Below are 72,089 nucleotides of genomic sequence, written 5' to 3' on the forward strand. Positions count from 1 at the left end.
CATTACATGTTGAAAAACTACCCTCTGTAATTAAGTTGCAATATTATACATAGAGCGCAAGTAACAGTGAAATCCAATTTTCCATAGTATACACACTAGGCAGCTTTGCTGAATATTAGATTTTAATGAGATTTATGACCTTATTCATAATTTATTCTTTAAGTTTGAAAAGTTTTGGTTAAAGTTCAAAAATGTACTTCTAGGCAGGGAAGAAAAATCTATATAAAGCACATGTAAACCCTATGAAAAATCAGCATTAGAGAAGATCAGAGCTAAAGAACCCTTAGAACATAGGTTGCTAAATTGGAGGGAGCCTCTGAATGTAGAATGTCAGAGCTTGTAGGGATCTTAGAACACAGAATGTCAGAGCTCAAAGAAACCATACATTGTACAATGTTAGCAGCTGAACGGACCTTTGGATTTGAGAGCTGCCTGGAAATGGTGGTACATGCCTGTAATTACTGCTATTGGAAAGGTGGATCTCTTGAGCTTGGGAGTTCTGAGTTACAGTAACCTGAGCCACTTGGGTGTCTGCGCTAAGTTTTGCACCAATGTGGTAAACCTCTGGGGAGTGAAATTTGAGGAGGTGGTACCTCCCTGCCTAAGGAGAAGAAAATCAGCCCAGGGTGGAAACAGAGTAGGTCAAAGTTCCTGTGCTGATTCTAATTTGGAGGAGATAAGGAGACCCAATCTCAACAAGAAGATCATCATCAACAGCAACAACAATAGTAACAATCTGAAATAAAAATAAAAGTTAGAGGTGACAGGAATTTTACAGATCAGCTACTTAGATCTCCTTACTTTATGGATGGGGACACTGAAATTCCTCAGACAATTATACAAATTGTTAAGGGTAGACTCCAGAACATGAACCCAGAAGTTTTGTGTGTGTATGTTTCCTTCTATGCCATCTACAAAGTAGTCATGGAGTTATGTGCACTGGTTTTTGAGGACTTCCCTCATTAAAATGTAAGCTCCTCGAGTGCTTTGCTTATTATATTTTTATCTCCAGCTCTTAGCTTTCTGGCAAATAGTAAGTACTTAATATATCCCCTCCTCTCCTGTCTCTCATTCCTCTTTCCCCCTTTTTCTTTTCTCTACTTTCCACTTTGCCTCCTAAGTTCTAGGTATACCAGAACTTAAGAGTTCTGTGTGCACACAGTGACTTGGGAAAGTCACTTAATCTATGCTCTTATCTGAAGTAGTCAAAGGAGAAGAGAATACACACGTGAGTGCACACACACACATACATACACACCCACACACACGGATACAAAAATACATTTCATTAAATAGGGACAGAGGAGAGAAAGGGCAGAAAAAATAAGAGGAAGAGTAGATTAAGGGAGGTATTAGTCCTAAGCAAAATGGACTCTAAGAATGTACAAAAATATTTAAGGCAGCTCTTTTTTCTTCAGTGGCAAAGAAGTGGAATTTGAGGGGGTACACATCAATTAGGGGAATGACTGAACAAATTATGGTATGTAAATATGATGGAATGCTGTTGTGCTCTAAAGAATGATGAAAGAGATGGTTTTAGAAAAACCTGAACTGATTCAGAGTAAAGTTAGTAGAACCAGGAGAACAATTTATATAATGAAAACAATATTGTAAAGACAGTTTTGAAATAATTTAGGAACCCTGATCAGCGTAATGACCAATAATGATTCTAGAGGACTCATAATGAAACATGGTACCTACTTCCTGATAGAAAAGTGATAGATTCAGATTGAAGGAGATTTGGAATTTCCACACAATTTTACTTTACTTGATCACACATTTGTAATAGGGACTTTTTTTCTTTCTTTGACAATAGAAGGGGGACAGGAGATGGATAAAGAGAAGGCAGATTTTTGTTGATTGAAAAAAGTAATTTAAAAAAATCTGTTTTAGATAAATTTAAACGTGCTCGAAGCATATGTAGATATAGCTTACATGGAGTATTTGTATTAGATGGACAGAATTATTTTAAAGGAAGGCACTGTAAGTAATTATAATCATTTTCATTTTGTCCAGAAAAATACATTGTACAGACATTCTTGCCTTCTCACATTAGTCAAGTATTTGTTCTTTTGTACATTCATTCATCATGCCTTTATAAAACCTTTGCTCTGAAATGTACTGTGCTAGGTATTGGGAGTGAAGGGGGGGAGAAAAATGCAGCGTGGTTTCTGCCTTCATTGTACTTACAGTTTAATAGATTGATCTGACTTGTACATTTCTACGTACAAGTTAGAGTGTGAAGAGTACAAGAGACAAATTTAAAGTACTGAGAACGGAGAAAGTTGAGATTGCTTTGCTTTATGATATTTGAGTAGAGTATTGAAGGATGAGTAGGATGTTAGAAGGGGGAAATAAAGGATAGAGTGAGGAAATTCCTGGAATGGAAATTTACAGAATAAGCAAAGGTATAGAAATTTAAAAAAAAAATGAACATAGAGTATGAGAGGAGGAGCAGGGAATCCATTTAAGCTGGAATGTAAAGTACATGAGAGGGATTAGTTTGAGATTAAGATGGTAAGATGCCAGAACCTTGAATGCTAGGCTAAGGATTTTGTATAGTACGTGATGAGAAGCTTTGGAACAGTGAAGTGATATGATTAGAAGTGTGCACCATGTAGACCAACCTGGTAGGGTACATTTAGATCAATCAGAAGGGAAAGAGCCTGGAAGTGAATAAGCTTTTTAGGAGACTTTTGCTAGTGGCAACACTCAGGAAGAGGCAGATTTGAGGGATGGTGAGGAGGTAAAATCAGTTATACTTGCTGGCTAATTTTGATATTCTATCTGGAATCACTGTGTCCCCTCAGCTTGCAGGGTCTCAGTCTACACCATACTCATAGATCTCTTTCTGTATTTACTTGGATGTGAGTCTTCCCTTTCCAATGTGTCTTCTTCCTGCCTTTCACTGACAGCACAGAAGCTAAATGATGCAGGCACACTGAAGCTTGCAGCCCAGCTGTCTCACCCTGATCCCCAAAGCTGCCACTTCAGTTTGCTGACTTCTGCTAGAAGCAGCAGGGTGTCTAGGTGTGAGCCTGAGTCTTGGATGTTACTGCCTGGAATCTCTCTCTTGCTGGTAATTAAGGCCTATTTCTCTAATTAACGGCTGTTCTCCCCGTCAGTGCTAAGTTTATCCACAGCCAGAAGCAAGGCCTTATTGGAAGCTATACTTTGCCTCATCTCCCACTGGATTGGGGGTGGCTGTCCAGCCACTTTATTCCCTGACTATCTCTTACTCCCATTCAGGAAAAACAGGATGGAAGTAGAAGCTACTGGAGAGGCTGAATGGCCACTGTTTGGACAAATGTACAGGAGAAGCCCGTTCGTTTATGAATGGTACAAGTTTACTGCTGTCATCTTTGTAAGACCTGTGTTCTACGAAAATATGAGCTTCCGTTCGTAGTTCTAGAGTGACAGTTAATGTCCCAGTCTCCAATTAACTGTAAGCTCTATACATAAGTGTTTTGTCTGGTCTCTAACTTTACTTAATGTAACATCTAGCCAAGAATTTGTCTGGGTTTGCACATACCTAATTTAAATTTTTTTCTCCCTGACTGCCTCCCCCCAATACACATATGCACACACACACACACACACACACACACACACACACACACACACACACACACACAGACATAAACAAGTTCCCTTCCCCCCTGCCCTTTTTTTTTTTTTTTTTTTTAGGATTTTCCTAGGGATCATTAAAGCTTGTCTCTTGGCTCATTTCTAAGCCTCTATAGACAAAATAAAGGGACCCGTGGCTCTCATGCAAATACTAAGGATAACAAAATGTAGAATATAGGACCTATTTTATTTAATCTTATCCTCCCCTCCTCATCAAAAAATGTTTGCAATCCATAAACATTGTCTCTATCCAAGGTAACCCACTTCTCTCAGGGCACTTAAGTCTTTTCACTGCACAGTACTACCCTAGAAAATCTTTCTTTCTTGCCCACCAAGGAAAATTATTTAGTGTTGCTAAAGAGTCAACCAACGCACCCCTCCAGTGAGCCCTACCTACTCCATGGATATATATGGTCCCCTAAAAATATAATCTCTTTTGCAACAGGGCAAATCACTCAGGGTCACTAGACAGTCAACATAAAACAGTCCATATTACTAGCAGTACTAATGAAGGACAAGGGCAAGATATGACTCTCCAAATAATTCCTATGTCCCCTGATATTTTATGGTTTCAGTTCATACTTGGTCGAGGGACTTTTATGCCGAACCTAGGAGGCTTGTGCTCAAAACACCCTGGCTTCGCCCAGGAATTCCTTATTATTGTTGCTCTCTGTGTCTCTTGTCATGATGCCTGGAAACATGTGGTTTTTCAGGTCAAATCAACAAGCATTTATTAACTGTTCAGTGTGTACTAGTTAGTGTGGAAGAAGAAGGGGAAGAAGGGGAAGGGGAAGAAACAGTCGTTGCTGTCAAGAACTTTTAAGTCTAATGTGAAACTTTGAAAGACTTTAGAATCAATGCAATAAATCCAGAAGAGTTAAGAGGAAACTCATCACTTGTCACATGTCAGAGAGGTGATGGACATAAATGCAGAATGAGACTTTTTTTTTTTTGGATGTGGTAAATGTGGGAATTTGTTTTTTCTAGGCTATTTTCATGAAAGTATTATCTTCAGTTGAGACAGGGACAGTGAGAGAGATAATAAATGCTAGCAAAATAAGTAAAGAGATAAATTTTAAAAAAGAAAAGGAGTACATTTGATTAATAAAATCCTTGATTTTAAAAAATCCTTCATATGTAAACTCATTCTTCCATTCTTCTTCTCTCTTTACCCTGTTCTTCCTTCTTTCCTCCTTTTCTTCCTTCCTTATTTCTCCCTCTCTCTTCTTCCCTCCCTTCCTTCTTTCCATCCTACCTTTCATTTTTCCTTCTTTCTCTCCTACTCCCTCATCCCCATGGTAAGAAACAAAAAACAACAACAACAGAAAAAAACTGTAATAAAATATAGGCCTAATGTGCACAGACTAATGTATCTCTGTGCTTCTGGAGTTTCTGATATGCCAACACTTTAACCCGTCTTAAAAGATTTTTTAAAAATTTATTTTTCATATGTTAGGGATTGACATTTTTCTTTATTTTGCTTTAGGATAAATACTCTTTCAGTATTTACCCAACACAGCCTACATATTTCAGGGATCAGTTTACTTATTCCCATGGGAAAATAAAGGAGTTTTTAATGAATTACTAGAAAAAAAAGTATGCATCTTTGGGAAACCCTTCAGCTCTCCCTCATCTAAATAATGTACAAAGAAGAAATTTCTATATAATGGAAAGAAAATTGGGTCTGGAATCAGTTAAACCTGGGTTTGAGTCTTGTCTGTGAATTTTTGCAGTCACCTTGGACAAGTATTTTTACCTCTCTGAACCTCAGTTTCCCCACCTGTAAAATACTTTCATTTCCTACCTCAGGAATTGTTGTGAGAATCAAATACTATCAGGGATATAAGATGCTTTATAAAATTTAAAGAGTTACCAAAGCACCAGCTATCATCATCGGATATAGATGCATAGTGTCGTAGGAACAGTCAGGCAGAAAACTACATTTTACCTTCTCTTTGGTTTCAAATGGCAGGGCTGTTGTGAAGATCCAATGAGATAATCTCTATAGAGCACTTTGCAAACCTTAAAACACTAAATAAATGCTTGCTGGTTTCAAATTGGCCCTTTTCTCCCTGTCAAGTTATACTTTCATTTTGTAACTCAATCAACACAACTGTGCTGGGGACTCAATTTCTTGCTCCTCAAATGTCTATTTCACCACTGAGCCTGAGACTCCTGGGCATACTTCATAGAAATTTAGAGTAGACAGAAATCTCTGATGTCATGTAGTTGAAGTCTCACTGCCTAGAATGGGGCAGTTGCTTGCCCAAGGTCAGTTACACTGCCTATAAGTGGAATATTGGATCTTGGAACCCAGGGCTATTGATTCCAGGGAGACTGTACTTCCCATTATACCACACTGCCTTTCATTGGAAAGTTCCCTTTAGATGTACTTTGCTCTTGTTTATTCTTAAATGCCTTCACTTGCACAGTATTTTAATCTGTAAATCGCCTCTAATCCTTTCACAGGTACGCAGGGTAGGCATCTCAAATAAATAAATAGCCATGAAGTACACACCCAGGGTCTATAACTGCCTTTCATTATGGCACCATTTGGGGTGATATTTAGGCAGATCTCACACAGCTCAGAAAGAGTCAAAATCCAGTAGAAGCAGTGGGTTTATTTTTCCCTCAGAATAGCTCTTATGGTTATGGTAATTCCTTTCCTTCTCCACTCTCCCCCAAATCAATTTCAGAATATTACACAATTGTCTGTCATCTGGGAGGAAGCAGCCTATCCCAGTGTCCCCAGCCCAGTGTTAGGCAGCGCTTGGAAGAGAAGGCTTCCTTGGGGAGACTGCATAATTCCTGAACATGCACAATGTGAATGAAGATAGTACCCCCTCCAGACTGAAACAGTATCTACAGCTGTGAGCCAAGGAGGCCCTTGGCAACACAGCCCGACCAGGGTCCAGCAGGGAGGGAAGTGACTTTCTGCTAAATGAGGCCTGTGGGAAATACACATTCAATAGCACAAGGAAAACAGAACCAATTTATTGAAGAAGAAAAGAGGAAAAAAAAGGTTAAAAAATAATCTTCACTGCATGTATGATATTGTTTCTTTTCAATTTGACAAGTAAGATAACTCAAAGGATGCTGAGGATGCAGTTTCCTTGTCTGTAAAATGGGATTGTTAATATTTCCCCCACCTACCTTGCACTGTTGCTAGGAGGAAAGTTCTTTAAAAACTGCAAAATGACTGTAGAAATGTGATTATAACTATTGTTATTGTGCTGATTGTAAGGGACCTGAGCATTTTGTAGCAAATAGCTACTGGGAATAGGAAATACAGAAATATCCCCTGGGAACAGGAAAGGCTCAGTCTTAGAAGGAAGAATAGTATGCATGAAATAATATTTTTCATTACAAAGAGTTATCTTTGAATCATCCAGGGTAGGTATTATTATTCATATGCTATCTGACAGATTTGAAGAAACCCAGGTTCAGAAAAAGGAAGTCACTTGTCCATGGTAAAAAGAAAGTAGCTTCATATAATGGAACAAATATAAGACTTGGAGTTGGAAGACTGATCTCCACTCTAACCATCACACCTCCTTGACCCCCCCCCCCCCCCTTGCCTTCTGCCCCTGGAATCACCCTGGGCTATTACAGGCCAACTTTGGCCCGATCTTGCTCAGTTTCAGCAGATTTTCTAGCCCCTCTCTATCCCATGAAGCCCTGTGAATACCTGTCCCTGTCTTTATGTGGTATCCCCCCACCCCCCATTATAATTTAAGCTCCTAGAGGGCAGGCACTATCTTCTTATTTTCGTCTTAATGCTTAGAACATAGTAGGTACTTGTTTTCTCTCTCTCTCTTTCACTCACACACACACACACGTACACACACAAGTCCAATGTAATCCTCAAATATTATTTTTTAAAAAATAGCTCTATATAGCTTCTAAGTGGACAATTGAGTAGAAGCCTCCATTTTCCCTAACTTTGATTTGTTCCTCTCACTTTTTTCTTTTTTCTCTATACAGTTGTGTATAGAGTGCTGGCCCTGGAATTGTCAGTTAGTCAAATCAAAATTTATTAAGTGCTTACTGTATTAAAAGGTACTGTGCTAAAGGTTACAAAAGAGTAAAAAAAGTTGCCAAAAACTAGGGTCCCTGCCCTCAAGGAGCTTATAGCCTAATGGAGGAGAAAACATACGAACAAATGTATACAAAATGAGCTATATACAGGGTAAATAGGAATTAATTAAAAGAGGGAAGACACTGGAATTAAAAGTTGGGGAAAGCTTCCTGTAGAAGGTGGGATTTTATTTGCAACTTAAAGGAAGCCCGATGGTTTTACTGGGGTGTAGCCTCTGCACATGCTATAGCTTCTTAGAGCCACAGCTGGGAGTTGGGGGACAGGTGGGCACCAAAGGTAGATGAGCAGCCTTCACACAAGAGGTTTTAGTTCTCCTTGACCACCCTATACAACCCAGGTTAAGGATAACCAAAAGGCCTCAAACTTGTTGGTGACTTACAAGATGTCACCCCAAGCATGTGAAGACTTCCGCTAGTGGAATGGACAGATGAGAATAATTTGTTCCAATGGCTACAAAGACACCTGAAGCAGACTCTGTGGAATGCTTAGAGCTTGGTCCGACATTGAAGAAATCAAAATCATTCACTGCATTCTGGGCCATCGCCAGTCATCCTAACTTTTGTCTTGCAACTGGATTTCAGTGACTCTGGAACAAAGAGTAGGGCTGATGACTTTGTGCAGCTCTGCCTTACTTGAATCCAATTCACACTCAAGTCAAGACATCATGCCATGATGTCACTGGTCCTCTCTGAAAACAAAGGAAGCCAGAGAAGCCAGTAAGTAGGCAGAGGTGAAGAGAGGGAGCATTGTGAGTATAGGGGAGAGTTAGAGAAAAAGCCCAGAGCCAAGGGATGAAGTGTCTTGTTTGAACATATTTATAGGAGGAGTCCTTCATACATGTAACATACTTACAGGTAGTAAAAACACCCACACATCCCAAGATACCATGACTACTTCCACATTTCATAGAGTATCATGGAATCCTAAGGCCATAGGGAACCTCAGAGGTCATTTGGTGGAACTGCCCAGAATCCCCTCTAAAATATTTCCCTACTCAAATGATTAACCACCATGAGTACCTCCCTTAATAGGAATCTCCTGCCTCCCTAGGCAGCCTAATTCACTTTTGTGTAGTGATAATTGTTTGGAAAATTGAATTATTTTAAGCTAAAATTTGCTTCTCCAAAATCTACATCTAAAAGTACATCTAGTTCTACCTTCTAAGAGCAAGTAGATCCAGTGTCATACCCATTCTTCATGGCATCCCTTCAAAAAAAATTAATGACATTACTTTCTCCAGCTCATTTTACAGATGAGGAAACTGAGACAAACATGGTTGAATGACTTTTTCAGGGTCACATATCTAGTAAGTGTCTGAGGTCAGATTTGAGCCCAGGAAGATCAGTCTTTCTGACTCCAGGCTCAGCACTCTATCCACTGTGACACTTAGCTGTCCATAAATATGGTAGTCAGAACTTAACACAGAGTTCCAGATTTAGTTATTAGGGAATCATTCCCTTGTCCCTCTATGTGGTGCTCAAAGCCACTGGAAAATATATAACATGGGCATCATGAAAGTGGCTTTTTAAATGTCCAGCAGCCTCCACGTGGCCAAATACCCTGTTGTATATATTGCATGAAACCTTCACTCCTAGAATTTCCCTTTCCTTATGATAGTACATTCAGTGGTCCTAGCTGTGATATAGGTCATATTGATTATTTACACATTAGTAAGACTAACAACCACAAGTCACTTTATGGATTTAATCCCTACATAAACAGAAATTTATTGACTCAAAATTTCTCCTGGACTATATTACATGTTTACTTTATATAAATCAATAAGTCCTTACGTTGACATTCAAGGCTGTCTACTATTTGACCTCTCTTTACCTTTTGAGTTTTATCTTCCTTTCTCTCCTTCACCTACAATTCATTCTAGTCGAAAAGGACCATTCAAAATCCCTGGAGTATATTCAGCAGTCTTGCTCTTTGTTCGTTCCATCCTCACTTCCTAAACTGACCTCTTTAAATCATGCTCGTACTTTAAAGACAATCTTAACTCGTGCCTTTTCCATGCATCACAGAATCACTGAAGCTCAGACTTCAGGGGCCTTATAGTCTAACTGGTATCTGAATGAGAATGTCTTCTATAGTATTCTGGATAAGTGGTTGTCCAGCCTTCCTTGAAGACCTAACGAGGGGATCCCTTCTACCTCCCTGATGGGATCTGGGGAAGAGATATAAAAGTTCTGCACTGTTAAAGGGTCAATTAAAAAAATGGGTAATTATTTTATAATATTGAAGATAAGAGCAACATATAATAAGTGTCCTGGTGCACACTGGGTAAATCTAGTCAGTCACAATGGAGGCATCATGACAAAGCTTAGGAGAGAGACAGACAGGGATAGAGAGGACATAGACAAAGAGAGACAGAGTTAGACAAAAGAGAAGAAAAGGAAGGAGAGAGAAAAAGACAGGAAGACAGTGGCAAGGAAATAGAGACAGAGACACAGAAAGAGAGAGAAGCTAACTTAAACTTTAGGGGTGATATCATAGTGATTACAGTCATTCACATTTATATAGTACTTTATAGGTTATAAAATACTCATTACAACTGTCCTGTGCAGTAGGTAGTACAAGTTTCATTCTGTTGCTCCAAATTTTAAACAAACAAATGAACAAGTAACCACCCCTAAATATTTATTAATCTGTGTTCAGAATTTTTCATTCAGTGATGGCAAAGATACAAAGTTTTTATAAAACATAGTTCTTGCTGTAATGGCCCTTCCTTATGTTGAATAATATGATGTAAAATGATGCTCATCTTAAAGATGAGGCTGTGTAATGGACTAGGCACTTGGAGTTGGAGATATGGACTCTCACAGCCTCCAAGGTGGAAAGGGCTGTCTCACAAAGACTATAATGTACCTGATTAAAGATCTCTGCCACAATTAGCTCAGTGAGTGGTAATTGAGTCCCTGTTTGAACACCTTTAATGAGAGGAAGAACCTGGGTTTGAACTTCAGCTGTACTTCTTACTGGGTAGCTTTGGGCAAATTCTTTGCCCTCTCGTCCTCAGCTTCCTCATCTGCAAAATGAGGTGTTTTGGACTAGATGATCACAATGTTCCTTAGAATGCTAAATCACAGAATAATATATTTTAATAGGAAGAGGGATTGGATGTTCAATTTGCACCAGAAAGCAGATTTAAGACTAGCAAGTGATGATTACAGAGGACCTTAGAATGACAAAGCTAGGACAAGATTCTAAGGCTTCTGACTTACAATCTAATATATCATAGTATTGATTAAATAGAAAGTCCTTTTGAAAGTTTTGTGTTATTGGATTTTTACCTAATTCATCCACTTTATAATATATATGTGCATGTATCAGGCGTAATCAACAAAGAGAAGGCACTAACATTAAGAAAATGCTCCCTACAGAAGGTGGGGTGTATGATTAATGTATACACATGTGCATGTGTGTATAAATTATTTCACATATATGCACACGCATATGTATGCATGATCATATATGCATATCCAAGCACATTTGAATATATACATCACATATCATAAATATATCAATAAACATTTATTAGGTGCCTACTAGGTGCCAGGCTTTGTGCTAAGTGTTGAGGGATAGACATACATATGTATATATTCACATATATGCTGTATGTATTCTCTAAGTCCATACAGTAGTAATCATATGGGCAAATGACTTATTAGTACAGTCAATTCTTCAAAAGTTACACGTATATCAATATATTCTATATTCTAATGCAGAAAGTAAGAGGGAAGTGAGGAGAAATAGAAAGAAAGAACAAGAGAAAGAAAGAAAAGAGAAAGAAAGGAAGGAAGAAAGGAAGGAAGAAAGAGAGAGAGAGAGAAAGAAAGAAAGAAAGAAAGAGAGAGAGAAAGAGAAAGAAAGGAAGAAAGAAAGAAAGAAAGAAAGAAAGAAAGAAAGAAAAAAAACGAAAGAACGAACGCTGGCAATAAAATCGAAAGCAAGCAAGACAGTCCCTGCCATCAAGGAAGTTACTTGGGAGAAGCAAACACATAAATGGGAGCTGGAAAGGGTAAAATATATGTAGGGCTTCATGGTATAGAGAAGGGATAGTAAGTGTTTTTGGAAGTGTGGGCCACACTAAGATGAGGCAGAAGCTGACCTATATGAGCAGAGTGCATAGGGATAAAGTTCAGGTTATAGATGATGAGAAGGTTGAGGTGATCATTGGAGTCAAAGAGAAAAGAGGTTTCAGTCTGAGTGGCCATGTTGTCCCCTTAACTTTGCTACAAACTGAATGATTTTTGTCATTAGTGTCCTTCTATCCCACATTTCTTTTCCTCAGTTGGAATTTTTATGATGAGATAATACATTTTGTATCATATTAAGCTTAATTTGGTTTTGCATTTCATTTAATAGCGTGTCCTCAGCCATTACTTGTATTTCAAGTAAATAGGCTGTTGCCTATTTACTTCAATGATCCATGATTTTTTCAGCATGGATACTTTCACCATTGAAGCAGATGGTTCCCTGTTATAGCTTAATGAACAGGTTCCATGAGTTCCTCTCTATTACAAAAAATACATCTGTCATTCTAATGGCCAACTCTAAACAGTAGGGATGAGCCTTTCCATTCTTGCTCACACTGGTCCTCAGACTACTGGCACACACTCAGTTTCTTGACTTGTATTTGAAATTCTTTGAAGTTAGCTTTTGCTTTTCTGGTATAAATTTCATAAACGTGGAGAATGTGCCATGAGGGTGAAAGCAGGGATTAATACATAGCTTAATAAGTGTAAACTCATATATTCCTTTCCTTGACCTTGTCAGAAAATTAATCTCCAGTGCTGTCAATGCCCCAAGCCCTTCACCATTTCTTCTCTTCAGTTATTGGCATACCTAGCCCATAGTCTATGTATGTCTTTGATGATGTTCGAGCATTCTGGACTACCCCTCTCCCCCAGCTTTATTGGAGGAGATGGAGATTACAGTCTGTAGGACCCATTTCCTCTTGTCTTCCTCAGCTTGTAATGTAATTTACAATTTGTTATATCAATTTTTTTTTCAAAATCATCTGAGTTTGTTTTGACCCTCTTTTTCCTTCTTTTCATTAGAGTACCAACAAGCACGTTGTTCAGAGGAAAATACTGATCTTAGATTTAAAAATACAGTCATTCTGGAGTTTGGTGATGACAGACATCCCTGCTTGCCATGAGGCTGTTGAAATCACATTAACGTGTGTCTGTAAGATAAGCAACAATTCAATAACAGCAGTTTAATGGAGACAGCGGTTTGGAGCTTCAAGCAGTATCGCCGTAATCTAGTGTGGCTTTCTTGTAGCCAGAATTTGTTGTCTGACTCAGGCAAAACTGACATGCACAGTGACAGCCTCCAATCAAGGAAAACATGTTCTTGTAGTTGCAACCTCAGCAAAACAAAGATAGAAATCCTAGGTTAGCATCTTTTCTAGTTTCATTGTTCAAGTTTGGTGTAATCACTTAAGGGATGTGAATATTCATATCCTATACACTAATCCCTGCATTCTCTCCTTCCTGAAACCACTGGCCAAGCTCTTCCAAATGGCTCCTAAGAATAGTAGGTTTCACCTTCAGGGGAAAAAAAAAAGAGAGATCAGGGGACCTGGGTTCAATTTTCCCTTTGACAAATTATATCCCTTTATAACTTTGAGTAAGTCATTGAATAATAACAATTGAAATAATAAGATTAAGTTATATAGAGCATTGATTCAACTGATCAAAAAAGTAATCATTAAGCATATCTATCAGCAAATCAGTCACAAAATATTTATCGATCACCTACTATGTACCAAGCACTTTGCCAAGCACTGGGGATGCAAAGAAAGGCAAAAGATTGTCTCTGCTCTCAAAGAACTTACAGTCTAATGAGGGAAATATCATGCAAATAACTATGGATAAACAAGGTATCTGCTGGATAAATTAAAATTAGAGATAATCAACACTAGTCATTAGCATTAAGGGGATGGTGGTCCAGATAGACTTCTTATAGAAGGTGGGATTTTATCTGGGATTTGAATGATGCCATGAAAGCCAGGAAGTGGTGATGAGAAGGGAGAGTATTTTAGGCATGGTGGATAGCCGAGGAAAATGCCCAGAGTCAAGAGATGGCATATTGAGGAATAGCAAAGAGTCTAGAATTAGATCACTGGATCACAGGGTTCATGGTAGGGGGAGGGGAGAAGAGGAGATGTAAGTTGCTGTGTGTCAGTCATTATACTAGAATTATGAAAACAAAAATCAAAACAGCTCCTGTTTTCAATCCAGGGGGACAACACACACACACACATAAGCTGTCAATTTTTATAAAAAAATGCTTTCTGCAAAAACAGTCATAAAAGAAGGGAGATAAGTCTTTAAAGAATCACAGATGAACTCAGGTTTTATTTATCTCCGCTTTCTCTGTATAACTGTGGCATGTACTGCCTCTGACCTGCAATTAGGATCAAAATACATTTTGTATTGTTTGATAATTAATCAATGTATTTGTTACTTATTTTTCAGAATACATCATAAGATCTTTGAGTTCATCTACTGATTTGAGTATTGGGCAAATATAGGTTGCATAGTATGTGTTCAGCTAGGATAGAGAGCTAGAGCTGGAGTCAGGAGAACCTAAGTTCAAATCCAGCTTCAAAGATTTTCTAGCTTTGTGACCCTATCTAAGTCATAGCTGCTGGCCTCACTTTTCCTATCTGTAAAATGGAGATAGTGATAGCACTCACTTCCCAGGATTGTTGTGAGTATAAAATGAGATAATATTTGTAAAGCACCTTAAACCAGTTATTGTTTGTCCTTCACAGGATGATGTCTTGACTTTCATGTTCGTTGGATTTAAGTGAGCCAGAGTTACACAAAGTCATCAGTCTCACTCTCTTTTCCAGAGTCATCAAAGTCTAGTGGCAATACAAAAGTCAGGACAACTGGTGATGGCCCAGGATGAGTGGATGACCTTGGCATCTTCACTGTCTAGACAAGCTCTAAGGCTCCACAGCACCTGTTTCAGCCACCTTCATGACCATTGGAATAAATTGTTGTCATCCACCCATTTCTCTGGGGGAAGTCTTCACATGTGTGGGGTAGACACCCCAAAACTCGTTGATGGTATGAGACCTATCAGTTACCCTGAATCTGAGTTAGTCCATCTGCTGAGATGGTTTTACCAGGGTGTGACTGCTGTGCATGCTATAGCTTCTTGAAGCCACAGGTGAGAGTTGGGTGACACCAAAAGGTGAATGAGCAGCCCTGAAAAGGGCTCAGCAAGCCCTCACACCAGAGGTGCTAGTCCTGCCTGAATACCCCATACACTCCATACATTTGCTGACAGCCTGGTTGTTTGGGCTTTGCACATATTTGCCTAATGTTTCAATTATTAAAAACCAAGTACTTAATCAATATTAGAATTTAAATAAAACTTATAATTTACTTGAAAAAGTCTTCACAATCTCAGGGTGAATAGGAACTTCAGAATCTGATATGTTCCTTTTATTGGTGGATGAAGTGGAAAGAATGCTGGCTTGAGAGTCAGGAGACCTGGATTCTAGTTTTGAGTCTTGTCACTAAGTAGCTATATAACTCTAGGCAAGTGCTTTCCCTTCTCTTAGCTTAATATTCCTGTGTCAAATAGTTTTAATTAGACTATGATCTCTAAGGTTCCAGCCAGCTCCAATCATCTATATTTTCCAAGATTCCAAAATGGAAAATGTACCTAGATATATACATATATATTTTTTCCCAAGGTGAAAACTAGTTGTTGACTACATAGTTGTTTCAGTCAAATTAAATTAGCCAAAGTTAGTTATTTACTTCATACGTCAAGGATCTATGATTTTATTGATGTGGGTACTCCCTCCAACAATAGCATTTGAAATCCTTCTATAAGTTAGTGTATGAGGGATTTGTATTTATATCAGGCATTCTTAACCTTTTCTTGTATTTTAGACCCCTCTGCAGACTACTGAAGCCTATGGATCTCTTTATAGAATAATGTTTTAAAATAAATAGCATAAAATCCAGCAGATATAAAAAATAAAGCAATTATATCAAAATGCAGTTATAAACAAAGTTCATAGACCTCAGGTTAAGAAGCCTTGAATAGAGATAGCCTCAGTAGTGGATAGCCTGCTGTGCCAGAAGTCAGCAATCCCTGGTTCCAACCCAAGCTTAGCCTCTGACATTTATTAGATGTTTAACTAGGGCAATTGACTTAACTTCTATGTGCTTCATGGATCTATGACTTCCATGGATTTGTCCAATAATAATATAATATCTAATAATAAGTCATTGATGAGTTCCAGCTGTGAGGACGAGTTCCTATACTTCACAAACCCAGAGCTCCCCATGCTGTGAAATTCATGATTAGAGATCCTTTCCTTATTTATTCTTGGTCTAAATGATAGACCTAAAATACAGAGACCGGGTCCACAAAGATTTCTGTGACTTAGAACAAGAGGCACAGTTCAACCAGGTGAAATTTAATGGGGGAATGCAAATTTGTACACTTGGGTTAAAAATGTAGCTGCAAACATACAGGATGGATGGATTAGGCAATAGCTAATAAGAAAAGATCTGAGAGTTTTAATTTTCTTCAAGTTCAATGTGAGTTAGTGTTGTGAAAGTATTCTTAAATGGTAATGCAAATTTAGGATGCATTAAGAGCAGCATCGTGTCTCAGTATAAGGAAGGCAGTCATTCTAGAATACTCTTCCCTGCACAAGATCACATCTGTAGTATTATGTTTCATTCCAGATATAACATTTTAGGAAGGACAGTGATAAATTGGAGCATGTCCAGAAGAATAATTTATGACATTAAGTGGACTATGGACCGTGGTCTACAAGGATCCATTAAAGACCTAGAGATATTTGGACTGGAGAATGTAAGATTTGTAGAACCTCCTGATCCCTGTCTTGAATATCTGAAGGACTAGCAACTGGAAGAAAGATTAGGCTTGCTCTGCTTAGCTTCAGAAGGTGAAACTAGGTCCAGTGAGTGGACACTACAGAGTCATATATAGACTAAATTTCAAGATGAATAGAACTTAATGGGCTACTTTGGAAGATTGTGAATTCTCTACCATTGTTTGTCTTTTAGCAGCAACTGGATGATCACTTATCAGAGATCAGATTAGATCAGTTGTGACAGTAGGAATGCTTCTTAAGGTATAGGTTGAATTAAGTGACCACTGAGGCACCTTACAAGTTTGAGGTGTATGTGTGTGTCCTTCAACTACATCCTTCAACTACAACCATCTTCATGAAAATTTCCCTCATTTTCCACCCCCTCCCTGGCATCCCCAGCTTTAAATGACATTAGGCATCTGATAGGGCATATTGATGCTGAATAAATATTTGACTATTGAAGGTTGCTAGAGAGCACAGGGCTTTTCTAGGGCAAAGAGACTAAATGGATAGCTCCTTGGTGCTGAAAATCTGAGCACATTTCCCACTCCACTTTTGGATAGATAGCACTGCAGATTATTTCCAGTGCTACAGGATGGAACTTCCTCTGGAAGGAAAAATGGGAAGTGATAACGTGTTCATCATTTTCTGCTGATAGTTTTTTCCTTCTTTCTTTTTTTCTTTTTTTTCCTCCCTTTTCATCATCAGCTATTGGAGTAAGCTTCATAGCATCAATCTAAGGTTACTGCTGAAGGAACAGATATTACAAATCACTCCTCTGTTTTAAAACAAATACAGTGGCGAAAGACTGTGCTGAAAAGAATCTTGCCCCAGGGGACTCCTTATTGTCAACTAGCTTCCTGAGAAGCAGAAATAACTTTGTTTTACCACAAATAATGGCACATTTAGCATCATGAATTTGAGGTTATATATGTAAAGAGAGGTGACTGAGAATGCACACACACATTTCTTTTCTCCCTCCTTTTTCCTTCTCTGCGTCTCCCCCTCCCTTAGTCTCTGCCTGCTTCCAATTCTCTCTCTCTCTCTTTCTCTATCATGCATACAACCCCCCCAAGAGCTGTTCCATTCACTTCCAGTACTGAAGACAGTCTGAAGTCTGTACATTTCTGTATTACTTTGAAGTTGCTTCTAATTAGAGTTAGGTAAACATATATTTTGGATAGAGCACTGGCTGTGGACTTGAAAGGTTTTTTTTTTTCAGTACTTGTGTACATGTGCAATCTGTGTTTGTACAGCTTTTATTCTCTCCTTGACTTCTCTTCCTTCCCAATCCCACTCAGAGTAAAATATAAGTTCTTTAAGAGCAGAGATCAAAGGCAGCTAGGTGGCACAGTGGATAGAGCACTGGCCCTGGATTCAGGAGGACTGGAGTTCAAATCTGGCCTCAGACACATAACACTTACTAGCTGTGTGACCCTGGGCAAGTCACTTAACCCCATTGCCTAGCCAAAAACAAAAACAAACAAACAAACAAAAAAGAGCAGAGATCACTCTATGTTTTGTCTTTGCATTCCCAGTGTCCACTTTGATGGATCTGGGATCTCACAAATGTGAGTTTTCTCTTCAACAATTCAGTTCATGACTCATTCATGTTTTCTCTCCTGTGTGACTCTTATCTATGTACTGTCATAGAGTCATCACTGGAAACACACCATGCATACGATACAAGATCAACAAATGCTTTTTGAATTTAACCTTAGTAAGGCTTTCCTGAAAGATAGCTTGTGATGTAGTAGATAGAGGGCTGACCTTGAAATTAGGAAGATGTGGGTTTAGGTACTGGCTATGACACAAACTGTCTGGGTGAGCCTGAGCAAGTCATTTAGCACACCCAGTGCTCTAGGCAACCCTGTAAGATTATGAATTGCAGAGAAGGTGCCAGTGTGAAATAACAGATGGAGTTCCCTCAAGCAGAACTTCTCTTTATTAGTGATAAAACAGTTCCAGTATCTAACCCTATTCTAATGGTCTTTCCTACCTGTGTGAGTTTAGACAAGTCATTTCCCATTTCTGGGTCTTACTTCCATTAACTTAAAATTAAGAGATGAGTTCAGACAATTTAACATTGACTTTATAAGTACAAGATAGCAAAGGCAAAGTTGGACAGAGGCTTTGTTTTAGTGAAGTGCGAATTCTAAATGAGTTCACACTGTCTTATACCAGCCAAGAAAGCTAACGAACCTTTTGGGTACATTCAGAGGCATATTCTACTAATGCAGAGAAGCTTAATCTCAATGTACTGTATTCTGATCAGACCACATCCAAATATTATGCTTGGTTCTGGGCACCATGTTTTGGGAAGGACATTGCTAGTCTGGAAGAGGCTCAGAGGAAGGCAATCTAGATGAGAGACTAAGATCAAATGCATAAAAAGAGTGCCAAGAGAGAGAAAATGGGGGGGGGGCAAGGGCAAGATTTCATACAAAGGAAGATGGAAGAGAGCAAGAAAAGATATCAATTTGATGATTACAAAAAAACTAAACAGAAGAAATTGAAATGGGGGGGGGTGGCAAAGCCAAGATAACAGAGAGAAGCCAGGAAGTTGTCAGAGCTCTCCCCAGTTTCCCTTGGAAATAGTGTTAAATCAATCCTCTAAAAGAATTCTGGAGTAACAAAATCTCCAAAAAGACAGAGTGAAACAATTTTCCAGCCCATGATAACTTAGGAGGACGTCAGGAAAGGTCTGTCTCACTTGAATAAAAAGAGAGTGGAGCCTAGTGCAGACAGTGTTCAGGCAAACCAGATGCTCTTAGCTACAGAACAGATCAGCACCTAAGGCCCCTCGGTCCTGGCTCAGTAGGACAATAGTACAGCAGGCCAGCTGTGAGACCTCAGGCCCAGTAAAGAAGGCAAACTGCCAGCCCCGGAATCCAGGGCATGACAGGCACGACTAGGTCAGGTCACCCTAGTTCAATGAGCAAGCCACCAGTTTGAGAGGCCTCAATATAGAAAGCCAGTGACCAACCCTCTGACTCCCAATGCAAGAATCTTGGAACAGTGCCCCCCTACAATCCAGAGACAGAGCTCAACTTTAAAAAATGAGTAAAGAATGAAAAAGAGAACTGACTATAGAAAGCTACCATGGTGACACTGAAGATCCAAACAAACTCAGAAGAGGAGAACAATGTCAAAATGCCTACATTTGAAACCTCAAACAGGAATATGAATTGATCTCAAGCCCAAAAAGCCGTCTTTGAAGAGCTCAGAAAGGATTTTAAAAATCAAGTAAGAGGTAGAAGAAAAATTGGGAAAAGAAATGAGAGTTATGCAAAGGAATTATGAAAAAAAAGGATCAACAGCTTGGAAAAGAAAGCATGAAAATTGACTGAAAAAAAAACAACTCCTTTAAAAAATGGAATTGGTCAAATAGAAAAGGAAATACAAAAGCTAACTGAAGAAAAATAATTCCTTACATTTAGAATTGGACAAATAGAAGCCAATGACTCTATGAGACATCAACAATGAGTCAAATAAAATCAAAAGAATAAAAAAAATAAAAGAAAATGTAAAATACCTCATTGGAAAAACAGCTGACCTGGAAAATAGATTCAAGAGAGATATTTTCAGAATTTTTGGATTCCCTGAATAACAGGATCAAACAAAGAGCCTAGACAGCATCATTAATACATACATAAATACATACATTATATAGGACTTAGCAGCTTCTACATTAAAGGATCTAAGGACTTGGAGTATGATATTCTGGAAAGCAAAGGAGCTTGGATTACAATCAAGAATCAACTGCCTAGCAAAACTGAGCATAATCTTCCAGAAGGAAAGATGGTCATTCTATGAAATAGGGGACTTTTAAATTTTCTTGATGAAAAGACCAGAGCTGAACAGAAAATTTGTTCTTCAAATACAAGACTCAAGAGAAGTATAAAAAAGTAAACAGGAAAGAAAGAGAGAAAAATAAAAACATGGTATTCAATAAAGTTAAACTGTTTACATCCTTACATGGGAAGATAATACTTGTAACTCTTAAGAAGTGAATCTCTATCAGGGCAGTTAGAAAAAATATACATAGGGGCAGAGCCAGGATTACAAAGTAAAAGCAGAGACTCACTTGAGCTCTCCCCCAAACCCCTCCAATTACCTGTAAAAAATGACTCTAAACACATTTGAAAGCAGCAGAGCTCGCAAGAAGAGAGAGTGAAACAAATTTCCAGCCCAGGACAACTTGAATGGTCAATGGGAAAGATCTGTTGCACTAGGCTGGGAGAGGAATACAGTTCAGTGTGGGCCATGCAGGCAAAGGCAGGGCCCCAGCAAACCCAAAGCAGGCCTCAGGGGACTGAATCACAGCTGCTGTGGCAGTTTCCAGACATTGCAACCCACAATCACCAAAGACAACATAGAAGGTCAGTGGGAAAGGTCTGTTGGACCTGGAAAGGAGCATGGTCCAGCCCTGGCCCTAATGTAGCCCCAGAGTGGTGGCCACAGCAACAGTGTCTGCTTCCAGAACTCTCAGCCCACAGATGGTAAGAGGATCGAACAACTGATCAGAAGGAGATTACAGGGATCTGTTTGCTGGCACTAAGCCAGGACTCTCTTGTTTTGTCCATACTTGGATCTGGGTCACAGAACTGGGTAGCAGTCCTGGGGTGAGGAGGAACACTCCCATAGCAGAATTTGTGGCAGTAGTAGAGAGAGAACCATCCTCACGGTTCCAGGGCAGAAAAGAGTGCTTGTGGTCACTCATGGCCACAAGGCCAGGAGAGGAGTAAACACTTTGACTTAGATCATACCACTTTGGAAGAACTGAAAACTTACAGGTCTCTAGAAATATCTCTGAAAACAGCTGCATAAAACCCCTGAAACTTAGAGCAGTGAACCCTCTACACTGGAAGCAGAGCCTATCTTAACAAAGAATTAAAAAGTCAAGTAATTGGTCAGGAAGATGAGCAAACAGCAAAAAACAAAAACAAAAACAAACAAACAAACCAAAAACAAAAACCTCAGACTATAGAATCTTACTTTGCTGACAAGAAAATCAAAACATACAATCAGAAGACAACAAAGCCAGAGCTCCTACATGCAAAGCCTCCAAGGAAAAATATGAATTAGTTTCAGGCCATAGAAGAGCTCAGAAAGGATTTTGAAAATCAAGTAAGAGAAGTAGAGGAAAAATTGGGAAGAGAAATGAGTGATGGAAGAAAATCATGAAAAATGAGTCAATAGCTTGTTAAATGAGACCCCCACCCCACCCCAAAAAAACTGAAGAAAGTAAGACCTTAAAAATAGACTAACCCAAATGGCAAAAGAAGTAAAAAAAGCTAAAGAGGAGAAGAATGCCTTAAAAAGCAGAATCAACCAAATGGATAAGGAGGTCTAGAAACTCACTGAGGAAAATAATTCCTTAAAAATTGGAATGGAGCAAATGGAAGCTAGTGACTTTATGAGAAATCAAGAAATTATAGAACAAAACCAAAAGAATGAAAATAAAGTGAAGACAATGTGAAATATCTCATTGGAAAAAACAACTGACCTGGTAAATGGATCTAGGAGAGATAATTTTAAAATTATTGCACTACCTGAAAGCCATGATAAAAAAAAAGATTCTAGATATTATCTTTCAAGAAATTATCAAGGAAAACTGCCCTGATATTAATGAACCTGAGGGTAAAACAGGAATTGAAAGAATCCATTGAACACCTCCTGAAAGACATCCCAAAAGGAAAACTCCCAGGAATATTATAGTCAAATTCCAGAATTCCCAGGTTAAGGAGAAAATATTTCAAACAGCCAGAAAGAAACAATTCAAGTATTGTGAAACCATAATCAGAATGACACAAGTTTTAGTGGCTTCTGCATTAAGGGATTGGAGGGCTTGAAATATGTTATTACAGAGGTCAAAGGAGCTAGGATTAAAACCAAGAATCATCTACCCAACAAAACTGAGTATAATCAATAAGGGGCAAAAATTGATATTCAGTGATATAGAGGAATTGAATGCATTGTTGAGAAGTCAGGATTAAATAGGAAAATTGACTTTCAAATACAAGACTCGAGCAGTATGAAAAGGCAAACAGGAAAGAGACTTATTAAAGTTGAACTCTTTACATTCCTACATGGAAAGATGATATTTGTAATTCATGAGACCTTTCCCAATAGTAAAGTAGTTGGAGGGAATATAAATAGTCAGAGGACACAGAATGAGTTGAATATGAAGGGATAATATTTTAAAAAAATAAAATTAAGGGGTGAGAGAGGAATGTACTGGGAAAAGGAGAAAGGTAGAGATAGAATGAAGTAAATTATCTCACAAGAGGCAAGAAAAAGCTTTTACAGTGGAAGGGAAGAGGGGGAAGGTGAGAGGGAATGAGTGAACTTTACTCTCATAGATTTGGCTCAAGGAGGGAATGACATACATACTTAGTTGGGTATAGAAATCTTTCTTACCCTACAGGAAAGCAGGGGGGAAGGAGTTAAGAGAGGGAGGGGTGATAGAAGGGAGTTCAGATTGGGGAAGGGAGTAATCAGAAGCAAACACTTTTGAGGAGGGACAGGGACAAAGGAGAGAATAGAATAAATGGGGGGCAGAATAAGATCGAAGGAAATATAGTTAGTCTTTTCACAATATGACTATTGTGGAAGTGTTTTGCATGACTACACATGTATAACCTATATCAAATTGCTTGCCTTCTCAATGAAGGTGGGTTGGGAGGGAGGAAGGGAGAGAATTTGGAACTCAAAGTTTTAAAAACGAATGTTAAAAATTGTTTCTACATGTAACTGGGAAATAAGATACACAGGCAATGGGGTATAGAAATCTATCTTACCCTACAGGAAAATAGAAGGGGAAGGGGATAAGAGAAGGGGAAGGGATGATAGAAGGGAGAGCAGATTGGGGGAAGAGATAATCAGAATGCATTCTGTCATGCGGTGGGGAGAAGGGAGGGATAGGGAAAAATTTGGAACTCAAAATCTTGTAGAAGTGAATGTTGAAAACTAAAAATAAATAAGTAAATAAAAAGAGGACATGTAGATAGATGGTGTGGGTATAAATTGACTTTCATGTAATGGTAGGGCCAAAAAAATTATTAAGGTTACAAAAAGGATTTCAGTGGGAGAAGAGGAAAGGGGGAGGCAGAATGGGGTACATTATATCACATGGAGAGGCATGAAAGACCTATTATAGTAGAGGGAAATTAGGGAAGGGTTGAACATTGTCTGAACCCTACTCTCATTAGATTTGGCTCAAAGAGGGAATAACATATACATTCAGTTGGGTAAAGAAATCTGTCTACAGGGAAGTAGGAGAGGAAGGGGAAAAGAAAAGGTGTGGGGTGACAAAAGGGAGGGAAGATTGAGGGAAGCAGTGGTCAGTAGCAAAACACTGGTGAGGAGGGACTGGGTGAAAGGAAAGAGAGAGAAATGTATAAACAGGGGGAGAGGAAATAAGATAGAGTGAAATACACTATATAAACCTTTGGTTAAAAATTAACCAAAGGTTTATATAGTTTATTGTTTTTTAATAAAACCATTTCTTAGTTTTATTTATTAGTTCAATAGTTTTATTATTTTTAATTTTATTAATCTTTCCTTTGATTTTCAGAATTTCTAGTTTGGTATTTAAGAAAAACAAATTACTGATATCAAAAATTAAAGAAGTAAATTCCCCACCAGTGGAGAAGAAATTAAAGTGATCATTAGAAACTATTTTTCCAACTGTATGCTAATAAATTTGACAATCTAAGTTAAATGGATGAATATTTATGAAAAATATAAATTGCCCAGATTAACAGAAGAGGAAATAAAATGTTTAAATAACCCATTTTAGAAAAAGAAATTGAACAAACCATTAATGGACTTCCTAAGAAAAAATCTTCAGGACAAGATGGATTTAAAATGAATTCTACCAAACATTTAAGAGCAATTAATTCCAGTACTATGTAAACTCTTTGGAAAAATAGGCAAAGAAGGAGTCCTACCAAATGCTTTTTATATCACAAATACGGTGCTGATACTTAAATCAGGAAGAGCCAAAAGAGAAAGAAAATTATAAACCAATTTCCCTGATGAATATTGATACAAAAAATTTAAATAAAATATTAACAAAGAGATTACAACAATTTATCACCAGGATAATACACTATGGTTAGGTGGGATTTATACTAGTAATGCAGGCCTGGTTCAATATTAGGAAAACTATCAGTATAGTTGATCGTATCAATAACAATACTAATAGACATTATATGATTAACTTAATAGATGCATAAAAAGCTTTTGACAAAGTACAGCACCCATTCCTATTAAAAACATTAGAGAGCATAGGAATAAATAGAGCTTTCCTTAAAATGATAAGCAGTATCTATCTAAAACCATAAGCAAACATAAAAACCTTCCAAATAAGATCAGGAGTGAAAAAAAAAAGGCCTATTATCATCACTATTACACAATATTGTGCTAGGAATTTTAGCATTAGCATTAAGAGAAGAAAAAGAAATTGAAGGAATTAGTACAGGCACTCTTTGCAGATGATATGGTGTTATAAATGGAAAATCCTAGAGAATCAACTAATAAACTGCTTGAAATAATTAACTTTAGCAAAGTCATAGAATATAAAATAAACCCACATAAATCATCAGCATTTCTATGTACTACTAGCAAAGCCCAACAGCAAGAGACAGAAAGAGAAATTCCATTTAAAGTAACTGTAGACAATATAAAAAATTTGGGAGTCTACCTACCAAGGCAAACCTAGGAAGTATATGAACACAACTATAAAACACTTTTCACACAAATAAAGTCAGATCTAAACAATGGGAAAAATATCAGTGGGTAGGCCAAGTTATTATCATAAAAATGGTAATTCTACCTAAATTAATTTTTACTTATTCTGTGCCATAACAATGAAACTACCAAAAATTTATTTTATAGAGCTAGGAAAAAATAATAACGAAATTTATCTGGAGGAACAAAAGGTCCAGAATATCAAGGGAATTAATGAAAATAAAAATGCAAATGAAGGTGGTCTAGCCATACAACATCTAGAACTATATTATAAAGCAGCAATTTGTTACTGGCTAAGGAATAGAGTGGTGGATCAGTGAAATAGGTTACATACATAAAACACAATAGTCAAAATTGGCTTGATGAGAATCATAGGGAAATTCAGAAGCCTCTAAATGACAAACGAGAATTCCGCAGAGTTTACCAGGAGGAAAATGCATCCATCTCTAGGGAGGCAGTGTTTAACTCCACCAAAAGTAAGTGCAAGCAAAGCTTATAGAGATGCAGAATTCTTGGCTCAGCACGAAAGCAAATGAAACTCAGTTTTACACTGTTAGTAACAATCCAATATGTTTTTAGTGTGCCCTGAAGGTTATGTATGGGCCAAAGACCCATAGTGCTTCTCAACTACTCAGCACTGATGGAGCCACATTGAATAGTGATAAAGATATGATTCTGGAGAGATGGGCTGAACACTTTCATAATGTTCTCAACAGACTATCATTAACCAATGCTTAAGTCATTGACCATATATTTCAGGTTGAAGTCAATCCTTCTCTAGCCAGATTTTGAATTGAAGAAGAGGTTTTTAATTTTATTAGGCTCCTCTCAAGTGAAAAAGTGCCCAATGCTGATTCCATTCCAGCTGAGATTTAGCCGGAGGTCTACTGTTCATACTAATGTAAGTGGAAGTTCATACTAATGTAATGGAAACTAATGTAAATCTTCTACATTATATGGCAAGAGGAGGCCATCCCCTTGGAGTTCAAGGATGTGTCCATTGCCCATCTCTATAAAGGAAAAGAAAATAGTTTGTCCTGTGACAATCACAAGCGGGTTTCCTCCCTTATTCATTGGCAGCAAATTTCTTGCCAGAGTTCTCCTTAATAGACTGATCCTTTTCTTGGAAGGAACAGGTAAATGGTTATCTACATGAGAACCAGTGTGGCTTCAGAAAGGGCTGAGGAATGGTCTACATGGTGTTTGCTGACTGACAAAGCCAGGAGAAATGCCTGGAGCGTAACAGAGATCTGTTTCATTGATCTGATCAAGGGCTTTGATATTGTCAGTTGTAAGGGCTTGTTGAAATCATTAAAATTTGGTTGCCTGGAGAAGTTCATCAGTGTTGTAAGTCATTTCCACAATGGTATGACTGCCTGGGTTCTGGATAATGGAGAATGCTCTCGTGCTTTCCCAGTCACCAATGCAGTGAAAACAGGCTTGCTCCCATGCTTTTCAGCGTGATGTTTTCAATAATGTTTTCAGACATCATCAATGGAGATAAAAATGGCATCAAGGTCAGCTATTGTACTGATGGTAAACTTCTAAGTTAAATAGGCCCCAAGCCAAAACTAAAGTGGAGAGACAGTTGTTATGTGATATATGTGCACACGTACACATATATGTATGTGTGTCTATATATATATATTTAAAAGATGATTGTGCATTCAGTACAGGCTGAGATGCAACAGAATATGGATTGATCCTTTGCTGCTTGTGCTAATTTTGACCTAATAATTAGCACCAAGAAAACAGAACTTCTCCACCAGCCAGCACTACACCATCTATACATGGAACCACTGGAGAGATTTTGAATACAGTGGATAAGTTCACTTACATTGGCAGTATACTTTCCAGGGATATACACATAAATGATAAGGTTGATACATGCATTGCCAGAGCTAGCTCAGTGTTTGGGAGGTTCCTAAGGAAAGTGTGGGAGAGAAGAGGTATTAGGTTGCCTACCAAACTATAGAGCCATTGTGCTAACCTCATTGTTGTGTACCTGTGACACCTGATTAGTATACCAGTGCCACACCAAGAAACTGAATCATTTCCATTTGAATTGTCTTAAGAAGATTCTGAAGATCACCTGGCAAGATATGCTACCAGACACTGAGGTCCTTTCTCAAGCTGAACAGCCAAGCATTCAAACTCTACTGCAGAGAGTACAACTTTGATGGCCTGACTTTATGTTAAAATGCCAAACATATATTTGCCTAAAAGACTATTTTGTGGAGAACTCACACAAGGCAAACAGTCACACAGAGGTCAGAAGAAACAATACAAGGACACTCTCAAAGTGTCTCTAAAGAACTTTGAAATTGATTGTGAGACATGAGAGGTGCTGGCAGAGTACCACCCAGAATGCCCACATCAGAGAAGAAGCTATGCTGTTTGTAAAGCAGAATTGCAGTAGGTCAACAGAAATGTGAGAGGCATAAACTTAGACATCTCTATTCCAAATGTTCATGTGGACTATTTGTGCCCAACCTGTGACAGAGCCTTCTGATCAACTACAGTGTGAAGCACTATACCTTGACCATGACATTGTTAGGTCATTTTGTTCCTCTTTGAGGAAAACAGCCAATCAATCTAATCCCTCTACCATCTATTATCTATCCATCTATCTATCTACTTATTTATCATCTGTTATCTACACAGAGCTATAAAGATACATAGAAAATATATTTTACATAAATTTGCTTATATTCATGCAGTATATGTGTATATTATATATATATACACATGCTATATGCATACTGAATGTATACATGCATACATGCATTATTCCACTGTTATTTGCATGTTGTCTTCCACATTTGGATATGAACTCCTTGAAGACAGGAACTATATTTTTGCCTTTCATTATAGCTCCAGTGTTTAGCATGGTGACAGACACATAGTAAACACTTAATAAGTGCTTGTTGACTGATTGAAATCTAGTCTTTCTCTTGTTCATTTTACAGATGAGCAGACTATTGAGGTTATATGACTTATCCAAGCTCACATAGATTAAGTGTTGCAAATCAAATTTGAAGTTAGGACCTCTGACAACATGTTTTTTACTCTACCTAGTTTCACCACTAATTTGCCTGCCCTGAATATTTCAGAATCTCTTTCATTAAGAATGAGTTTATTAAAATTGATGAGACTGATAAACTATTTAAATCATTTTAACAAGGGGGAAGAAATGGCAACAGCCCCAATTTATTTACATGTAATTCTCTGGCAAATTCTGATGTCTTTGTGAGGAAACTGTTCTGAGTTCTTTTCCTTAAAGAATGGCATATACTTCCAAGGAGTCATTAATTCATATAGAATCAATAATCATTTTCATTTCCAAAACCCAGAATTCTGTGTATCAAGATTAACCCTGGTGATTTCATGATCATAAGATCATAGAGTCAGAGCTGGAAGAGATCTTAGTTGTCAAATCTCTGTCTGCTCTATCCATTACCCCATGTTACCTTTCAACTATGAGAGAGCTTCATCCAAGCTAATCTTTCTGAATCCAAGCTTTATTTCTGATCAGACAGGTCAAACATATGAGTTCTCTAACTAGGAGCCCTCTGTATGGTCAAGCCTTAGCATTAAGGCTCACATATCCAGGGGTTCCCAAGCTAAAAAGTCAAAGAGAAGACACTGTGGGTTATACGGTACACAAGAAAAAAAGAAATTTAGTATTTTGCATCATTTTATCACAGAGTTTTTAAGAATTGAAGACCTTTAATTCTATTGATCCCTGCCCTAGTTGCACTCTATTTGGCATATCATATTCCATGTCAGGCACGACATTTTAAGACTGACAATGATAATATGGCTTATCTAAAGTAGAAGAAAACAGGTTGATGAAGGGAGTAGAGCTCATGAAGATAAACTGAAGGAAAAGGGATTAATGTTCTCGTTATTGTCCCTGTCATTGTTGATGCTGGTACTGTTCTTCTCCCTGGAGAAGAGAAAGCTCAGGAGGGGAAAAGATTAGCTATCTTCAAGTATGTGATGGGATTACATCATCACCATCATAATTGTCATCATCATTGTCATCAACATTTTTGTCACCTTAGCTAACTTTTTTATAGCATCTTAAGGTTTTAAATGTACTTTAGAAATGTTATTTCATTTTTTCCTTACCCTGGGAGGTAGTATTGTTATTATCCTTGTTTTAGAGATGAGGAAACTGAGGCAGACAAGGGTTAGATGACTTGCCCAGAGTCACACAGCAATAAGTGTATGAGACTGGATTTTAATTCAAGTCTTCCTGACTGCAAGTCCAGATCTCTGTCCACTGTGCTATATGGGAAAGAAAAATTAGTCTTGCTTTTTTTTTTCTGAGAGCATACTGAGGACCAAGGAGTGGAAAGTGCAAAAAAGGACCAATTTCCCCATGATAAAAGGAAAGGCTACCTAACAATCAAAACATTGGGATAGATTGTCAAGAGACATTACAATACCGTGCCATGGGAGGCTGAATGGCCACTTAATAGGGTTAGTGTCATCAATTCCTGATCAGATATGTTTTCTATTAAATGACCACTGAAGGTCTTTTCCCTCATGTCCTTGTTATTCTAGTATGTTTTTGAGATGAATAACAATTTACTAAAGGTTGGGAAATATTGTTGTTTTTTTTTTTTTACTGAATTTGAAGTATCTACTTTGGGGATGGGATCAGCAGGACATGGTGATGTTTCTTCCCAAAAGATAGAATTGAAATAATCATAAAATTGAAACATTATTTTAATAAAGGCATATTTTTTTTTGTATTTTTGCATTGTCTTCATCAATGTAAGTCTGTCACATAAATTTTAATGCATGATTTATGGTTACAAATTCAGTTTTTCGTTCTCATTTATTATGGGGTGTCACATTTTATCACAGCTGTATTTAATCATCTCCTGTCTGCATATTAATGGTTACAAATATGATACCTGTGTAGTACTAGGAAGCCAGTAGCTGTAAATGTCTTGGAGTGCAACGGTTGAGTGCTTTGAAAAGTGGGGTTGAATAAAAAACTTTTAGACAGCTTTGTACATGCATATGCATTATGGACTAGCTCCTGTAGCCAAAAAAATTAGTGTCTTTTTCTACTGTGAATATTCCAATTTACATGGATTGAATTTTCATAAGCGTTCTCATATGCTTAATATGTGTATCCATAGATATATCTAGCATAATCCTTACCTTAGATCATGCAAGGTAATTAGCATTTCATTTAGAAATATTAATATCAAAGTAAACCTAGGAGAAATGTACTGATAGGCTTTTACAAATGAATTCTCATTTTTACTGTCTCACTACATAAAAAGAGGAAACAAATAGCAGTCTTGGTAATAACTCATTTCTGTAGTGCTTTAAAGTTTGGAAAGCATTGTTCTTGCAACAACCCTGTGAGGTAGGTATAGTTCAGTAGGTAGACAAGGGAGGTATTCTAATACCCATTTTAAGGTGAGAAAACTGAGACTCAGAAAAGTGAGATGACTACTTCCTCCTTGTTATATAGCTACAAATCAAAACTTTAGCAGTCATTTCAATATAACCCCATTTGACAAAATGTTCAATGAGAGAATATTGGAAGGGATCTTAAATTATCTTTTATTTCAAACTCCTCATATTACAGATAAGAAAGCATTTGTGATTGATTTGTCCTGAGTAGAAGAGCCAGTATTTAATCTCAGGTATTCTGGCTCAGAGTCGATTGATGAATATGTGATTATTATTCTCTTAGGTTTCAAGCGTGGTGCTAAATGCTGGGGACACAAAAGCAAAAATGAAATATTCAATTGATCTTACCACTATATAGAGCTGCCGTCCCTTCCCCCATAAAATAGCATACATAGTTTCATGATTCTGTATGAAATTGCCCATTTGCAGTCCAGTGATACAACTGATTAATTGACTAATAAGTAGGATTTTGCAGTCTGGGGCAGTAATCAAACTTGGTGTTGCTACTGTCTTTGTGAACATATAACCTAACACAATCAATATATGTGGACATAGCATGATACCATTTACACTGTGCTTTAAGGTTTGCAAAGTACTTTACAAATCCTATCGCATTTGATTCTCACAACAACTCTGGGAGGTAGGTGCTATTATTCCCTTTTACAGATGAGGAAACCAAGGAAAATTTAGTGACTTGCCCAAGGTCACATGGGTAATAAGTGTCTGAGACCATATTTGAACTCAGGTCTTTATGGTTCCACGTCCAGCACTCTATCCACTGCAGCTAGCTATGATTTGTTCAAATCCTTTGAGGCACAGCGTGAATTCTGTCCCCTCCAGGAAGCGGCCTTTCTCTTTCTTTTTTTTTTCTTTTCTTTCTCATTCTTTTTTTTCTTTCCTTCTTCCTTCCTTCCTTTTTTTCTTCTTTTTTTTTCTTTTTCTTGCTGAAATTGATCACTCCATTTTCTATAACTCAATTACACTGTGTACCTCTCTGCTGTTAGTTATTACATTTGGTTTCCTTGTCAAGTTACGGGTATGCATACCGCTATCTCCCTTAGGAGACAATGATCCCTATTTAGTCAGAGATAGCTATTCATCTTTGTATTCCTTAATGTCCCCAGCACAAAGTAAGTACTCAATAAGTGTTTCAATGAATAAATTAAAGAATGGCCCTTAATATGGAAGTGACATACGATTTAGAAGTAGAGGGGATGCTAAAAACCATTTAGTGCAACCATTTCATTTTATAGATGAAAAAATGAAGGCCCAGTCAGAGACAGTAACTCTCCCAAGGTTACTCAGCTAGTAAATTGCAGAACTGCAAATTGAACCTGGTCCTTTTGACTCCACAACCAGTGATCTTTCAACTATACTACATTGCACCATCTTAGGTTTCAGCTTCTCTCTTGGTAAATGGGAGATATCAAAAGCTATGGCCCCATCCTTACATCACCTCAAAGGATAAAGCATTGTCTGAATGATGTTAAAGTTCAAAATGAAATCCCTGGGGAAGCAATTTGAAAAAGATGCCTTGATTGATGGGCTCTGTTGCCCCTTTAATGAATCAGTCTGATCTCCTTTAGGCTGAAATATGACTTCCTAATTTCAAGATTCATCTGTGCCACACAGTGGCTTAACAAGAAAGCTTGAAGTGCCATGCCAACATTTCAGAAAGGGACCCCTACTGTTTGCAGGTTTCAAATTGAATAGATCTGCCCTTTCCTATGGAGAAAGACAAAGTAGACATCTGATGGTCTAAGTGGATACCACCTGCAAGTTTAGAGTTTAGATGATGTGTACGAAACTGTGGTGTTTTATACCATTTTTGATATCTCTGAAAACTATAATTATTATTCATTGAAAGAGCAGAACCAGCTGTGTGACGCTGGGCAAGTCACTTAACCCCATTGTCTAACCAAAAAAAAAAAAAAAGAGAGAGCAGAACCTTTGAATTATGTTCCATAGACTAATAACTTAACTTTAATTTTACTTTCTTATGACCCCTTCAGCCTTTGGGTCCTCAAGCTTTGTAGGGTCTGCTTGAGCAACTCAATTTTTTTTTTAATTCATAAAATGAGGTTAGTAGTATTTACGTAACTTAACTTATCTAGGGTTATTATGAGCATCAATTGAATAAGCCTCTAAGGACAGTATTATATAAATGTAAGCTATAATCATATATTTCAATGAATCAAAATTTATTTAGGATCCATTATGTGCAAATTTATTATGTAAGAATTCTAGATTCCTTCAAAGCTCATCTCTGGTGCTTCCTTTTATGAGAAGCTTTTCCTGATCCTATCTGGCTATTAGTGGTCTAACCAAATTAAATCACAGAAAGGAGATAAGAATGCAGTAAACACTGACATATATTATCTTATTTTATCACCATAAAAACCCTAGTAGGTAGGTGCTATTATTATCACCATTTTACAGATGAGGAAACTGAGGCACAGAAGGGTTAAGTGACTTGCCCAGAGTCACGTAGCTACTACGTTTCTGAGGATGCATTTGACTCAGTTCTTTCTGACTCCAGGCCCAACACTTTATCCTCTGTACCACCATTTATTAGGAACATACAATGTACCAGAATGAGTTAGGCGCCAAGGATATAAATAAAAGAATGAACCTACTTTCCAGGACTTTATATTCTATCAGTTGAGATAGCATCACATAAATAAGCATATAGATGAGAGGCATCAAATAAATACAAGGGAGTTAAATGCAAAGTAGCATGGTAGATCTTACTATGAGCTGAATAGGTATTACTATAGTCCTAAGAGGACTAGCACTTCTGGTGTGAGGCCTTACCAAGCCCTTTTCGGGGCTGCTCATCCACCTTTGGTGTCCACCTGATTCACCTAACTGTCACCCGTGGCTCCAAGAAGCTGTAGCATGTGCAGTGGCCCCACCCTGGTAAATTGTCTTGGCAAATGAGCTAAACCAGGTTGAAGGTAACTGACAGGCCTCAAACCTGTCAGTGAGTTAGGGAGATGTCTATCCCAAGGACGTAAAGACTTCCCAAGTGGAAAAATGGGCAGATGAGAACAATTTGTTCCAACTGCTATGAAGGTAGCTGAAGCAGTCACTGAGGATCACTTAGAGATTGGTCAAACATTGAAAACACCAAATTCATTCACTGCATTCTGGGACCAATGCAAGTCATCTTGACTTTTGCCTTGCCACTGAACTTTGATGACTCTGGAAGAGAGGGTGAGGTTGATGACTTTGTGCAACTCTGCCTCACTTAAATTCAATCCACCCACAAGTCAAGATATTACCCTTGATGTCACTGGTTCTCTTCCAAAATAAAGGACAAATAACAACAGCTAGGTTAGGGAAACATAAAGAGGAAGGAGAAACGAAAGAAGGAAAGCACTTATTATGTACCAGACACTGTGCTAAGCCAATGGCTGTGGGGTAAATAAAGGCTTCATGTAGAAGATGGCGCTAAAAGTGTCACTTGCAAGAAGTGAGGGATTCTAGGTAGGCAGAGTTAAGGATAAAATGCATTCCAATCATGAGGCATGGCTGATGCTCTTTTCATGTTTCAGAAGAACAAAAGTTCTTTGAGGGCAGGGATATTTTTTGATCATTTTGCTTTTGTATCGCCTGCACTTAGAAAATAAGTCTTAAATATATATATATATATATATATATATATATATATACACACATATATATGTGTGTGTATATATACACACACACACACACACACACACACACACACACATATATATATAGTAAGTATATATTCTGTTCAATTGAATTGAATATCTCTGGTTAAATAAATTCAATTCAATAAACATTAAGTACCTACTGTGTGCCAGCCTCTGTGCTAAGTACTGGGGATATAAATATGGAAAAGAAAGAAGTCACTGCCTTCAGGAAGCTTTCAGTAAAATGAGGGAAGAAACACACAAAAGAGAAGCTAAAAAGTGGTGGTGAGGGTGGGGAACTAGAAGGAACCTGGTTTGGGGAAATCACGTTCTGTGGAGTTCAAACCAATTAGAGCTACAGATGGAAAGTGGAGAATGAACTGGAAAGTCTAGATTCCAGATATCTGTAAAAGAAGGCTTTGGGAGACTTTAGTGCTCCACTTCAAGCCCTTCAATAGTAAGGTAGAGGAGGCTTAGGGAATTGGGAAGGTGTTGAGTATTGAAAGGTGTATTAACAGTATGATGCTGAGGGTATCAGATGATCTTCTTATCCTGGGTGGGGCATCATATTTCTTAGAGCTCAAATTTAGCAGAGTAGCAGATGGAAAGAGGAGAGTTAGCTGTGATACTATGGGTATACAGCCATAAGAAAAAAAGGAACCTCTGCCCTCCTGAAATTTACAATCCAAGATTTTAACTGATGTTTTAATGATGAGTTACAAAGACTTGTGAGTTCATCAATATGGTTCTCCCTCTATGAGTACAGATCCCAACCCCTTCAGGTCTTAACATAGTTTTTAAATGGATGTGGAAGGGTAAAAAATGACATCTCCTTGTGTCCATCCTTTGTGGGGTGAACCTCTTTACAATTAGGGTTATTCCCTTGAAGATAGAGATAATCTATCAGTAGACTTGTACCTGGTACATTTCTAGCTTGGTGCTGTTATTAATAAAAATGATAAAATGTAATCTGTAACAAGCATTTCTCATTTGCCTTCCGAAGGAGAATGTCATGAATAATGCCCCCTACTTACAAACTAGGCAAGAACTGAGGGAAAAAATAAATACCTGTCGGATTCAATCTATTTAACCCACAAATGTTCATTAAAATCCATTTTTCCCTAGGGGTAGGAAGCCCAGCACAGGGAGATCAGCTTGGATATTTGGCAGAAAATTCTAGCCTTAAGCAGGATTGGGGCCATTTTTCCTGGCTTCTCTGGCATGTGGCCCAAAGGGGCATCTCCGACTACTTTGATTAAATTTAAGCTCCCTGTTTGTGCAGATTTTGCATGAGTAAGGGGTTCGGAAAGCTTCCCATCAGGACATTGTAGAAAAAAATTAAAAATCCAGATATTTCAGCCTGCCAGCCACAGTGTCACTTTACAGTTATATCCCCCTGGTTTTTATGCAGTATGTCCCATTTATGATGGGAGAGGGAGAGATTGGTAGGGCTAGAATACTAGGACCCACTGACACTATGAAACTTACTGTCAGTATAAGCATTTATCTATCTTGAGTTTCTGAGCATTACATCACTCAGGGCTTAGTGACATATGGAAATGTGATAAGTCATTTATGTAAGTTGAAGGAATTTCTGCCATTGAATTTCAGGGAACTAATAAATTGAATAAAGAACATTAAAAATAGAGAAAAAAAGAAACACTTTCCCCCATCTGATTTGTGTGTGTAGATATCTAAATCTTATCACAAATGAGTCTGTCTGACCTTGTCTTATATCCATGTTTACTCTAGTAAATAGTAACTATGAAATAAAAATGAAATCTCTGATCCCATTAAGGCTAGTATGCCCTACAATGATGCATATTGTAACCCATTTTGTGCCATTCTTGTCCATGACTCAGCATAAGCACTCCGTGGGGATCAGTGCAACATATTGGGTACCTTTCTCATATTATCTTGACACATAAATATGTTGCAGGTGTTTCCATAATGTATCCATCTTCATAGGGAGTGGAGGGGCCTGGCAAATTCCAATGTGGAAAATTAAATTGTGAGATATTGGAAAGGGACATGATCTATTTACAAGTTTATGGGTCTGGGATTCCTTTTATCCTCCCTAATCTCTTGAGACAGAGATTTTCAGATTGCTATTTTAGAAGCAGGAAGTAAAGAGTTTTTGTTATGAGAATGAAGCTCCTTGCTTTCTATATGAGAATTGATTAGCTGATTTGGGGAATGGTAACTACTGTATTTATCTCAGATATTTATTGGTTCTTCCTTAAGCAACAGAATTACTAGTTATTCCTCTCCTCAGATTTACACACAGTTAGGTGGCGCATTTGTGGAGAGAGAGGTTCGATTCCTCAGACCACCGAGTCCTGTCTGAACATTTCCAATGCAGGGCTACATAGACTTCTGACTCCTTTGTTTAGACTGAGTAATTGGCAACTTAGATCAGAAGTATCAGAAGAGTTTCTGCTTCCAGTGACATTTGCAGCTGAGAAAAGCTTGGTCTTGGCCATGCAAATGAATTTCTACTTGTCCTCAACCCCTCTGAGCACTCTCAACCTGTCTGTTCTGACTCTTGCCTGGCTTTGTTGACTTTAGATGCCTGGTGGACATGACAAGAGAGAAGCATGGATGAGGTGAACTACAGAAAGAGCCTGTGAAGTCTTCAATGCCAGAATAAGGAAGATGCTTACCTTTTATTAGGTAAGCAATAGAGAGCCACCAATAAGGTAATTGGCTTGAAGGGTACAGAGTAACAGTCATCAGTAAAGACCTCTTATACATTTTAACCTGTTATGTTTATGTGTCAGCTCTTAAGAGCAATAAATTATGAAGGTACACAGTTTTTATTTATTTATTTTAAATTTCAGACCATGACATCAAACTGACAGGTTTCAGGAAGTGAACAATAGCTCCAGGTCATTCTCAAGTACAGCTAAAAATGATAGGGCACCACAGGACTATGAAATGTCTCCAGTGAATGACCTGTCAAAGATATTAGAATTTCAAAGGAGGACTTTGCTAGGAAAAACAAAACACTGTTTATATTCAGGAGGGCCAAAGCATAAAATAGGCTTTTTGATGATTTAATTTACTTAGGAAATAACCAAAGTGAAGATCCAGATATTTTCTAATTTATATATGGAAATTATATTTCAATAATCTTAAGACAGCACAAATTTGTAAATAAAACATATTAGGGAAATTAAAATCCATACAAACCCCCCCCCGAAAAACAAAAAAAAACCCAAAAAACCAAACCCAACAATCCCCAAACCAAACCAAACAGAACACCTTGCTTATTTTGAAGATTATTTATTACAGAGAAACAATAATGCTGGATATGGAATCACAGGTTATCTGGATTAGAATGTTGTGACTGCTACTTGCTAGCCATGTGACTCTATTGAAAGTCATTTAACCTCTTTGAGGCTCAGTTATCTCTCCTGTAAAATGGGATAGTCATATTACTCATACTCCATGGACTTTATAGGGTTATTGTGAAGAAAGTACTTTGTAAGTGTAAAACAGCTATAGAAAATGGGAGTTATTAACAATAGGTTTTGTGTTAGTGCCCTCAACTATTCAGCATAATGATATATATATATGTATATGTGCATATACATATAAGCATACATATATACCATATATGTCATATCAGATATATGACATATTATTCCACAAATATAAACTATAATCTCTCTCTTTATAATCTGTAATCAAAATTATAGTTTCTAAGAGGGAGAAAAACATTTTCAGGTCACAGTCCATGACCCTTGCTTGTATTACTGTATCCACAGTTAGACTGTACTATCTATTATCACTTTCCCCCACTGATACCTACCCATCCCTCCCCAGCCTCCTTAAAATGGATTTGCCTCAAACATAGGGATTCTTAGCTATGGCTATGCTATTGCTTCTTCATCATGGCTGTTCTCTAGACTGAAGAATTTGGAGATGGAGCACGTACTTTCCTGAATCTTACTTCAGGATGAACGACTGAAGTTCCTTCAACTTGGTTGCTCACAAATCTGTTTGCCTTTTTCTTCAAACTTGAAATTTTCTTATGTTTAGAGACAGACAAGACTGTTATATAAAGGTGGGGGGTTGGGAATCTAGAGAGACACCCACAAAAATAAAGGCCATTTACATTTAATAAAGAACCCATTTATTTGATATGATGGAGAACACTATTTTTATAGCCTGGTTGCAGTGCTTGAATTAGAATCTTCCTTTTACTGGAATGAAAACTCCTTGAGGACATGCGACTACCTTGCTTGCTTGTTTTTATAACTCCAATGAAGAGCAAAGTGCCTTGAACATGGTAAATGCTCAATAAATGAGTTTTATTCATTCATTCATTCACTTTAAGGGCCAATTATTCACCTGTTATTTCCTCCCTGTATTTTTCTACCCTCTCCCCCCTTAGAGTTTAGTAGAGTGATATTAACCTCAAATAGAAATAGGGCCACTTAACTGCACATGAGGATCCCTGTGGGCCAGTTACATAGTATCTTAGAAAACCACATATTAGCATTTTCTATATCTTAATGTATTTTTATTGGTTTTTGTTAAATATTTCCTAATCACATTTTAATTTGGTTCTGCAGCACTGGAGGTCAAGTATTTAGCATCTCTACCTTAGTTGACACTCTTGAGTTGCTATGATTTTTTAAAAGAGAAAACCATCTGGTGATGAAGTTCTCAGTCACTGACTGGTTCTCAGACGACACACAGTCCGTTGCTTGGCCTTTACTCAAGATGTTTCCATATACTAAGCTGTGCAAAACTGTACTACAAAGAAATCTAAAGGGAGAAGTAAGAGGAGAAATGAATCATTCTCATGATGGGTTTTAAAAAAAAAGTCTAATAATTTTGTTTTATTACCTAGAGACAATGGTTTGCTGGTAAATTTTTAACAACTAGCTCTCCAAAACAAAATGTCCACAGCACAATTTAAAGTTTCATTTGCATTATTGATAGTTCTCTCTCTAATTTCCTGAAATCAGCAAAATACATCAAGCCCTAATTTGTAGCACTTGCAGATTTCTGAGATGTAAATACTCCCTCTGAAAAGTTAACAATCAACTCTCATGAGCACATTCCTGCTGAGAGAAGCAGCTATGTGGTTCAGTGAATACAACTCCAGGCCTAGAATCAGGAATCAGAGTGTGTGACCTTGGGCAAGTCATTTAACCTCTGTTCATCTCCTTTTCTCCAAATATAAAATGGGAATAATGGCAACATCATCACAAGAACCCTTTTTCTTTGATCATAGCTTTCAAATAATCCATTAATTCTTAGATTATTTCTCCTCTATCTACTTTCCAGGTTAGTTGTTTTTCCAATGAGATTATTTCACATTTTCTTCTATTTTTTTCTTCTTTTTGACCTTGTTTTCTTTGTTTTATTCTTTCTTGATGTTTCATGAAGACATTAGCTTTTCCCTTGCCCAATTCTAATTTTGAAGTAATTATTTTCTTCAGTGGGCTTTTGTACCTCTTTTTTCATTTGGCCAATTCTGCTTTTTAAGGAACTCTCAAAAAAAAAAAAAAAAGCTAGGTGGCACAGTGGATGGAGTGCCGGGCCTGGGTCAGGCAGAGTCATCTTCCTGAGTTGAAATCTGACCTCAGACACTTATGTGTGACCCTGGACAAGTCACTTAATCCTGTTTGCCTTAGTTTCCTCCTGTGTAAATTGAGCTGGAGAAGGAAATGGTAAACCACTTCAGTATCTTTGCCAAGAAAACCCTAACTTGGGTCACTGAGTCAGACACAATTGAACAACAATAACATGAAAAAAAGACCTTTTTTTTCTTGGTCATATTTAGGCTTCAATCCTTTCTCCCTATGAAATCCCTTAGGTAAATCCTATTCCCTTTCTGAACCTTAGTTTCCTTCATGTTGAAATAAGCTTATACTTGACTATAGGATCTCTAAGATCCCTTCTAGATCTAAATCCTATGATTGGGTGGTATAGTGGCTAGAGTCCTGGAATTAGAATGAGGAAGGCTGGGGCAGCTAGGTGGCACAGTGGATAGAGCACCGGCCCTGAAGTAAGGAGGACCTGAGTTCAAATCCGGCCTCAGACCGAACACTTGACACTTACTAGCTGTGTGACCCTGGGCAAGTCACTTGACCCCAATTGCCTTAAAAAAAAAAACAGAAAGGGGAAGACCCAGGTTAAAATCCAATCTCAGACACTTATTAACTGTGTGATCCTGAGTAAATCACTTCAGCCTTTTATTTTTTTTTTGGCCTCAATTTCCTCATCTGTAATAAAAGGATAGTAATATGGCCTAACTCCCAGGGTTATTATAAAGATCAAATGAGATAGTATTTGTAAAGTGCCTTACAAATTTTAAAGCATTATATAATTGCCAGCTACTATTATTATCTTAAAATGACATACATGTTTGGTGTTGTTCCACAGGACCAAGTCAGGATAACTGGATGGCAACTAAAGGGAAAGAGATTTCAGCTAAGTAGAAGAGCTTTTCTAACTATGGTAAGGGCTGCCTTGTTATGTTGTGATTTCCACATCACTGTCTTCATCAAGCAGTATTTTGTTCTTTGAGCATTTTCCTTGAGCTTATATAATAATATACTTATGTATATGTGTGTGTGTATACATATAATTCTACACCTCTTGCTAGAGAGGTGATGAACTTAAAAACACAGAAATAGATATATTTTCAGATATGGCTAATGTGGGGATTTGTTTTGATAGATGATGAAGTTATATATTGAAAGCTTTTTTTATTCTTTTTTAATTTGCTCAATGGGGTGGAGGTAGAGGAAGTCATGGATTAATTTTTATAAATGTTTGTTAATTGAAAAAAAATAAAAAGAAACATTGAATAGTTCCACAAGAGAGTATTAAAGAGAAATCTAAGACTGTCTCTTGTTTTGCCCATGAGACAATCAAGTGACATTTGTCTTCTTGTATAGTGGATAGACCACTGGACCACAAAAGTCAGGAGACAAAGGTTATAGTCTTTGATCTGTCCATGCTACTTCAAGCAAATCATTGCTTCTCTGAGCATCAGTTTCCCCATCTGTAAAATGTATTAGGCAATCTCTAAGATCCCTTCCTGCTTTAAAGTTAGCAGAAAGTAACAGCTCAAGCCACAGCTAGATATGCCCAACTGGAAACAGCCTTCAGCAGTATCATTTAAGGATATCAACAGTATAATATAGGTTTTCCTCCTCCCTCCTTACCTCCTGCCTCCTCTGATACTTAACTGAAAGAAACACCAACAAGGCCTCAGCAATCAACAAGCCAGAATTTCCTTGAGGGCTCAGCTCAAACTCCATCTCTCACTCAATAATTCCTGATCCCCTAGTTATTAGTACATTCTCTGTCTGCCACACACACACACGTACACACACATTCATGCACACACAAACCCAACATGAAATTATTTCATATTAACTCTATTTGCACTGTTTGCATTCAATTATTGGTGAATATGTCTAATCTCATCCCACCCCTACCTCCAATAGAATACAAGCACCTTGAAGGCAGCAACTTTTTAAATTTTGTTTTTGTATATCCTCAGTACTAGCACACTGGTACTTAATAACTACTGTCCAGAACAGAACACTCAAGATGAAGGGATATAAAACCATGTTCTATTAGAAACAATGAAAGAGGCTGTTGGGGTTGTCAACCAGACCAGAACTGGCCTCTAACCTGGGGAGGCTGGAGCAGAACAGAGTGGGCTAGAGGCAGGAGAGTCAGGAATCAAATAGAAATTTAATTTATTTTCAAGTGAGGAAAATGCTTGCAAGAAAGGACACAGGTGCCAGAGCCCTGTCCCTAGTTGGAGGAGAAAGGGAACCGCTTTAATGTGGGAAGAACTCTACACTTATACCAATGGTTGCACAGTCAGTTGTAGCCCTGACAATGAGGGGTAACAGCAACAATGTGACAAGTTTGATTCATAGCGGGGCTTCATGATAAGAAACAATTCTGGGATTTTGCTGTGGCTGAGATCATCCAGAGGGTGAGTGCAAAGGACTGCTCTTATGCCAAGCTCAAGGCACAGCTTGCTTGCTGGGCCTTAGCTCTGGAAAACAGGGTGTCTCCTAATATCTTGACAGGGTATTGGGGGGCATAATTCCTTTTTTCATATCTTTTTTATGAGATGTCATATGGGAGATTCTCTTTTTTTGGGGGGGGTGAGGCAATCAGGGTTAAGTGACTTGCCCAAGGTCACACAGCTAGTAAGTGTCAAGTGTCTGAGGCTGAATTTGAACTCAGGTCCTCCTGACTCCAAGGCCAGTGCTCTATCCACTGCACCACCTAGCTGCCCCGAAAGATTAATTCTTCTAGTGCTGACAATGAAATGGGTAGCATGTTCCCTGTCACTGGAAGTATTACTATGAAGGTTGGATGATCACCTGTAGGGTAGATGGTAGAAGAGATTCACGCTTGGATGGAAGGACCTGGAAGTTAACTTCAGTCAGTTAGTCAGCATTTATTAAGTACCTACTATGTGCAGGCACTGTGCTACGCAATGGGGATACAAATATTTAGGGGAAAAAAAAAAAGAAGAAAGTCTCTTCCTTCAAGGAGTTTACAATCTAATAAGAGAAAACAACATAAAAGAAGCAGAAAAAGTGGTGGAGGGAGGAGGAAGCGGGGGAGAAACAGTGAAGAAGTTTCCCAACCTGTGCCTGTGATGCAGACCTCAGACATGTTCTAGAGTAATGCAGCCAGTGGGAAATGAAGAGAAGTTTTGAGCGGGGCTCCCTGCTTAAATGGAGGTTTTGGAGTTCATGGCTCCACCCTCCAATCAGAGAGAGAAAGAATGGTGATGAGCTAGAATTCCAAGGCTGATAGGATCCCTAATAATGAGCCTCCTGTGGCATGGTTAGAAAAAGAAGTGGGAGAATTCCTAAAGCAGCAGCCCAGCCAGGAGGGAAAAGAGAATGTTTCCAATGTTGTTCTTCTCTGGCTGATGTATAGATATTGTCTCGGGATCTTGTCGGGATCTTGTCAGGATCTTCATAAGCATGTGGCACTATCTTTGTTGTCATTTGTCTATTGCATCTGTGTACATCTGTTTTATTTTTTCTTCCTTTTTTTCCCCTACTAACAGGCCCCAAGATTTATTTATAGGTGTCTCTCTCTAGACTGAAATTCTCTTTCTGTTTAAAGCCTGTATACCTTGGTTATATTCCCATCATGTTCCTATCATAGTCTACCTGAGTTCCAGTTTATTGTTTGACTAGTGATAACAGAAACCCTGGAAGCAAATAACAGTGGACATCCTATCCTGGCCTTTTGGCTGGCTTCATCCTACTGGTGAGGGACAGGTCATTGTGTCCGGTCTCAGGGGTGCCTTAAAAAGCCCAGGTTTCAGAGAAGTGAGAAAAAAGAACTAACTATGGAACAACACATTTATTTGGCACATACAATATATAATATGAAGGATTTTATGTGCAGTGACTAGACTTCGGGTGGACAGTGGCAAAAATGAAGCAGTTATCAACACAAAGGAGTTGACATATTAATTTCTTTTTGGAGGAAGGAACTATTTGTATATATAAAATAAATTCAAAATACACACAGGGTAAATACAAGTCATTTCTGGGTGGAGGAGAGGACATTAGCAACTGGAAGATCACAGAAGGCTTTGAGTAGAAGGTGGCACTTGAGCTCAGCTTCAAAGATTTCTGGGGATTCTAAGAGGCAGAGATAAGGGTGGGGGTAGGGGTGTGGGATGAATTTCTTGCTCAGGGGAAAATCTATGTAAGGGGCAGAGGAAGGAGATGGAATTGTCCAATGAGAGGAACACAAAGGAAGCCAATTTGACTGGAATATACAGTGAGTGAAGAGGACTAATGTACAATAAGCCTGGAGAGGCAGCCTGAAGCCAGATGTATAAGCCTATACTTGCAAAACACATGCTTGTCAGAAACAGTGTTTATTGTTGTTTTTAAAGTTTGGCTTGGTTTCCCTCAGTTTTCTAAGCTAACTGGATAGCAAAAAAAGAGGGCAAGAAACAAAACTCCTGAGGGAACATCCTTATCAAACAAAAAGTCCCCTATCTCCTACCACTCCACCATCCAAATGAAGCCCCAGGAGCACAAAGAACCATCCCAATCATTCCAACTCATTCTCTTCTGAGAAAGAATTAAAAATGCCATTTTCTTCTACCCTTTTAAAGATAGCAAAAGATTCCGAGCTCTGAAAGAGGACTCAAATGCTGAGGGGCATCATCAAGTCCTTTTGACTATCACCCAAGATAAGATTTACCTTTTTCATTATTGATTTTTTTTTCTTGGTAAGCATCTATTTTGAAAATACAAAATGGGGGCAGCTAGGTGGCACGGTGGATAGAGCACCGGCCCTGAAGTCAGGAGGACCTGAGTTCAAATCTGGCCTCAAACCAAACACTTGCCACTTACTAACTGTGTGACCCTGGGCAAGTCACTTAACCCCAATTGCCTACAAAAAAAATACAAAATGAAAAAAAGAGGAATTTAATTAGGCATTTTAACTGTCTAACATATTTTGTTTTAACGGTCTCACAGTAGGAAATAAATATGTTATATGACAGAATTGGTTGAGTCTTGGGAAAAATGATGATTTGGGTCTTTTAAACTTTCTTTTCTATTGTAATCATTAGTGTGCTGGGCAGTGAGGGAGGGGACTCTCAGTTTTTTATTTGACATAACACCGTGTCAGTTGCCAACTTGCTACATCATTCTTGTCCTGATATGTGTTTTTCTTTGGGAGCTTGGCTCAATCTCCATGTTTGGAAATGTATTTCCTCTCAGCAGAGGTATGGATGGATATTTGATATGGCCTTCCCTTCTCCTCTCCACATCCCCTATGACACAAGGAAATATATCAGTTGCCCTCACCTTGCTGGAATCTATTTTTAACCTGTTTTGGAGGATTTGCAGCATGTTAACATCTAGATAAGACATAAAGGGTTTGAACACATGGAAAAGGCAAACTTGATGTGATATCCTGGTTAATAGGATTGTTGTTTTTCAATGTGAACTTTTATCTCTGGGGATAGTAGTTGGGGCTAAAAAATACTTTATATTTTAGCTGACATAAAACTGAAAATCCTCATGAATATGTTGTATTTTCTGGTTGATAAAAATAATATTAAAGATAATCATAGCTCACATTAACATAGTATTTTAGGGTTTGTAAAGCACTTCACATACTTAATCTCACTGACTCCTCACAATAGTCTATGAAGTGCTATTATTCTTCCCATTTTATTGATGAGGAAGAGAAACTCAAGATACATTAAATGACTTTTCTGGGGTCACGTAGTAAGCTTCTAAGGAAGTATTTGAAGCCACATCCTCATGGCTTGAAGTCAAACATTTTATCCAATATAAAGATTAAGTTGCAGTTAGACCCATAGAATCAAAGAATCTGAGGCCTAGAAGGGACTTTAGATGTCATCTAGGCCAACCTACATTTGAATTGGAATTCCTTCAATGAATCCAATAAATTAACACTCAGAAATAACTGTCAATAACTGTTAATAACATATTGTTAATAAATGTCTATTATGACAGAGAGATATTGTGCTAATCAATGGGGACAAAAATCACCCACTGCCCTCAAGCAGCTTAAATTCTATTTGCAGCGTTTCTCAGATGAAAGATTAATAGTCTATTGCCTGGGCTTTCCTCAAAGTCTTTATAGGTTGGTAGGATCTGATTCATCCACTGGCATAACACTAAAAATCCAAGACGACTTGAACCCAGGCTCAAGCCAGGATGAGGAATAAATTTCAATGCAATTTATCATATCGGAGAGGTATCTGGAGGCATGGGAAGCTTAAATGACTAGCTTAGTGTTCTGTATATAGTAGTGTGTCAGAGATAGAACTTGAATCCCTGTCTTTCTGATTTCAAAGTCAGGTCTCTATCCATGATGCAATAGCATCTCTCTTATCCCCTTTCTATGTATGAGAGAAATGAGGCCTGAAAAAGGTTAAGTGACTTGCCCATAGTTACAACGCTAACATCTGAAGCAGAATTCAAAACTGGATATTTCTGATGCTAAGTCCAGTCTTCTATCCATTACACCAGAGTCTTCAAATACTGCTGGCTGCATTGCCATGAGCAACACTCTTTGGTACAGCAGGAATCAAATGAAAATGTAATTGGGAAATGTTTAACAAAATAAATAAAAATACAGTAGAATATAAATAATGTTAATATATGGTTTTCCAAGTCAATATATGGCCTATAGGGATCCTTAGATACACTTTAGTCCTCCCTCTTCCTAATCCCCTATTTTCTATTTGCGTTTGATACTACACCACTCTGTAAGCCAATGCATTAGAATATACACTGGCTTTTCCTTTCCAGTGAAGTCATTTGAGACTCATTTTGCTTGGGACTGGTGAACTGAGGCTTCAAGTCCATGACATTCCCATGGCTATCGGACTTGCAAAACATTGCAATTAAAGTAAAGTCTTTGTGCAATATAGCTTTTCTTTCTTATGGCTATTTGAAATATAATGAAGTTTTCCTTTCTGACTCTGAAACAATGTCATGTCAGCAGGATTGACTGACATGTCTAGGATCACTAAGGCTGTCATATGGTAATCAGAGGCAGCCATAACTCTATGCAATATAATCATATCCTAATTCCATTAGATGTAATATGATGCAGTATAATGCTTAATTGGCTGCAATTTACTGGAGTATCCTGTCAAATTGTACTCTGGACAATCTACAGATATTGACTGCCATATGCTATATTTCTGAAATTACAATGAGGGTATTTTTAGATATTTGTAAGGGTGTTCCAGCCCATCAGTGACATATGCATCCAATGACTTGATAATTCCCATACTCTTTGGGGGAATGGCATATGGAAAAATCACAGGTTTGTTGTTGTTGTTGTTGGTTTTTTTTGAAGAAAGAGTCATATCATTGTTTGATTTTAATAGTTCTGTTTTTGTGTTGAACAACAACTGCAAACCAATATTTTAAGGATTCATATGGGAACCAAAATGCAAAAAAAATATATGTAATGCTTGATCCCAGAGGGTAAGACTATAACCAAAGAGGTGGAAGTTACAAATAGGTATTTCTCAGTTCTATGCAACACATTCTCTTCTCTTAATCTTGCCTCTCTACTCTATCGCCACTATCCTTTTTAGTCACTAGGGTTCCAATCCTTAGGGTCATCTTGGACTCTTCTTTGTCCCTCCAGCCCCACAGTTTCCACCTACTTGTCAAATTTTGTTGATTGTTCCGGTAGCGGTGTGGATAGTTCTGACCTGCTTTGCTAGGGTGAGAGTAGTTAGGAAGAATCCCACAGATTTCATTAGTCCACTTTGCCTCTGCACATTGAGTGAGGAAAATTAATGTTGGCTTGTATTATTTACTATATGAATCCATCCGTTTCCTCAGATCCAACCTCTGAAGGTCAGGCAGTTTTTTCTCAAGAGTGGAACCCGGTAGGGTAATTACTCCCAGTCTCCAAGGTGTCTCTTCCTTAACTAGCTTGGGTGGGGCCCATTGCTTCACTTTATCCCAAGCTAATTTGAGCTAAGGCCCTCCCCAGTGAATGTCCTTGATTTTTCCCAATCTGTGCCTTCCCTCTCTCTCTTCCCCTATAAAATAATAGGGAGGAGCTGAGAACTCTTATCCCACCAATCAGAGTTGTCTTCCATTTGCCAGGGGAGGGTCAAATGATGTACTCTTAGGCCAATCAGAAGGAAGACACTCATAGATATAAAAGAGGCTATGGGCTCTGCTCAGGGTCTTTTGGTGCAAATTGAGGCTAACCAATGAGACCTTTTGTTACTAGGCTGTATACCTTTACTAATAAAAGATATCTCCCTAAGAGAACTGCCTCAGTCTGCCTTCTGTTGAATTCTGATACTGGGGAAATGGTGATCACAGTAAGAAATCATATGGTGTAGTGGGAAGCATCCTGGACTTAAAGTCAGAAAGACTTTGGTTTAAATTTTGCCTCAACCACTTGCCATCTTACAAGTCATCTTATTTTCGTTAGGCCCTTGTAGCTCAGTCATTTTAGTCACATCTGACTCTTGGTGATCCCATTTGGGGTTCTCTTGGCAAAGATACTGGAATGGTTTGCCATTTCCTTCTCTAGCTCATTTTACAGATGAGCAAACTGAGGCAAATAGGGTTAAGTGACTTGCTCAGGGTCACCATGCTAGTAAATATCTGAGGCTGGATTTTAACACAAGTGGATGAGTTTTTCTGACTTCAGGCCCAGCATTCAACCAGTGTATCACCTTACTCAGTTTCCTCAAATATAAATCTAGTATGATGATAGTGCCAACTATCTGTGGAGGTGAAACAAGATAATTAATTTACTTAGGCTTTATAAACTTTAAATCATTAGTAATGACCATTATAACTTTACTCTTGAGGTTATGCAATGAATTAGCAGTAGATAGAAAACTTTAGTATGTATTTCCAGATGCTATCCATTACACCGTTATGAGACTGAAAGCACTCATTCCTTCATTTAACAAATATCTATTAGATGTTAACTCTGTGAAAAGTATTGTGGTAGGTGCTGGTGAACTGTAAAGTTTAGATAACAGAGTCACTACCCTGGAGGGGCATAGCCTCTAGCATGGGGAAACTGACAAAAAATACTATTTACTGATGCTCTCTGTGGCTTACTGATTCTCATCCAGACATTTGTGCATTTCCAATAATAAATCGGCTTCAACTAAAATCCTTCTATGATGCTTCCTCATGGCATATAGGTTACTCCTGGCTCTTAAAAGCTATTTCAGGGGATAGCAATCTGTACCAAGTCCTACCAACTTGGAAAGGCTTCAAGTACAAATCCAGGAATGAAGCTTATGTCCCTTATATAAGTTATATGATTAAGAAAACATTCTTTTTTTTCCCTCCTGGATACTTACTCCTCTCCTGTGATATTAATGTGATATTATTCTCTCCTGTTTCACCTCCTATCTGTCCAGCAGCTTCCTATCAGTTTCCTTTGCTGGTTCTTCATCCCTGACATATTCACTAACTATGGGTATTTCCCAAGCCTTTGTCCTCTTCACTTTTCCCTCTATAATTCACCAAGTGAGGAATCATCTGTTTGATTTTAATAATTCTGGTTTTATGTTGAACAACAACCACAAACCAGTATTTTAAAGGTTCATATGGGAACCTAAAAGAAAAAATGTATGCTTTGCTTGGTCCCAGAGGGTACTCAAGCATCATTGCTATGCAGATGCTTCCCAGAACTATATATCTAGCCCTATCACCTGAGATCCTGAGCTTGAGTCCCATTTCACCAACTGTGTTTTGGATATCTCAAACTAAATGTCCTATAGGTACATCTCAGTCTCAGCAGATCCAAAACAGAACTCATTAACTTTCCCCTAAGTCTTTCCATCTTCCAAACCTTCCTATTATTATTGAGAGCACTACTATCCACCTAGTCGCCCAGACTCCCAAAGTCAGTGTAATTTTCAGCTTCTCATTAGGGCTTATCCCACATATCTAATGTGTTGCAAAATCTTCATATTACTTTTCATATGCATTAGCTTTTTATACTCACCCTGCCATCATCATAATTCAGTCCCTCTTTATCTCAAGGCTGGCCTATTACAATAGTTATCTTTTTGTTCTCTCTGCCTCAAGCCTTTCTCCACTCCCACTCCATTCTCCACTCAACTACCAAAGTGATTTTTCCTAAACTTTAGGTCTGAAAATGTAACCCGTATCCTGATTCAGTAAAGTTCAATGACTCCCTATGAACCAGGAATCAAGTATAGAAAAGCTGTGTTTGGCATTTAAAGCCCTTAATATCCTGGCCCCATCCTACTTTTCAGGTGTTCTGTTACTTTACTTTCTTCTACTATATATGATCCAGCCATGCCAGCCTATTTTCCATTCCTTGAACATGATACTTCATCTCCCAGTTTTTTGCCTTTGTACTTAACTCTTCCTCATGCCTGAAATGCTCTCCGTCCTCACTTCTGCCTCTTGATTTCCCTGGGTTATTTCCAATCTCAGTTATAGGAGGTCTTCCCTGGCCCTTCCCACTTAGGTGATACTACCTTTCCCTTTGAGATTAATTTACATCTACTTTATAAATATCTAGTTATTTGCATGTCATATGCCCCATTAGAATGTGAAGTCCTTAAAGGTAGGAATGGTTTTTACCTTTTATTTTTTTTTATACCCTCAGTGTTTTGCCCACTGCCTGGCACATACCATACACTTAATAAATGCTTGGTGACATAGATTGTTTAGCTGTAGCTTAAACTATATGATCTCTGAGATCCCTTCTAGTTCTGAGATTCTATGTCTCTATTATGCTGAGTGTTTGCCTAATTAATAGGAGAGAAGTTAATCACAAGAAAGATGAACAATGGAAATAACAAAGATTATCTCATAAGGCATTCTTGGGGCTGAGGAATGGTAATGGGATGATATCTGTTTAAGGGAAATCACATACATTGTGAAGTACTAACGAACGGGAAAGCATAAACATCTAGTTCATTTGATTTTCTTTTCCTGCTCTGAAAAGAGATTCTGCCCACAGATTTTCTCAGCATCCAAAGGAAATCACTCTTTGTGTCAGTGTCACTGGACACACTGAGAATCAGTAAGGGCAAATGCCATTACCTTAGTGTCATTATTAATTGAGAGTTAATGTCAGTGATCATTAGGAACAAAGGCAAATGTGACTTTGCAGTGAGGACTTACAGTTTTTTTTTCTTCCATTAAAAGCGTAACATTAATTGGCACTTGAAGTACAGAAATTGCTATATAACTCCACAGAAAGGAGGCATATTGTATTTTTATGTGGTTACATTCCTTCAAAAGCATATATTTTCAGAGAGCCCTGAGAAATTACTAGAAAGTCATGCAGTATTACCAAGTGGCCATTTAGCTATGATTAGCTTGGTAATATGTTTCATAAAGAACCAGGACCTACTGTAAGTACTCTTCTAAACACTGTCAGCTATTAGTATATGTACTTCTTTTTTTCTATTAAGTACCAGCTCATTCTAGCTCCTCTGACCATTTCTTTGCTAGCTCCTCTAGATTTTTGTGGTTGGTCTTCCACTTGAAATCAGGACCCTAGCCTTCGTTTCCATGAACATGTTTGAGATATGACATTGGGCATAGACATACATGTGATGTACCATCAAAAACAGGCCAGAGAACAGCACACAACATTAATGAACAATTTGCCTCACAGGCCTGGGTTGGAATATTTCCATCCTGCTATTTTTTTTTACCTTTGTTCTAAGCATGTTAACTCTGGTTCTTCCATTTGTCCAACTTGGCTCTGCCTTCTCTTGGTACCCCTCTGTGATCAACTAAGTTCATACTCAACTTCCTTCTTTCTCATATTTTCCTTTTTGTAGGTTTCCCACTTACCCATTTTCACACTGACATCTTTGGCATGCATTAGCAGCTTGAAGAGAGCCAGCTACAGCCCTGAAGCTGTAGCCTTTACATTTGCCACTGTGAGGGGAGGGCCTGATGTTGGCACCCAGCTGGTCTCGATTTGACGTTGGCGTGAAATGACTCATAAGTCATTGAACTGTTAGCAAAAGGAGGTTTACTTAGCTCTAGCATTAATAGAGATAGATAGATAGATAGAGAGAGAGAGAGAGAGAGATAGATAGATGGATAGGAAGGAAGGACACAGTGACCCTTACCTTCTACAGATACATAGTATGTAGAAGTTGCTTCTTAGAAGGGAATTTTCTTCAAATCCCAGCTAAAATTCTACCTTTTCTAGGAAGTCTTTCCAATTTTTCCTATTGTAGTGCCTTCCTTTTGTTAATTATTTCAAATTTATTCTGTATATACTTTTTCTTTAATAATTGTTTGCATATTGTATCCCTCATTACACTGTGAGCTCCCTGAGAGAAGAGCTTTGGCCTTTCTTTGCATCCCCCGTACTTAGCATAGTGCCTGGCCCATATTAAGTGATTACTAAATGTTGACTGACTGTCTTAGCCCACCATTCTCTCCATATGGGAATGTGTATAATCAGCAGGGCAGTGGCTGGCAATTTGAGTGGTCTTCAGACATCCATCACATGGGATGGACCTCAATCCTATATAAGTGAGACCTTTTATGCTCCTTAGTTACCCGGAAGTCACATAAACACAGTCAAACATCACCAGGAAGCTGTGTCAAGAGAGGCATGACTTGATCCTTTCCTCACCACCAGGGGCCAATCAGCTCCTGGCCTTTTCCTCTTTTCTTAGTCTATAATGAGTTGGAGGATTGAGAGAAGGCCTGATAGATAGTGATCGTAACACAGCCACTCATCTTTCACTTTCTACCACATTTTAGTAGAGCTCCAACCCTTACTTCTTACAAGTGAGGGGTAAGAGTTTTCTGTTCCCATTAAAATACTGTACTGCAAGGTTCAGTAAAAGTGAAGGAAGGCTCTATTTCAAATGATAGTAGCAAGAAATACCACATTCCTGAGTGTTGGGATGTGCCATCTCAGTCAGGCAGAATCTGTCTTAGAAGGGGTGACATGTTCCTCATAAACTGTTTTTATGATGAATGCTCCAGTTCTACTGTAAAAGCAAAAATAAATACTGCATCCAGTAGATCACATTCTCCATTCAGTCAAAAGTCAGAGTACTGGAATGATTCAGGCCGAGGAAGGAAATCGGAGTAAAAGGGTCATTGATATAGAGAAAAGGAGATGTCTGGAATGAAGATGTGGTTCATGAGGGGACGTAAAACCTAGGCATGCCTGAAAATTTTATTGGCACTCCCAAATACTGAGAACCATGGAAAGAAATAGATTTCTCTTAACTCTGTATGGGTTGACAATTCCTGATTTAAACTTTTCAGACATATCAAGTACCAGACTTCCTTTCCAGTGACAGCTGAAGATAGGAAGAAGGAGAAGGTAGATTTGGGCTTCGTCTAACCAATTACACGCAGTGAGAAAAGTGATGAAGGACTAGTTTCCATGGTTATTTTCTTAAGGTGGAAGGGATATGGAAGTAAAAGGAGATAAGAGGATGATGACATTCATTCCAGGTTGTGGGGATCATTGGGATTGAGGGATAGCAGTGGGGTGTAAGTAACCTTCGTACCACTGAAAATTGGCTTACATATCATTTTTGGCTCTCTCGGGTCGGTGTCAGTAGACCTGGGATCAAATCCTGGATTTGACATTTATTGTGACTTTGGGCAAATGTTTTACCTCTTATGAGTATCTGTTTCCTCAACTGTGAAATATTTGTACAACCTGTTATTCAATCTATCTGTATGTAGTAAAATACTATTGTTTTGTAAGAAATGAGAAAAAAGAAGATTTCAAAGAGACATGGAAAGACGTATCAAATGAGCCAGAGTAAAGGGAGCAGAACCAGAGCAACTTATAGTATAACAGTGGTATCACTTTTAAAAAATAAATTTGAAGACTTGTATGAACTGATAAGAATGAAATGAGTAGAACTAGGAGAATAATATACAATAAAAACAGCATTCTAAAAACAAATGACTTTGAGGGCTTACAAATTATTATTAATGCAATGACTATTCATGATTCCAGAGGACTTCTGATAAAATCCTGACAAAAAGGTAATGTACTCATTTTTTTGGACATGGCCAATGTGGGAATTTTATTTTTTGCTGTACTGTTCATATTTGTTACAAGGAATTTGTTATTCTTTCTTTTCCCCAAGGATTTAAAAGAGAGAACAAATAGAGTTCTGTTGAATTAACTATTATCTATATGTCAGTTGTTTTAATAAGATATAAAAAACCACTATCCTTACAATGTTTCCGCAAAGTTTATAAATTCATTACCAACCTTAAAGCACTATTAAAATGTGAAATAATTTTGCTTTTATTTTTATCATTATTACTATTATTGTCTGAATTGGGAAGATAACACATGTAAATCCAATTACTGTCAAGGGCAGCAGCTAGGCAAAGCTACTGGTCTCAGCAGCCACATCCAGAAGTCAGGAGCAACTGTGAGACATGTGGAGAAAGGACATGGTGTTAGAATTAGGGCACAGAGGAGAAATAGTCATCAAAAGAACAAGCTGTTAGATCAAATCTGAATGTCAAGAACAGCTGCCTTACCACTATTTTGCCCTGTCTATGAAGGGAAAACAACATTTCGAAGGATGCTCTTTGGTTGTATGCAACCTGAACGGTACTTGGGAGTAGGCTAGGAGGTGTTTGGCTGAGGAGGAGAACTTGCTCTACCCCTTTATTCTTCATCCTCGTCCTTCCTCCTCCTCCCACCTCTCTCTGTTTGTTTCTGAATCTGCTGGTCTTTCTGTTTCTGTCTCTATTTCTGTGTCTCTGTTTATCTCTTTATATCTCTCTTTGTCTCTGTCTCTGCCCATCTGTCCTTCTCTCTGCTTCTTTCTGGTGTGCTTGTATTACAACATGATCACCATAACCTTTAATATAGCAGCTACTATGTGCTGGGTACTCTGCTAAGCATTTTACAAACATTTCATTTGATCTTCACAACAAACCTTGGAGGTAAGTGTTTTTATTATTCCCATTTTATATTTGAGAAAACTGAGGCAGAAATCAAGTGATTTGCCCAAGTGATTTGCCCACTTACATTCAGTAAGTGTCTGAGGAGAGATTTGAACTCAGGTCTACTTTAAACAAGGCTTAGTGTTACATACACTGTTGTCACCTAGAAGAAGAAAAGGATTTTATAAGATATACCTGAGGGGCTCTTATTATATATGGAAGGTAATCAATGCAAAGATAGGGATACAAGAGACGTGAATCACAGAGGGATGGTTTCTTTGGCTAGACTATAGAACACTTCAAATGAATAAATGAAAGAATGGTCATTTATTAATCTCTCATTATATTCAAAGGACTGTTGCTAAGCATTAATAATACAAACAGAAAAGAAAGTCTGTATTCTCAGAGGATACATTTTAATAGAGAGGAGGATAATATAAGGAGGTTTTAGTTGTGAGTCAAGGACCTATTATTCTTAAGGTGTTGCAGCAAAGCGTACGGTGATGAATCTTCTGCAATGTCATTTTCATCAACAAAATTATTTTTATTTCTAATATTGAACTGTTTGACAGTGCAAAAGATTTCGGTGGTAAGAACCTACTTTTCTAGGTTCTACATATCTGTGGTTGTTGAAGAGGAAGGGCTGTAATACCTGCACATATAGTTGCCAGGTGGCACGTCCACTGAGGTTTCTCTCCAGGATAATCCAAGATAACTAGGGCTGGGCTTTCTCCATCAGGATCTTTAGGGTGGTGATGGTCAAGGTGGTGATGGTGGTTTGAATTTCTTGCATCACTCTCATTTCTCTTCCCAGTTTTTCCTCTACTTCTCTTACTTGCTTCTCAAAATTCATGGCCTGGAACTGATTCATATTTTTCTTATAGGCTTCGGATGTAGGAGCTTTGACTTTGTTGTCTTCTTCTGGTTGTACGTTTTAATCTTCTTTGTCACCAAAGAAAGATTCTATTGTCGGACTTTTTTTTACGCAGTTTGCTCATGTCCCCTGACAATTATTTGAGTTTTAAACTCTCTGTTAAGGTAGGTGTCTGTTTCCAGTGTGGAGAATATACTTCCCCAAGCTTCGGGGGTTTCGTGCAGCTATTTTCAGAGAGATTTCTAGGGACCTGTAAATTTTCAGTTCTTCCAAGGTGGTATGATCAAGGGCAAGGTGTTTACTCCTTTCCTGGCCTGTGCTCTGGTCTGTGAGTGACCACAAGCACTCTTTTCTGCCTTAGAACTGTGAGGAAGATTCCCTCTCTACTGCCACTATAAGCTCTACAATGGCAGTGCTCCTCCTCACCCCAGGACCACTCCCCAGAACTGTGACCCAGATCCATGCATGGGCAAAGCAAGAGAATCCTGCCTCAGCTCCAGCAAAGAGATCCCTGCAGTCCCCCTCTGATCAGTCACTCGATTTCCCCTCAGTCTGTGGGCCAGGAGCTCTGCAAGCAGCCCCACACCGGGACTGCACTGAGACTGAGGCTGGGACCGAGCTACTCTCTCACAGTGGTCACAGACCTTTCCTACTGACCATCTAAGTTGTCTTTGGCCTTTGAAAAGTCTGGAAAACACCACAGCTGCCCATGATTCAGTCCTCTGAGGGCTGCTCCAGGTTAGCTAAGGCCTGGTCTTTTCCTGCATGCCCATGCTGAACTGCGTTCCTCTCCAGCCCAGTTCAATAGACATTTCCAATTAACCATTCAGGTTGTCTTGGGCTGGAAATTTGTTTCAGTCTGTCTTTTTGTGGGTTCTGCTGCTCTAGAATTTGTTTGGAGCCATTTTTAACAGGTATTTGGAGGGGTTTGAGGGAAGAGCTCAAGTGAGTCACTGCTTTTACACTGCCATCTTGGCTCTGCCCCCCATGGGTGGTTTGACTTTCCAGACACATGCTGCCTCCTATGTCTCCCTCAAGGTGCTTTGTGGCTTTAATTAGGCTGACTTGCCTATCATGTAGCTAGAAGTCCGGTGGCAATTGGTGGAGATGACTGGCCGTTTACAAGAGTTGTTTCTTTGTGGATGCTAGAACTGGTATAGAAGCAAGACTGATGGTGTTATAGTTGTTGCCATTCTTGGGCTCTTGGGCAATAATATAGAATGAAGCCAGACATATAGCCAAATTGTGAAAGATTTTAAAAACCAAATAGGGTAGTTTCTGTTTTCTCCTAAGGCTAATAGGGAGCTGCTACAGTGTATTGGATAGGAGTGTAGCATGGTCAAACCTACTGTAATGGAAGTTCACTTTAGTAACTCTGTGGAGGAGAAAGGGATTAGAATGGGGAGAGCTATTAAAGAATTGGAGCTCAATCGCGGGACTTGAATCTTATTGGGGACTGTTAATTTGGAGTGTACCGTGCCTAAAAAGGAGAAAATGTTATATGTTCCTAAAGCATGCTGGGGACATTTAAGGGAAATAAAAATTATAGCCTTACCTGATCCCCTCAATTCCTAGTTAACTCAGTTAACTACCTTGAATTTTACTATTTTATTACTATTTTGTATTTTTACCTATCTATCTATCTATCTATCTATATATATATATACAGATAGGCATATTATATTTCCCCATCTAATGTAAACTCCTTGAGAGAAGATTGTTGTTTTTTTGGTCTTAATGTCCCCCCAGCACTCAGAAAAAGTGCCTGACACATAGAAGACATTTAATACCTGTTTGTTGATTAAACTGAACACACATGGATTCTCCTACAAAAAGCCATGTCAAATATAATTTCACAATGTCATCTCGACAATACATAAACAAAAATAATGACACTTTTATATAAATATATGTGTATATGTGTGTATAGATATATACATGTATAAACATGTATGCATACATACAAACACACATATAAATAGTTATACTTATCAAAGTGATTTGAAATCGAATGGTCTAGACTGTGAGAAGTCAAACAGTAATTCCCTTCTACCCAACTCTGACCTAAGAAATGTAAACATTTTCCCCCCTTTATTTGTATTTCACTGTGTATGTATGTATACATACACATATATGGGCATGTATACACAAATACATACATATGTGTGTGTATATATGTAAATGAAATTTTGAATGGATCAGTTGTCCAAAAAACATTTATTAAGAACTTACCCTGGATGACAGGCACTGTCCTAAGTTCTATAAATATGAGTAAAGGGAAAAGCAGTCCCTGACTGTTGGGAGCTCACGTTCCAATGGGAGAGGCAACATGTCAATACTGAGGTATACATAAGAAAGATACAGAATTGATGGAAGGTAATCTCAAAAACACTAGTTATTTTGGAGATCCAGAAAGACCTCTTACAAAAGGTAGAATTTTGACTAAAGATTTGAAAGATGACTATTAATTCTAGAACATCTAAAAATGAAAATATTGAATGAACTGTAGCTATGCCCACTTAAACATGGATACTTTTGAGTTTGGGCAGGGGTTATAACTAGGTCCAAGGCATGCTTTGGGTCAGCATCTGTTCAGAACTACAAATCACAAACTCCCATAGATGTTTCTTTTTTATCATACCAAATCAGAACATATTAATTAAAAGTAAAATACATTTTAATTAAAATATAATAAGGTAAATAACAAAGAAACTGTGGTTACAGGGCACATTCTCCCAGAAGTTCTCAAACCACTAATCAAATAGGGAACACACAAAAGAAACATAAGTAGAACATGTTGGAGAGGAAACAAATATAACCTGTACTCATTCTTGTACTGTGTATGCCAGATGGAACAAGTTTATTTTTCTTCTGTAGGCCTGGCTTATTGCATCCCCAAAGACTCATTGATGCAGGGCTGCAAACTGATTTCTCTCTTGAGGGATGAGATGTAGGTATTATCTACCGGACTAGCATCTCCACTGTGCTTCTATTTGCTCAAGTGTAGCTGCTGTATAGTGAGAACTCTGTGCTTAGTGCATAGGATGGGGGTATTTCATCTCTTTTATGAGCTAGACTTATGGACACACTCAGGCAGCCACCCTCCCCACTTACTCATAAATAAATAAATAAATATATGAATTCTTAAGATAAATCTGTATTTTGAACTGCTTTTCTTATGTCTCAGTGACTCTTCTTCTGGGCTTGCCTGCAATTTGGCTTGGGGCAAGAAAATTCCTAACAGTTCCAGTTAGGTGCTGGACGTCATTGATAGCTATACACATTATCCTAGAGACTAATGAGGTGGGGTGGAGATGGTAATCTTTTACTTGCAATTGTGTAATTGCATGCAAATTGTTGCTGTCTTTATAACAGTTTGGTAAGGTGTAAATAGCACTTGGACAAATGGACAAGAGATTTAAGGTTAAAGAACCATGTTCATGTTCAAGTCCACATAGCTACCAAAGTGATTTTTGTTAAGGGAGTATCTGACCATGTCACTCCATTACCCAAATTTCAGTTGCTGTCTATTAACTTTAAAACATAAACTCCCCTGTTTTGCTTTTAAAGCCTTTTACAACCTGTCCCAACCGAAATTTCTAGCTTAATTATCATTACTACCTTTTTAGCACTCTCTGATCTAGCCAAAAACTCTCTTTTACTCACATATGGCAGTCAGTCTGTCTCTTATTATCTTTGCATAGGCCATTCTTCCATGTCTAATATGCATTCCTCCCTCTCTCTGATCTTATAAGATCCTTCACTTCCTTCAGGAAGTAGCTCAAACACATCCTTCTTCAGGCCTGCTTCTTGAAATATTAGTGCCCTTTTCCTCTATCTGGCATTTTGCTACCTTGTTGAAATGGTGAAATATATCCTCAAGACAGTGAAGTGAGAAGTAGAAAAAGGACAAGGATTTAGACTGGAAGAATAGAGAAAGGATTGAAGTTGTGATGGAATCAGTGATAAGGAATAAAAAAAGTAAAGTTGAGTGAGTGATGAAAGAACAGGAGGATACATTTGGAGGAGTGGGTTTCAGAGGTTAGGTTCACTGAGGTAGGAGAGTGATGAGTGATGGTGAGATCTGAGGTATGGACATGAGGTGATTGAGATGTGTGAAATGTAGATATAGATGAGGGAAGTAAAAGGTACTTTATATGGGGATACTAAAGTATTCTAGGGAGACATCAGTTTGAATACTGAAGTCCCCAAGTAAGGGGGATGGAAAGAAAGGTTGTTAGCCCACTACTGAACTTTATAGGAAAGGGTAGTGGGTAATGTGAATGTTGGTAATTGACTGTCTCATTGATACTAGTAGATACTACTAGTAAATGTAGTAGATGCTACCCAAGGGAGGCTGGCTTACAGTCGGGTAGAAGGGCAGGGTCTATTTCCATGTTTCTCTTAGTATGTATATTCAGTGTCAGGCACAGTGCCTGTCATATAGTAAGTACTTAACAAGTGCTTATAGAGTTGAATTTCATTTTTTGTCACTTTTTTGCTCATTTTTGGAAGTGTAGATACCCCCGGTTTCTGTCTCTGTGTTTATCGACATTGGAAAACCAAAGTGAGGCATTAAGTTAAAACGGTAATGATATAAGGGTCAGAGTAGGCATATTGCAATTAGTATAGATATTTAATAATTAACCAAGTTGGGGGGGCCCTGAAAATTGGGGAGAACAGGGATACTCTGGATCATAAGTGACAGTACAGTTTGTTGCAATCATAAAGGGTTCCAGCATTCTGTCCTTTTTGTGTTGGGCTTGTGTAAAATGGCCACCATTTCCTTTTCTTAAAGGAGCTGGCCTGTCAGGGGCTGTGATTTGGAAAACAATGGATTAGAAAAGAACTCCAAGGTTACTTCCCCATCTAAAATTCTATATTTTCCTTTAGTTTCACAGAAGGCAAGAAAGTCTTATGCCTTGCAATTTCTGTGTGCAGCATTGTGCTTTTCATTTTTTCTCATGTATTTTTAAAATTAAATTAAGGCATTTTTGTAATAAGAGAAATAAAAAGTACTATTCAGCTGTGATGCACAGTACATTAACTACAATTCAGCAATAGTTCTTTCTTTGCCTCTTCTGCAGCTTTTGATATTTTTTCTCTTTACATCCCTCTCTCCCCTTTGGGGAGCACTTAAGCAACAACTTTAACTAATAATTAATAATAGAAGGATTCTCCTGAGAAAATCACTTGAAATCATTAGGGTCTACTAACAAATTGTCACTTCAGAATTCTAATCAGCAGAATTTGGATTTGGAATGTTTGGTAATTACAATAATTCAGTGAGCCTAGGTTGATTAATATGGAAATATAACAGATTTAGCTCCCTACAGTCAATATTTTGCTATCTGCATATCTATGGCTGGAGTCAGTAACATAGATAGGGGGTAGTTCTAAGACAGAAAATGAGATTAATTTGATGAGAACATACTGGTTTTAGAACCAGGAAGCCAAATATAAAGAGCCAGCTCTGCTACTAACTAACGAGGTGGACTTGAACAATTTATTTCATGTCTCTGAGACTCAATTTCCTCATCTGTAAAATGGAGATAATGTGTTCTATACTACTTATCTTGCAGGGGTGCTATAAAGATCAGATGAACTACTGAATGTAAATGTTTTTCCATTGTAAAAAGCTACAAAAAAAAGTGATCTGGAATTATTTTCTTTCTCCTTATACTTCCTTATTCCTTCATTAAAAATCCCTCTCCAATGCCTCATTGTAGTGGTAAAGAATGACTTTCTTGAAGACTATGCCAAATCCTACTGATCTGACATATCCTATGACTAATCTGCAAAGGTCTCAATTGTAGACTTAATGACAAACTGTAGCAGATTGTTAAGTGCTGAAAGGTTTATCCCTTGAAGGTAACCCAATAGGTCATGATTTTTTCCCCCTCTGTCAGTAAGTAGCTCATGAAATGGACTACTGAGGCATTACAGGTTTGTAATTTTCACTATGGAATCAAAGGCTTTTAAAAGGGCCCATATTGTTATAGTCACTATCCTGTCTTTTTGCTTCTGTTTTGCTCTTTCTTCTTTGTCATGACTACTTTCAGCTGTGCAATGTTACATAGCTACCATCAGAAAATTAGCAACATTCATCTTCCCAAAGGGAATCATAGCATGTCTGAATTATAAAGGCCCTTAGGGATTTAATCCACTGAGGGATGTGCTAGAGCCTGCTCAAACCAGCTTGAGCAAGAGAGATGATTATTAAAATTTCACCTTGAAAACCAGCAAGCTACAAATCAAGACTTGATTCACTGTTTTGTTGATTGTCCAGATTTATGGAAGTGATGGAGAAAATGCTAACGATGCTGACAAAACTTAAAAGTGGATCCTGCGTGATCTAACTGCCAAACCCTAGCCAGTTCTTAAGCATTGACCAGAAGACCTCTGAGTTCAAACTTCTTATTTTACAGATTAAGAAACAGAGGCCCAGAGAAGAAATGACAACCACAATCACACTTCCGGTTGGAAGTAGAGCCAAAATTAGGTTCTAGGTTTCTTATTTCCCAGCATTATTGTTCAGTCAACCATGTTATCTTTAAGTAATACTTCTATTGCATTTCTATCCCCATCTCTATTTACTATCAATGTTTAGGAAATGATATTCTTAGCAAGCCTTTGAGGAGCTGGGATTCCGGTCTACTTACTAACTCTATGATCTTGGCTAAACCACTTAATCCCATTATTATGCTTCAATTTCCTCATCTGTAAATTGAAGACATTGGAATAGAAGTCTAAAGATCCTATAATTCCAGTGGTCAAGGATGATATCTTGAAGTGTATAACTGACCTGATGATAAGGGGCATAGAAACTGACATATTTGAAGATAACCATTTAACCATAAGTACAGGCAGGGGCCAGGTAAGGTGTGGAAGAGTAGTGAAGGAAGGAAAAGCAAGGCTGGCAGACTGGAAGCTGAAGTGGGCTAAAGGAATTAATTATCCAGTTTATATTGACTATCACAAGAATGTATAGTGACCTTGGCTTTCTCATCAGTCCAGTCCATTAAGTTTGGGGCATGAAAAAGTTCTTCTACAGTTTATAATTCCTCTATCACCTAGCACAGTGCTTTGCAGATAGTGCTTAAGAAATTGTTGTTGAATTGAATTCATGAATTTTTCCTGCATTTCTAAATTTCAGACATCTTCCACAGGGAATGATATAGAGTCACTGATTGTCACCTCATCTAAGGAAACGAATCCTTTGTCTTAGGAGTAGGGAACCTGCAGCCTCAAGGCCACATGTGGCCTTCTAGGTCCTTGGGTGCGGCCTTTGGACTGAGTGCAAGTTTTACAGAACAAATCCTTTTATTAAGGGGATTTGTTCTGTGAAGTTTGGATTCAAAGGGCTGCACTTGAGGACCTAAAGGGCCTCATGTGGCCTCAAGGCTGCAGGTTCTCCACCCCTGTCTTAGACTCTCTAAAATCTCAATGTGCTAAAGTTCTGTCTTTCCTCCATGAGACTCAGAGAAGATAAAAATCCGTGTGGTGTACTTGAAAGATACCAATAGATTTACAAGCCTGGGATTTAAGTCTTGGTACCCATTCTTCTCTGTGTAACCCTGGGCAAGTTGCTTGCCATCTTTAAACCTCTGTTTCCTGATTTACAAAACAGAGATAATAAAACTCACAGAACTGTTATATGGAAAACATTTTGGGAAATACAAAGTGCTATGTAAATATGGGAAACTATTATGTAGAATATCAAAGTCTCTTGGAAAATGAAACTCGTTACTTCTCAGTAGGCTCACCTTTGAATAGGAAGGATTGTCCTAATTATTATTCCCTGAGATATTTTTGCCCATTTCTATTTCTTTGGTTATGCCATTTCTTGCCTTACTTTCTCTTTCACCTAGCCAAATTCTACCCAGCCTAATAGTCTTCTTTCAGAAAGCTTTACCACCCCACTCAGGCCTGCTGTGACCTCTCTCTCTCTGAAATCTCGGCCATCACTATTAATGGTACTCATCTCTTAATAAGTCAAGTGGATGTGAGGCAGTGGAGTGGAATACAAAGAAGGGGTTGGACCTGGAATTAGGAGAATTGAGTCCCAGCTCTAACACTTGGACTATGAAAGAGTTATGTCAATTCTATGACACTTAGATTGTTCATCTAAAAAATGCACGTATTAATACACATGTGATCTGCTTCAGAGGACTGTGGTGAAGAAAAGATAGGGACTGGAATTGTGATTTTATTAATAGAGAGAATTCCCAGTTGAGGAAACTTCCTCTACAAATGCAGATCAGAAATTGTTCCACAACATATACAGAGTTTCCTACAGCACTTGAATAATTTGCCCCAGGTCACAAAGCTGGTAGGTCAGAGGGATATTTTGAGTCCAGGTCTAGCTGGTTTTAGAGCCTGGCTGTCTTTCCACTGTGTAACAATTCCTCACAAAGAAATGAGGAAAGCACTTCATAATTGAAGATATTACTGGTACTGCCTCTGACTGGCTTTGTATTTTAAATTTGTTGTTGTTCAGCCATTTCAGTTGTGTCTGACTCTTTGTGACCCTATTGGGGATTTTCTTGGCAAAGTTACTGGAGTGGTTTGCCATTTCCTTCTCTAGCTCATTTCACAGGTGAGGAAACTGAGACAAACAGGGTTAAGTGACTTGCCCAAGTACACTCTGTTACTAAGTATCTGAGGCCAGATTTGAGCTCAGGAGGATGAGTCTTCCTGACTTTAAGCCTGGAACTCTATCCACTGTACCACCTAGCTGGCCATTTTAAAATTTATTTAATATTTACTTCAGTTTATTTGTGTTTTATGAATAGCCTTCAGGTTTTATTTTTCATTTTTCCCCTAAATGTGATCTGCTCATAATAGATATCTAATAGAAACTTGATGGAATTGTTTGGAAAGAAATTGTATGGAGTTCATTAGACTTAGAATGGTGGCTTAAGGGTTTTGTTTTGTTTTTTTTCTTCCCCATCTCAAAGTAATCACATGAGCCACTTAAAACTATTGGATTCACTGCCACTCTTAGAATTCCTTATAATCCTCTTTCAGAGCTGATGACTGATTTGGTAAATGATCTGTTTAAGACCACTTGTGGTGGTTTAACTGGGAAAAATAAGATTATCCTCTCTCACTTCGGTGAAATATGACCAAGCTACTAATCAATTAATCAATCAATAAACATTTATTGGGCACCTACTATGTGCTAGCTACTGTGCTAAGCACTTGGAAAAGAAAAGGAAGTAAAAGATGGTCTGTCCCTGAAAAAGCTCCCAGTCTGAAGGAGTACCAGTTTATCAGTAGAATGGTTATATCTTAGGCTAATAACTTGATCAGGACTTGTCACAGTTTAAGTTGCTTTACTATAAATAGAAAATAAAATTTTGTCACATACGTATCACTTTGATCAAGTAGAGTTCTGGGAAGTGGCCTTGGCATCCTTGGAAACTTATCCTGTAGCAGCAGCAAGTGGGAGAAGATGAAAGCATCAGAATTGAAAATGCACTGGATTGACTCTCCGTATTTTATTATTTTTTAATGAGAAAATTGAGATCCATAAAGAAGTTTGAAATAACTTGAGTGGATGGCAAGTTCCATATGAGTCAACTGTTTGAAATGGCTTCCAAAAAAATTAATAATAATCCTAATTTAACTTTAGGCCCCATCCAGGGAGATAATAGCCCAGCTATATACTTCTCTGCTCAGAACAACAGATATAAAGAATATTTTAGGAAGGGCATTGACAAACTAGAGTATATACAACATAGGATGAAAGACTCAGTCAGGTAGGCAGGCAACAAGCATTTATTGTTTACTATGGGCCAGGCACCTTGCTAAATTCTGTGGCTATAAAGGAAGGCAAATTGCCGATCCCTGCCCTCACTTTCAATTGGGAGAGATAAATTGCAAATTGCTTTGTATACATAAAATATATGCGGTGTAAATGGAAGGTAAATTTTCAGGGAAGGCATTTTTAGGAGGGGAGTATTAGAAAGGGTATTAGAAAGGACTCCTTTGGAAGGTGGGATTTGTGCTAGGATAGATGGAAGCCAGAGAAGCCAGTGACTGGAGGTGAGGAGAGAGGTTATTTCAAGAGTAGGAGATGGCCAATGAAAAGGCACAGAGTCAAGAGATGGAGTGTTGCATCACCCTGGGGTGCACTGATGAGTTCTTCCCTAAACCTCCATTTTGAGGAGGATCCCAGGCCTGCTAACCTTTGTTCTCTGGATTTCTTATGCTCCAGCTGTTTTTTATGTTTTTATTATGTTATTTGTTATGCCCTTAAGACTATAGTCCAGTTCTTCCCTGAATCTCCACTGTGAAGAAGGGCCCAGAGAAGCCATCCTTTTTTTTTTTAGTGTTCTTTGCCACCAAGTAGGTACTTGTCCCAGCCCTCCCTTTCTTGACCCCACTTAACCCCATACATTTGCAATTTATCACTCTCAATTGAAAGTGAGGGTACGGGCCCTGCTGATTCTTAATTCCCTTTTATGTGTAGTTGCCTTACATTAAAATGAAAGCATCTTGAAGAGAAGGAATGCCTTCCTTTATACTTATATTTCTATCTCCAGTGCTTCATGTGGTACTTGGCATATATTAGGCATTTAATAAATGTTATTGTCTTGTCTTTACTTAACTTATGCAAAGAATAGCAAGCAAACCAATATTGCTGGATAATAGTGTGTGTGGAGGTGAGTAAATTATGAGATGGTAGGAAGGGGCTAAGCTATAATGGGCCTTAAATTTCAAACAGAGGGTTTTATATTTGATTTTTGAGGTAAGATTTGGAAGCTCAGTGGATGATGGGTTGATAAGAATAGGGAGAGACTTGACTTTGGGAGGACAACCAGAAGGTTAATGCAATGTTGTAGGCCGAAACTTATGAGTGTGGCAGCAATGTGAGTGGACCAAAAAGGAGATATATTGTGATGCTGTGGAGGTAGAGGCAGGATGTGGCAATAAACCACACATGTGGGTAAGTGTACCTGAAGACTTAAAGGTGACACTGAGGTTTCAAGCTTTGGTGACTGGGAAGATGGTAGTACCCTTCATAGCATTAGGGATATTTGGAAAAGGGGAGGGCTTGGAGGAAAAAATGAATTCTCTTTTGGACATGTTAAATTTGAGATGCCTAATGGAAATGTAGTTTGATATATCCAAAAGCAGTTAGGAATGTGAGACTCATGAGATATATTAAGGCTGTATAGAAATGATAATTGAACTGTTGGGGCAGATGTGATCACCAAGCAAAATAATACGAGAGGGGTAGGAGGGTCCACGATAGAGCCTTGAGGGATACTCATGGTTAATGAATGGGATTTGCATTAAAAACTGGTAAAGGATATTGAGAATTAAAGGTCAGATATCTAGGAGGAGAACCAGCAGGGGGATCACCAAATAAAAGTATATGAGCACTTTCATACATTTTCTCACATAATTCCATATCAATTAATCAGCTAATTAATAACATTTTTTAGATGTCTTCCATGTGTCAGGAACTGTGCTAAGCACCAGGGATGCAAATATGAAAAGAAGAAAGACAGTCTCTGCTCTCAAAGGCCTAACAGTATAATGAAAAGATAATACACAAAAGGAGAATGGGGGAAGAGAGGATTGGAGGAAAGGTACCTGATTCAGAAGTATGGTGGAGAAGTCAGTCAGAGAATCCCCCGAATCGTATTGTCAGGTAAGAAATGAGGAGATGTCTGAATTGAGCTCCCTCCTTAAATAGAGTTTTGGAGTTCTTGGTCCCACCGTCCAATCAGAGAGGCAAAGGATAGTGAGGAGATGGAAATCACCTGATCTAGAGTATGTGTTAGGGAGTGAGGTGGAAGAATATTGGAAAGGTAGTGATGGGGTTGGGATCTAGACCCCAGAAGGAAAAAACCCTGGACTTTCCCACTTAACCAAATCTCTGGCATTTGCCTGAGGCTATAATCCTATCAACTGGCCTTTCATTGTGGCTACACCCAATCTCCCAATTCTGTTACCTTTAACTTAGCCTGGCCTCCCTTTTTTTTTACCTCCCTATGTATGGCCCCTGGCCATTTCCCACTCTTAATCCTAGCTAGGCTCCATTCTCCCTTGGCCACAAGGTCCAGGTCCCAGGAGTTCTGTTCACCCAGCTTACTGGCCACTCCTAGGTCCTGCCCACAGTCTTTCTATGTATAAGGTCCACCTTGTCTCCATTAAGATGCTTAGATTCTTAAAATCTAGCCACTGCTGGAATTCTTATAATCTAGCTACTGCTCAGGTTCTTAAAATCTAGCCAATAGCTTACTAATGTTCAGACTCCTGAAGAGTCTGCCCAATATCTTAGGATGTTTTAATAAACTTTGTCTTTGGCTGAAAGAAGGCTTGGGTCGAATTCTTTTGGGCAGGACCTGCATATCATGATTTTAGTGTCTCAGCACCCCTGAACCTCTAAATCGCATCAGTAGGAGAGGGTTAGGTTATAAAGGACTTTGAATGACACAAGTTACGTGAGTGGGGTGGTGGTGATGTGATCAAACCTATGCTTTAGGAAAATCGCTTTAATGGCTAAGTGGAGAATGGATTTAGAGTGGGGAGACACTTGAGGCAGGAAGACCCACTAGCAGGCTATTGTAATAATGTAGGCATAAAGTAATGATTCCCTGCACTTGAGAGGTGGTGGTGTAAGAGGAAGGAAAGGGGCATATGAGAGCTGTTTCAAAGATGAAATCAAGAGGCCAGCTTGAATTGGGGGTGGGTTGGGAGGTGATAGATAGTGAGGAATCTAGGATGACTCCTAGGTTGTAAGCCTTAGAGATTGGGAGGATGATATTGCCCTTTACAGTAATAGAGAAGTTAGGAAGAGGGCTAGTTTTCAGTGACAGCAAGTTCTAGTGACAGCAAGGTGGTGCAGTGGATGAGGTGCTGGGCCTGGCATCAGGAAGACTATCTTCGTGAGTTCAAATCTGACCTCGGACACTTAGTAGTTGCATGACCCTGGGCAAGTCATTTAACCCTGTTTGCCTCAGTTTCCTCACCTAAAATGAGCTGGAGAAGGAAATGGCAAGCCAGTCCAGTATCTTTGCCAAGAAAACCTCAAATGTGGTCATAAACAGTTGAACACTATTGAAATGATTGAACAACAACAATAATGAGTTCTATTTTTGACATTGAATTTACGATATCTATTGTACAGCTAGGACAGCTAGGTGGCATAGTAGATAAAATGGCAGTCAGGAAAACTCATCTTCATGAGATCAAATCTGTCTTCAGAGACTTATAAGCTGTGTAGCTTTGTATATTCAGTTTGAGATTTTTTAAACGTGATGCTGTAGGTCAGCAGAGAGTTTGGGATAGGATTGGTAGAGTTAAGAATCTGCCATTTCTGTCTTAACAGGATCTATGCCAAGTGTTAGATATTAATTTGCATTTCTCATATTATTAGTCATTTGGAATATATTTTATGTAGTTGCTGATTATATATCTCTTCTTTTGAAAATTATCTGTGAATATCCTTGGGGCACTTATCTTGAAGGGAATGTCTCTGTCTTATAAGTTGTGTTGATTCCCTGTAAAATTTAGGTGTCAGACTTTCATCGAAGATGTTTGCTGTTAAACATCTCCAGTTTTTATCAGTTGATAGTTAAATGTTCTTTCATCAATAGTAATACCTCCCACAACTGACATTGTTGGGTAATGAATGAGCAGTTTCAAATACATGATTTTGGCAGATAACGTTTTAATGGACAGGATATTTTATATTTTAAGCACATTGCTGGAAAATAGTAAAAAGTAGTACACTAATTCCTACATTTTAAAATACAGTATAATGAGCCTCTTATTGCCCATTCAGGGTGATCAATATTAACCTAAAATATTGTTGTATCTTATAAAATAATGATTCCCTAAGGAGTTTTACAGGTGTGTGAGTTGTTAACTCCTGCATTAAATAACATGGAGAGAATATAGATGTGGGGTTCTTCTAAATGCCTTTTCGAGTTTTTCTGCTCTTCTCTTGCTTTCAGTGTATTGTTACTGTTGGATCATACATCTTTTAACCTATATCAAACTACAGAATCAAAGAAAGTCAGACTGGAGAAATAATATTGTCCATCTTATGTAACAAGAAAATAAACTGAAGCCCAGATAGATAAAATGATTTATCCAAAGCCGCAGAGTTAGTAAATGACACATCTTGTTCCTGAATGCAGTTCTTTTCTGGCTTCATGTCTAGTGCCTTTTGAATTTTCTCACTCCTTATCCTTTGTGATCTATGAAAAGAAATCATCAGGGTTATTAGAATTGCTTATGAAACAAGAGTCAATAAGTTTTGTAAAACAAGACTCTTTATGAGGACTGAAGGTTTTAGATGCCAAATGATGCAGAACGAGCACTAGATATAGAATCAGGAGAGACCTGAGACTGAATCCTGCGCCATAATACATTCTAAATGGACATGTAAATTTAATATTAAATATCATAGCATAAAAATAGAAGAGAAACAGATCATATACCTCTCACAGTTTTGGGTAAGAGGTGTATTCATAGCAAAAAAGTGGATACAATGCTGGGCCTGGAATCAGGAGACTTGAGATACATGTGATTTCAGACAATTACTGGTTGTGACTCTGGGCAAGTCTCTTATCTGCTATCTACCATGTTTTCTTCAACTATGCAAAGGGGATCATAATAGCATTTGCCTCACAGGGTTGTTGTGAGAATCAAATAGGATAATATTTGTAAAATGCTTAGCACATTGTCTAGCACGTAGTAGGTACTTAATAAATGCTTGTTCTTTTGCCTTTTATTTCACCTTCTTTGTTCCGAACAAGGAATAAAAGTCAATTACAAAACATAAAACATATAACCTTGATTACATTAAATGATAAAACTTCTGCACAAACAAAAATATTGTACCTAGAAAAAGAAGGGAAGTCAAAAGGGAAAAAAAAAATCAAAGGGAGAAAACAGGTATTGTAAATTTTTCTCTAATTAGTGTTTGGTATCCAAGACAGGTAAATAATTAGCATATTGAGTACAAAGAGGCATGCATTTTATATATAAATGTACACATGCATACTGTATACACATAAATAGATCTCTCTACAAATATGTATATATGCACATATAATATCAAAAACCATTTCCCATTAAATTGTCAAAAAATGTAAACAATTTTCAAAAGAATTGTAAGCTATTAACAACTATATGAAAGTATGCTACAAATTACTACTAATAAGAGAAATCAAAACAACTTTGAGGCTTTAGTTTATACACTACAAATTGAGAAAGATGACAACAGAATAGTTCATCTTATAGGTGTTCTGGAAATATAGGAATACTGATGAATTCTTAGTGGAGTTGTAAGTCAGTACAAGCATTTTGGAATGTAATTTGGAATTGAAGTGACTAAAGCAAATAAAGTGACTAAAATTTTCATATCTTTTTATCAAAGATACTATTACTCATCATATATGTCAAGGAGACTATTAAAAAGAAATCCCTCATATGCATTGAAACATTTATGGCAACACTTTTTTGTATGTGATAGCAAAGAATTGTAAACAAAGTGGGTGCCTGTTTATTGTTACAAAGCTAAAGAAATTGTCATAAATTCATATAATGGAATATCATTGTGCTGTAAGAAATTATTATGAATATGGAGAAGCATGGGAAGATCCATATGAAATCATACAGAGTGAAGTATGTAGAGTCAAGAAAACAATAGACATGATAACTACAATTATGTAAATGGAAAGAATGACCACAGAACAATAAAATAACATCTTACAAAGTTACAATAAACAAACATTGCTCCAATTAAGAAATATGAAAAGATACCTCCACACTACTTTGCAGATCTATTAGGTCTGTGAGTGGGGTACATTACATATACTTTCAGACATTCTCAATGATTCATTTTTGCTGATATTTTGAAAATATTAAAAAAAATAAATAATAGCAGGGAGACATTAGGGCTAGATAGACAATAATTAAATTCGTGATAGCAGATGAGTTGAGTAAGTATTGAGAGGAGAGAAAAAAAAGAAAAGCATTCAGGGAAGAGTCTCTGAAGTAAGGAGAGGAGGTCTGGGTGATGATCTCACAATGAAGTTTGAGAAGGAGCGATCAGATAGGTATGCAAAGATTCAGAAGAAGAGTAGAGTGAAAGAAGACAATGGGAGAGAAAATACGGGGAGGGACAGTGGTCAATAGTTTTTAAAGTTGTTAGAGGTCAATGAAAATGAGGACTAAAAAGGGCTTTTGGATTTAGCACTGATGATAACCTTGGAGGAAACAGTGTGAGTAAAAGGTGTGACTG

The sequence above is a fragment of the Vombatus ursinus genome, unplaced genomic scaffold, assembly GCF_900497805.2.
Source record: "Vombatus ursinus unplaced genomic scaffold, bare-nosed wombat genome assembly UNPS02014864.1, whole genome shotgun sequence".
Lineage (NCBI taxonomy): Eukaryota > Metazoa > Chordata > Mammalia > Diprotodontia > Vombatidae > Vombatus > Vombatus ursinus.